At 43.6% G+C, this 70,575-nt stretch overlaps 3 protein-coding genes and 1 non-coding gene across 6 annotated transcripts; 3 read left to right on the top strand and 1 right to left on the bottom strand.

Moving 5' to 3' along the window:
- The first annotated feature begins 10,419 nt into the window (after nt 1-10,419).
- Nucleotides 10,420-16,052, top strand: ZNF713 (zinc finger protein 713). Its single transcript, XM_068969062.1, has 3 exons — nt 10,420-10,555; nt 11,158-11,250; nt 15,010-16,052. The coding sequence occupies exons 1-3, from the start codon at nt 10,420-10,422 to the stop codon at nt 16,050-16,052; spliced, it is 1,272 nt and encodes a 423-aa protein (XP_068825163.1).
- A 14,219-nt stretch (nt 16,053-30,271) lies between these two features.
- On the top strand, nt 30,272-34,408 carry MRPS17 (mitochondrial ribosomal protein S17). Of its 2 annotated transcripts, none has more exons than XM_068969200.1 (3): nt 30,272-30,301; nt 30,863-31,002; nt 34,021-34,408. In XM_068969200.1, exons 2-3 carry the CDS (start codon nt 30,880-30,882, stop codon nt 34,288-34,290), a joined length of 393 nt encoding a protein of 130 aa, XP_068825301.1. In that variant the 5' UTR covers nt 30,272-30,301; nt 30,863-30,879; the 3' UTR covers nt 34,291-34,408. The 2 variants fall into 2 exon arrangements, with proteins under 2 accessions (XP_068825301.1, XP_068825302.1); XM_068969201.1 differs by having other exon boundaries at nt 30,278-30,354.
- A 2,171-nt stretch (nt 34,409-36,579) lies between these two features.
- On the bottom strand, nt 36,580-36,652 carry TRNAA-AGC (transfer RNA alanine (anticodon AGC)). Its single transcript has one exon. It is a non-coding gene; the product is annotated as a tRNA-Ala (tRNA).
- Nucleotides 36,653-38,832: 2,180 nt separating this feature from the next.
- On the top strand, nt 38,833-65,940 carry NIPSNAP2 (nipsnap homolog 2). Of its 2 annotated transcripts, XM_068967316.1 has the most exons (10): nt 38,833-38,953; nt 48,267-48,406; nt 48,489-48,534; nt 51,392-51,486; nt 51,821-51,891; nt 52,689-52,829; nt 53,940-53,971; nt 59,551-59,645; nt 63,641-63,724; nt 64,866-65,938. In XM_068967316.1, exons 1-10 carry the CDS (start codon nt 38,862-38,864, stop codon nt 64,928-64,930), a joined length of 861 nt encoding a protein of 286 aa, XP_068823417.1. In that variant the 5' UTR covers nt 38,833-38,861; the 3' UTR covers nt 64,931-65,938. The 2 variants fall into 2 exon arrangements, with proteins under 2 accessions (XP_068823417.1, XP_068823418.1); XM_068967317.1 differs by lacking the exons at nt 48,489-48,534; nt 51,821-51,891 and having other exon boundaries at nt 64,866-65,940.
- The last annotated feature ends 4,635 nt before the right edge of the window (nt 65,941-70,575 follow it).

Here is a 70,575-nt window from a genome sequence, read left to right as displayed (position 1 = left end):
GGCAAGTTTATCAGTATTGGTGCTAACAAAGTGTTGAGGCAAATGCAGAGGGGCAGGGCCCCGGTTGTACCATTGAGGAAGTATTTTGAGTGGCGGTGTGACTACACTTAGTAAAATGTAAAGTGAGTTCACTCTGTGGCTCAGAAATTCTATTCTAAGATCTGTCCTGCTGAAATACTTGCACAGGTGCACAGGAATGTGTGTACAAAGATGTTCATTACAATATTGTTTGTAATTTGAGAAAGGGATACCACTTAAATGCTAACTATGAGTGTGGTTAAACATATTGTGGTAGATCTGTACAGTGTAATATTGTGCTGTTAAAAAAGTAGAATAAGGTAGTTTGTTATGAAGTTAGTAAAAGGAAAGATCTCTAAGATCAGCATTTCCAAAGGTGTGTTTTATGGAACCCTGTTCCCATCAGATGCCATAAAAAGTATTCTCAAACTAGCTGTATTTGTATACAGGGTATAATATACTTGAAATATTCCTCATTCCCTTGGGTTCACAGGAGGAGAAACCTGTCTTCCTAACATGGTTAATACAGTTTTTGTTGTTATGAATATATGGTTTTCAGGTGATTGGGTTTGAAACCCCAAGACATTCTTGTAAATTCAACCTGGTTCTTCAGACCATGGGACCTTCTTAGAGTTTTTGCTTGATAAAATAAGGACCTGATCCTTAAAGTGCTTTTAAGTTAGTCTTGAAAGATCTTCCTGTTAGTGAAAACTGGTTGTAAAATGTTAGATTCCTGGCATGTCTTGCCTTGAGTGGCTTCTTTCTCTAACAGGGCCATTCCATTGGAACCATAGTTTCCTTTCTTTCTTCCTATTATTTCTCAGAAATGGTTTTATTCTTTGTTTCTATCAGTAGTTTTTGAGAGGAGTTTTTCAGGTCAACTTTTGTGAACAGAGAACAAATATATTCTCATGATTATTAACAGATCAATACATTTCATTCTGTTATTGGTACTGGTGAAATGCCTGTTTTTTTCTTCTTTCTGAGGAGAAAGCCACTCTATTTGAAAGTCTTTCTGTGGGAAAGGACCACATGTTTTCTGTTCCAAGAGGAGAGTGGGAGAGGACTAAGGCTAAATTTGTTGTAGTTGCTGCTTCTGTATCTTTCTGCTCTTTGAGACATTCTAAAACTGCTTTTTTGATTGTTTTAATGAATTCCACCTCCTGCAGTACTCTGTCTTTATCAATGAACAGTGTGTATATCTCTTTTTAGACTCCATAGGTCTCTAGGAGACCAACACTGCTGCAGTTCTTCTGCTGACTCTGATGCATCTCATTACAGGTGCTCAGCCTGAAATTGTATCTCTCAAAATCTCTGCCTAGGGGCAGATTCGAATATCATAGTGACGTATGTACATATAGGATTGATGCCTTTAGTGAAAAAAACAACAAAAACAGTGTAATAGCCAACTTCAGGAACCTCCACATCTCAACTCTTCATGAACAAGGCAAGATCCTGAGAGTGGCTGCCCTGGGAAGCAGAAATCACTCTCATGGATATCCACTGGCTCCTGACCCTCTCATGAGATCAGGCACCTTTAATACCTGCGACTGGCTGTTGCCTTTAAGGCACTGGAAAATCAGCCTTCAGGGACTGACAGGGCTGCTGAAGCTATTACAACTGGTGTGTCTCCTGACTGTCGTGCCTGAAGAGAATAAGCCTTTGGTGACATTACAACTGAAGGACTGCAAAGAGGTGCAGTCATCCTCGTGGAGGACTGAATCCAGGTACTCAAAAAGGAAGGTGAACATTCTGAAAAATGGAAAGAGTGAAATCTCCTTTCTGTATTGGAAGTGTCATCTTTTTAATAATTTTCAATGTTTATTTATTTATTTATTTTTGGCTGTGCTGGGTCTTCTTTGCTGTGTGCAGGCTTTCTCTAGTTGCAGCGAGCAGGGGCTACTCTGTAGTTGCAGTGCGTGGGCTTCTCATTGCGGTGGCTTCTGTTGTTGTAGAGCAGAGGCTCTATAGTGCACAGGCCTCAGTAGTTGCGGCATGTGGGCTCAGTAGTTGCAGCTCATGGGCTCTAGAGCACAGGCTCAGTAATTGTGCTGCACGGGCTTAGCTGCCCCACAGCATGTGGGATCTTCCTGGATCGGGGATTGAACCTGTGTCTCTTGCATTAACAGGGGGGTTCTTTACCAATGAGCCAGCACAGAAGCCGTAGAAGGGTCATCTTTTTTTTATTTTTTTAATCTTTTTAAAAATTAATTGATATTTTAATTGAAGGATAATTGCTTTACAGAATTTTGTTGTTTCCTCTCAGACATCAACATGAATCAGCCATAGATGTACATATGTCCCTTCCCTCTTGGACCTCCCTCCCATCTCCCTCCCCATCCCACCCCTCTAGGTTGATACAGAGCCAATGTTTGAGTTCCCTGAGACTTACAGCAAATTCTCATTGCCTATCTATTTTACATATGGTAATATAAGTTCCATGGTACTCTCTCCATACGTCTCTCTCTCTCCTCCCCTCTCCCCATGTCCGTAAGTCTATTCTCTATGTCTGTTTCTCCATTGCTGCCTTGCAAACAAATTCATCGGTACCATCTTTCTAGATTCCATATATATGTGTTAGTATATGATATTTATCTTTCCGTTTCTGACTTACTTCACTCTGTATAATAGGCTCTAGGTTCATCCACCTCATTGGAACTGACTCAAATGCATTTCTTTTTATGACTGAGTAATATTCCATTTGTATATGCACCACATATACTTCTTTATCCATTCAACTGTCAGTGGACATCTAGGTTGCTTCCATGTTCTAGCTATTGTAAACAGTGCGGCAATGAACATTGGGGTACATGTTCATTGTACATGTACATGTCTTTTTCAGTATTTGTTTCCTCATGGTATATGCCTAGGAGTGGAATAGAAGGATCATCTTAAAGAGAGTAGAGGAGATGCCTGGACTTTGAGTTTAGGGATGAGTTTATGCCCTTAAAGAGTAAGAATAACTCCTGAACATAAGTTCTCTGGATCACATCCTCTCAGTGGTTCTCATCTGCCACTTGGAATCATTTGGAGACTTCAGAATTTAAAATGCTGTTGCCCAGGTTCACCTGAGATTGTTAAATCCAAATCTCAGGGAAGAGGGGCTTAGCACTGGCATCTTTTTAAAATCCCCCCCAAGTGAGTAGCTAGTGCTAAAAACCAGTGAGCACCCCTGAGCTTCCCATATGTCACAACAAGGGGAATTGAACCACAGAAGAGAAACAGCTATACTTTAAATTCCTCAGTGTAATAGAGGAACAGGAGTGTCAGAGTTATGTCACCCAGCCTTTAGGCTTATGTCTTACAGGGCTTCTCTCTAAACCATCTGCCATCCTGATATAAGACAAAGGGTGCAAGATTTAGGTGGAGCTTTAATATCATTCCTTGACAAGATTCTTCTCTTCTTTTCTCAGGAATGCCCTCTCAGGATGCCACACTTTCCCAAGAAGGAAACACAGAGAAGGAAATGACTGTTGGATCACAGACAGTCATGTCTCAGGTAAGTTCAGTTTTGTTTGTTTTTTTAATAACTTTATTTTGGGGGTTTTTGGTTTTTTTTTTTTTGGCTGTGTTAGGTCTTTGTTGCTGTGGGGGCTCTTCTCCAGCTGTGGCAAGTGGCAGCTACTCTAGTTGCGGTGTGCACGCTGCTCATTGCGATGGCTTCTCTTGTCGCAGAGCATGGGCTCTAGGGAACATGGGCTCCATAGTTGCAGCTCCCAGGCTCTAGAGCACAGGCTCAATAGTTGCGGTGCACAGACTTAGTTGCTCCGAGGCATGTGGGATCTTCCCAGATCAGGAATCAAAGCCATGTCTCCAGCATTGGCAGGCAGGTTCTTTACCACGGAGCCACCAGGGAAGCCCCAGGTAGGTTGTTGTCCTCTCCTCTGAAATGCCATGGTGGTTTGCAGAATGTAGGTACTTTTATTTTTCAATTCTCAGAACTAAGCTCCCCAAGTCCAGGGCCCTTGAGATTCTTGTGACAGAGGTGACATAACTGTATGTGGCATTTCCCACGCACCTTCCATACCTCTTTATAGCTCTTCTCTCCTTTAGCATTTTTATCAGCCTGTAGATTCACGTCTGTTCTGGATGTTGTAAAGGCAACACAAGAGGCCGTAGACTGTCTTTTAATAGTGCATGTGTGCGTGCTCAGTCGTGTCTGACTCTTTGTGACCCCATGGACTGTAGCCCACCAGGCTCCTCTGTCCATGGAATTTTCCAGGCAAGAATACTGGAGTGGGTTGCCATTTCCTACTCCAGGGGATCTTCCCAACCCAGAGAGCAAACCCACATTTCCTGCATTTTCTGTATTGGCAGGTGGATTCTTTAAATCACCCTTCCCTTAAACAGCTCACTAGCATTTAAACACTTGCCATTTAGTCTTCAAGCAATAAATGATGCCCATGTCACTGACCACTTGGAGGTAATGGAATTATTAATATTCCTGAGGACCTCTGCTGCCACAATTTAATGTGGCAAATTAATGCCACAAATTAAGCCTGCCTCAGCATCAGTCCTTCCAGTGAATGTTCAGGACTGATTTCTTTTAGGATTGACTGATTTGATCTCCTTGCTGTCCAAGGGACTCCAGGGAAAGTCTTCTCAAGCACCACAGTTAGAAGGCATCAATTCTTCAGCACTTAACATTCTTTATGGTCCAACTCTCACATCCGTACATGACTATTGGAAAAACCATAGCTTTAACTCTGTGGACCTTAGTCAGTGAAGTGATGTCTTTGCTTTTTAGTATGGTGTCTAGGTTTGTCATAGTTTTTCTTCCAAAGAACAAGCATTGTTTAATAGCATACTCTATAATTTACCCAGTCATCATCTTTATTGTCTACTTTCCCCTGCTGAAGTTCCATAAAGGAAGAGAATTTTAGTCTCTCTTGTTTCACTAGTATATCTCAAGCCCTATAGGTGACACATAGGAAGCACTGAATAACTATTTGTTGAACAAATAGGAATTTTGCATATGATAAAGGTCACATCTCAAACCAGTGGTGAAAAGATGGTTTATTTGATAATGATATTTCTGTGGAGCCATGTGGAAAAAGGTAAAGTTGAATCCATACCTCATACTTTACATCAGAACAGTCTTCAAATTGATCAAATATTTAAATACGAAAAACTAAGCCACAAAAGTTACACAAGAAAATAACTTGGGAATTCCTTTATAACCTTTATTCCTTTATTCCTCTATATTCCTTTGAGAATCTAGAAGCTGTAAAAGAAAAGATTGATGAGAAAGAGAGAGGGACAGGAGAGAGAGAGAGCCAGCTGAGCAAAGGGCAGAAGACAGAAAGGAAAAGATTATTTTTGGAATCATAAAGGGCCTCCAGGAGAGTTAGTGGGGCCCTAAAGAACCTTTCACAGGACTTAAAGGATAATAAGGAAAATCTTGTCATGAACCAAAGGGGACACTTGAAGAAGGAATTTTGGTCAACATTGTCACTTTCAGTAACAAGAAAAATAGGAACTATACTTAATGGACTCAATGATATATTTAAGGAGATTTTCAAGTAGAAGATTAAAAGTGCCAGCTGTCAGCTTCTGGCTGGTTAAAGTAAAATGTGAGAGGAAAAGATAAACTAGATAAAAAACCGTTACATATAAAGGAAACAGACATGAAAATATGCCCAACCTCGCTAATCATCAGGGAAATGCAAATCAAAACCACAGTGCGCTGTCTCCTCACACCTGTCAGAATGGCTGCCATCAAAAAGAACAGAAATAACAAATTTTGGCGAGGATGTAGAGGAAAGAGAATCCTCATACACTGTTGGTTGCAATGTAAATTGGTGCAGCCACTATGGTGAACAGTATGGAGGTTTCTCAAAAAACTAAGAATAGAACTATCACATGACCCAGCAGTTCTACTCCTGGGTATATACCCCCCCAAAAAACTAAAGCACAAATTCAGAAAGATACATGAACCCCAGTGTTCAAAGAGGCATTATTTACAATTGTCAAGACATGGAAGCAACGTCAGTGTCCATGAAGAGATGAATGGATAAGGATGTGGTGTATGTATACAATGAGATTATTCCTCAGTCATAAAAAAGAATGAAATTTTGCTATTTGCAGCAACACGGATGAACTTAGAGGGCATTATGCTAAGTGACATAAGTCAGAGAAAGACAAATACTGTATGATATCACTTTTATGTGAAATCTGAAAAATACGACAAACTAGTGAATAAAACAGGAAAGAAGCTGACTTGCAGATATAGAGAGCAAACTAGTGAGAACAGTGGGGAGAGAGAATAGAGGAGGGGCAATACAAGAAGTAGGGAATTAAGAGGTACAAACTATTATGTATAAAATAAGCTACAAGATTCTACAACACAGGGAATATAGCCAATATTTTATAATAACTATAAATGGAATATAACCTTTAAAATTTGTGAATCACTATATTGAACACCTGTAACTTAAATAATATTGTACATCAACAGTATTTCAATTTTTTAAAACATCAAAAAATATATATATAAAGGAGCCAGGAATTATTGAGTTTTAAAATAACTTTCTCATTCACACCTCTCAACATGTGCCCAGCTCAGCTACATTATAGAATTGCTGTGAATTGCTGTTTACTTAAATGGGAGTGTGTGTGGCAGTTATTTCTATGAGTTTCCCACAACTCTGAGTTTGTGAAGGATAAAGGGTGGGGCCAAATGCCTATTTCTTCAGCTCACAGAAAGAAAAACAGAAAGCTTTCAAGGAACTGCACCTGAGGAACTATGCTCCAGGAGCCTCATCTGCCTGTGGACCTGGTGTAGATGATAAGATCCCAGACTTCAAATTGATGCCATAATGGCATCAAACGTAGGGGTCTTGAGGAAGATGAGTGAAATTTACATGAGGAAGGGATGTGAATATTTACCTTCAGAGGGTAAACAGTAGCAGGTTGTATTTCCTGAAAATGGCACAATTTCTCCCATTCCATAGGCTCCTCTTATACTGATTTAACTACTCTATCAGGAGAGGTGCGATTGTGTTCCTTCCCCTTGGATTTGGCCTGTGACTGTGGTGGAACTGAAACCACGTGACTCTTGAGGCTGGATGAAGAAAGGTGGTTCTCTTGGGAATTTTGCGTTTGGCATCCAGCTACCATGCCATGAGGAAGCCCAGGCAGCCTGTGGACAGGCTTGTATGGAGAGGACCGAAGGCACCTGGCTGAGCTCCCAACTTTCAGCCAGCACCGACTTGCCAGCCACATGAATGAGCCTCTTAAAAAGTGAATCTTACAGCCCGAAGTTGAGCCTCCCAGCTGAAACAAAATGGAACAAAGATGAACTGCTCCTGCTGAATATTGCCCATGTTACAGATTCTGTGAATAAAATAAATGATTGTTATTGTTATGAGCCACTAAATTTGGAGGTGGTTTGTTATGCAGCAGTAGATAATGACACAATTGATACCACCCCTACTGAAGTCAGCTTGACAATATGTGTCAAAATTGCAGATTCATATACTCTTTTGCCAGACATCTCATGGGGAATGGATTCTAGAGACAGACTTACATACAATAGCAAAATAATATACTTTTAAGATATTTCATTGCAGCATGTAGAAAATATCTAAAATGTCTGTTAGTAAACTGGTTACATAAATTGTGGGACAGTCGCACAATACCACACAGCTATAAAAAAAAAAAAAAAAGGAGGAAGAAATCTATGAACTGATGTGGAGGGATTTCCAGTATAAAGTGTTCAGTGAAAAAAATCAGAAGCAAAAGATTACCATAATATGCTACTTTGTACAAGAAAGAAGGGGAAACAAAAATATATAAATGAATCCAATGTTTGTTTGAGGGAAGAGACATTGAAAGGATAAACTTGCATCTAATGAGATTGGTTACTTGTAAGACTTAGATGGAAAAGGGGTGAAAAAGAGGGAATGGAGGTGGGCAGTATGCAAGGAGGGCTTAAAATTGAAAATAAACAGAAATAAGTGAGCCCAACTGTATTTCAAATTACTGATATAACCACACTGAAAATGCATTAACTTTTGAAACTGAATCATTACTTGTACTCTATGTCCTCAGGCTAAAAGCAAAACAATTCTCAATACTGAACTCTCATTTGTAGGCTTGTTCTGTGCAGAGGCATGTTCCCTGGTAGCTCAGCTGGTGAAGAATCTGCCAGCAATGCAGGAGACGCCAGTTCAATTCTTGGGTCGGGAAGATCCCCCGGAGAAGGGATAGGCTACCACTCCAGTATTCTTGGGCTTCCCTGGTGGCTCAGACTGTGAAGAATCTGCCTGCAATGCTGGAGACCTGGGTTCAATCTCTGGGTTGGGAAGATCCCCTGGAGGAGGGCAAGGCAACCCACTCCAGTATTCTTGCCTGGAGAATCCCCATGAACAGAGCAGCCTGGTGGGCTACAGTCCTTGGAGTTGCAAAGAGTCAGACACGACTGAGCAACTAAGCACAGCACATGTGTTAGCAATACCAAAACCACTTTCTTTACAATCTAGGATTGAGCAAATAAATAAACACATTGTCCATAATTTTGTTGTTATTGTTTAGTCACTCAGTTCAGTTCAGTTGTATCTGACTCTTTGCGACCCCATGGACTGCAGCACGCCAGACTTCCCTGTCCATCACCAACTTCCAGAGCTTGCTCAAATTCATGTCCATCAAATTGGTGATGCCATCCAACCATCTCATCCTTTGTCATCCCCTTCTCCTCCTGCCTTCAGTCTTTCCCAGAATCAGGGTCTTTTCCAGTGAGTCAATTCTTCGCATCAGGTAGCCAAAGTATTGGAGTTTCAGCTTCAGCATCAGTCCTTCCAGTGAATATTCAGGACTGATTTCCTTTAGGATTGACTGGTTGGATCTCCTTGCAGTCCAAGGGACTCTCAAGAGTCTTCTCCAACACCATAGTTCAAAAGCATCAGTTCTTCAGTGCTCAGCTTTCTTTATGGTCCAGCTCTCACATCCATACATGACTACTGGAAAAACCATAGCTTTGATTAGATGGGGGCTTCCCTGATTGCTCAGTTGGTAAAGAATCTGCCTGCAGTGCAGGAAACCCCAGTTCAACTCCTGCATTGAGAATATCCGCTAAAGGGAATGGCCACTCACTCCAGTATTCTTGTCTGGAGAATTCCATGGACTGTATAGTTCATGGGATTGCAAAGAGTTGGACACGACTGAGTGACTTTCACTTTTCATTTTGACTAGATGGGCCTTTGTCAGCAAAGTAATGTGTCTTTTCATAGCTTTTCTTCCAAGGAGCAAGCATCTTTTAATTTCATGGCTGCAGTCACCATCTGCATTGATTTTGGAGCCCAAGAAAATAAAGTCTCTCACTGTCTCCATTATTTCCCCATCTATTTGCCATGAAGTGATGGAACTGGATGCCATGATCTTAGTTTATTAAATGTTAAGTTTTAAGCCAGCTTTTTCACTCTTCTCTTTCACTTTCATCAAGAGGCTCTGTAGTTCCCGTTCGCTTTCTGCCATTAGGGTGGTATCATCTGCATATCTGAGATTATTGATATTTTTCCCAGCAGTCTTGATTCCAGCTTGTGGTTCATCCAGCCTGGCATTTCATATGATCTGTTCTGCTCTGTTTATTTATAAGTTAAATAAACAGGGTGACCATATACACCCTTGACATACTCCTTTCCCAATTTGGAACCAGTTCATTGTTCCATGTCCAGTTCACACTGTTGCTTCTTGACCTGCATACAGATTTCTCAGGAGGCAAGTAAGGTGGTCTGGTATTCCCATCTCTTGAAGAATTTTCCAGTTTATTGTGATCCACAGAGTCAAAGGCTTTCGCATAGTCAATGAAGCAAAAGCAGATGTTTTTCTGGCATTCTCTTGAAGGGAATTATAAGATCAGAGAGATATGGGTCAGAGAAGGGAATTACAGATATGAGAAGAGAGGATAGAATGAACCCTGCTATGTTGGATTAGATTTAGAGATATCAGTATGGACCCCTGGTGTTTTGTTTTTTTTTTTTAACCAGTCACTCTCTTGACCTATGGGTTTTAATAAATATCAGTAAATATAGGGTTAGATATGGAGTTGTGTGTGTATACGTACATCACTGTATATATTCCCCTCTTTCCTAGATATGACCCCTGAGAGGGCATAGAAGAAATGATACTCCAGTATCACTGGATGCAGCTAGTGCCCAGATCTTGGGGTCTAAGTGCCATTTTTCATTAAAGGGAACCAAGCATAGCACTTAAGGATTTTACCAACAGAGCAGAACATGACAGACTGCCTCCCTATATCAGCTGGGGAAGCAGAGCAGCTCAGTATTTTACCACTAGAAGGAATAAGGGATCCTTTGTCTACTGCACCACCTTTGACTCTTCCCTTAAGGGCCCCTGTAAAGGAAAAACAAAAAGGTTTCTGGCTGAGCAGGGATATACTTGATGTTTCAGGAATCACTGACATTCCAGGACGTGGCTGTGGACTTCACCAGAGAAGAGTGGGACCAGCTGTACCCTGCTCAGAAGAACCTCTACCGAGATGTGATGCTGGAAAACTATAGGAATCTGGTTGCACTGGGTAAGGAGGGCATCTCTGTAAGTTGTGTCTGATTCTTTGGGACCCCATGGACTTTGGCACACCAGGCTCCTCTGTTCTTTACTATCTCCCAGAGTTTTCTCAAATTCATGTCTATTGAGTCATTGATGCTGTCTAACCATCTCATCCTCTGTTGCCCCCTTCTCCCTTTCTTTTCAGTCTTTCCCAACATCAGGGTCTTTTCCAGTGAATCAGCTCTTCTCATCAAGTGCTATAGTATTGGAGCTTCAGCTTCAGCAGTAGCAGTCCTTCCAGGGGATATTCTGGGTTGGTTTCCTTTAGGATTGACTGGTTTGATCTCCTTGCAGTCCAAGAGATTCTCAAGAGTCTTCTTCAGCACCACAGTTAGAAAGCATGAGGCCAGGATGGAAGAAAGCCAATCAGTTGGAGACAAGAGACCTCTGTTTCCTGCTTTTTCCTCTGGTGAAATGTGTTGACTTTGAGATGGGTAGCTTTATTTTGCTGCCTCAGAAGCCTCCCTTTTCCAAATCCAAAGACCCTAAAGATAAAAAAGTTTGGAAATGAGTTCTGAGATTTTTGTTCCCTGTGTAAAATTCTAAGATACACATTTTCCTCTTGAACAGGGCATCAACTGTATAAGCCAGAGGTGATCACTCAGTTGGAGCAGGAGGAACAGTGGATGATGGGAAGAGTCAGCCCACCAGACACTCATCCAGGTGAGAAGAGAACATTTGAGTATTTGTGACTCAGTGAAAGAAAATAGTCACTTTTGAAATACTTAATGGAGTGTGCTCTGAACATCTCCCTCTGGGATTTAAAGGATATCAAGGCATTTTTGATGGGTTTGGTCCTGGGTTGGGACGATCCCTTGGAGAAGGAAATGGAAACCCACTCCAGTATTCTTGCCTGGGAAATTTCATGGACTGGGGAGCCTGGTGGGCTACAGTCCATGGGGTCCAAAAGAGTTGGACATGACTTAGCAACTAAACAGCAGCTGCAGCAGAGGCCTTTTAAAAATTTCAGTTCATATTTGACATTTTTCCAAAGTAGAAATTACTATTTTTTTCTGATTAAACAGACAATATATATATATACTTACTATTTTAAAAATTTGCACAACACAAAAATTATTTTGAAAGTTTTAGTTTGTTCATAAATACCTTGATATTACAAATCTCCACAAAGCACTTTCTTACTATTTTTTTGTTTATAATCCTTTCAGGAGTCTTTAAATCTTTTTCTTTTCCTTACCAAAAACCCTCTACCATTTTAACCTATTTTTCATTATTTTTTTTCTTTTTATTATCAAACATGTTAAAGTTGTCTAAAATCCGTAGCCTTCGTTCTCAGTCTCTTGTTCACCTTTGTGATAGGATCCCTGTCATACCTATGTTAATAAAATTTTTTTCTTGGAGATTACCACTAACTTCCTTCCAGTCAAGTCCAGTGGCTAAAACAAACCACCATTATCATGTTGTATGATCATGTTGCATTTGACTGTGTTGACTTAACTCTTGAAAATTGTCTCGCACCTTGGCTTTCACACCATTCTTGCCTCTTGTAGCCTCTCTCTTGTCTCCCAGCCTGTTCTTTTTTAAAATTTATTTATTTTTAATAAATTAGCAAGGGTAAAGCAAGGGTAATTGCTTTAATAAAGCAAAGGTAATTTAATAAAGCAAGGGTAATTGCTTTACAACACTGTGTTTGTTTCTGCCATATATCACCATGAATCTGTCATAGCTATCCTACCTGCTCTTTTAAATACCTTCTCTCACTCTTTGTTCTTCTAAAGGCACATATTTCTTATGGACTTGGTGTTCATTCTTCAGTACTGTGCTTTTAAGTAGTTTCTCTATGTCTTTTAAGTAGCTTTTCCATTTCTACATTTCTAGCCTCAGTAGTTCATATACATTCTCTTCCCAGAGTTTAGATTGTATTTTTGTTTATGAATGTCATACTGTCATTTTAATCAAGTATTTCAAACCTTGGACCTATTGACTCTCTACTCCTTTAAAACATCCTGCTAAGTGAGACTTCTTGACCAAAAAAACACCCAAAACTCCTAAATCTTAGCTCCTTTTTGTGGGCATACTTCCTGGTTATATTAGGAAACAGTGGACTGATGGGTATGTGCCAGATACTGAGTCATTAAGCCAGGTTAATGTACCCCATCTTGATTCTTTGCTCAGACACCTTGTTTCATCATTTGGGCTTGGTTTTCTGCCATTCAAACTTGAGCTTTCTGAAGCTGACTCTGATTCGGTTGTCTTTCTTGCTTATAGTGCTCTCGGTTATCTTAGGTAGGAAAACTTATTCCTTTTTCAGCCTCATTGGACCTAAATTTTTAGCCTGACAGGTGCTGCACCCCAGTGCTCTAAACCCTGTTTAGAGGCTGATAATTAAAACAGTTTGTCAAGAACCCCTAAGCACCTTTCCTGACAATGATGAGTAACATTATTTTCACAAAGCTTCCTATCCTGGAACCTGGAAAATAGGAAACTAAAGAAGGAAAATGAAAAACTCCCTTTTCAGGCAAATTGCCAATGTAGGTGCCCACACAGAAACCTGAGCTGTTCTTTCCCACAGGTACATATGCTGCCATGTGAAGGAGCCATACTGTCTCCCATTATGTCCCTGCCCAGAGACTCCCAACTCGAGAAAATAATTACTACACTCAAGAAAATTTCCAGGTAATTCCCTGGCAGTTCAGTGGTTAGGACTTGGTGCTTTCACTGACAGGGCCCAGGTTCAGTCCCTGGTTTGGAATTTAAGATCCTGCAAGCTGTGCAACATGGCCAGAGAAGAAAAGAAATTTCTAGACTTCATTATCAGCTGTACCTGGGTGGTCAAGGCTTTTGGTCCTTGACCAAATGAGATTGTATAAGTGGTTTCTTTGTATCCTCCTTGTCAGGGCAGGCAGCCTAGCAGTGTCCTCCAAGGAGACTGCTTGCATTTTTGCATTTTCCCGTGAGACACAATCAATTGTTTCTCTTACAAGGATGTGGTAGAATGTTTCTGTTGATGGAGGAACTGAGATAGAATGATCTGGCTTGTGCCACCTCATTCTGATGTGCCCTCTGGGGTATTGCTTGTCTCATTGTCTTCGACATTAGCTGATGTCTATTTAATATCTAGAAATTCTCTTCCTAGCTAAGGTGAGACATGGAAAATGTCTGATGGATCTAGCAATGAAAAGGTTAGGAATGATATTAATGAGAGAAGTGACAGGGGAGTAATTAGCAAAACAATCAGTTTATACACTGCTGAGTAAACAGGAGGTTTAAAAAAAATAAAAAAAGTAGAGCTTGTAGTTGGACTTCCCTAACAGTCCAGTGGTTAAGATTCCACACTTCTAGTCCAAGGGGTGTGGGTTTGATCCCTGGTCAGGGAACTAAGGTCCCACATGCTGCTGGTACAGCCAAAAACTAAAAAACAGTATAGCTAGTACATATATGGTACTTCTTACAAGAAGCTCAAATGAGAAGGTGAAGCAAACAAAGAGGGTGACTGCTAGACTAGAAAGAAGTGAAAGTGGCTCAGTTGTATCCAACTCTTTGCGACCCCATGGACTATACAGTCCATGAAATTTGCCAAGCCTGAATACTGGAGTGGGTAGCCATTCTCTTCTCTAGGGGATCTTCCCAACCCAGGGATTGAACCCAGATCTCCCACATTGCAGGAAGATTATTTACCAGATGAACCAGGTGGCTAGACTAGAAGGTAGTGTCAAAACAGGATCGTTCTAAGAAGGAATGATTCCAGCTTGTTTAAAGTGCTGAATGGAAGGGATCAGGGAGAGTGTAAGTAGAAAATAGAAAAGATGGGGCAAGGTTCTAAAAAAATGGGAGTGGGATTAGAGACAAGGAAATTAGGGTAACCTCCACTTGCTACATGAGCTACAGTTCGTGGGGTTGAAAGGAGTTGGACACAACTCAGCAACTAATACAATACTTAGCACAGCTAGAAAAAGCCCACATGCAGCAATGAAGACCCAGCACAACTGAAAATTTAGTAATAGTTTTATCATTTTAAACAAAAGTTTAAAATAGGAAGAAATACTTTTGAAATAAGCAGATAGTGGGCACTACAATAGAATAATCCACAGGTGAGATTGAGAAGGTCCTGGACTTGGCCCTGTGTTCTCTAAGCACAGTCTTTTCTGTCTCTCACCTCTGAGCACAGACTTTCTTATGATATTTCTTATTCTCCTTTCCGTTTTCTCCCAATTATGTATATTCCTGATGGATCTCTTCTTTTTATGATTACCACTCATATTTTAAAATCTCTCCCTGCTCACTGCTTCTTGTCATCCTCTTATAGTCTTTCCCTTTGTTACATGGCTTTATTTCAAAACTTTCAATGCCACATTTTCATTGTCTGCACTGCAGTCAGTTTCATTTGGTTATATACTATGCCACAGTTTCTTTTTCATACAGAGAATACTGAAGTGTTTATATGTTCTGAATTTCTTTTAGATGGGGAGAATAGACCAGAAATTAAAAAATCGAACCATAATATTTCTGATGAAAATCAAACCCATAACATGATAATGGAGAGACTAACAGGAGACAGTTTCTGGTACTCCATCTTAGGTGGACTCTGGGATTTTGATTACCAGTTAGAATTCAACCAAGAAAACCAGCAGAGATACTTAGGACAAGTATCTTTTACCCACAAAAAGATCACACAGGAGAGAGGCCTTGAATGTGGTAGATTTGGGGAAAACTATAATCTAAACTCAAACCTTCTTATGCAACAGAGAATTCCTTCAACGAAAATACCCCTTAATTCTGACATACAAGGAAATAGCATCAAACATAATTCAGACCTGATTTACTATCAGGGAAACTACATAAGAGAAAATCCTTATGAATATAACGAGTGTGGAAAAATCTTCAATCAACATCTTCTTCTTACTGGTCATATTCATACTGAAGGGAAACACAGTGAATGCAGGAAGGCCTTCAGCCAGGACTCATCTCTTGCTCAACCTCAGATGGTCCTCACAGGAGAGAAACCCTATAAGTGTGATGAATGTGGGAAAAGATTCAGCCAGAGAATACACCTTATTCAACATCAGAGAATTCACACGGGAGAAAAACCTTTTATATGCAATGAATGTGGGAAAGCCTTCCGTCAACATTCATCCTTTACTCAGCATCTGAGAATTCATACTGGAGAGAAGCCCTATAAATGTAATCAGTGTGGTAAAGCCTTTAGCCGGATCACATCCCTTACTGAACATCATAGACTTCACACTGGAGAAAAACCTTATGAATGTAGTTTTTGTGGGAAAGCCTTCAGCCAGAGGACACATCTTAATCAGCATGAGAGAACTCACACAGGAGAGAAACCTTATAAATGTAATGAATGTGAAAAAGCCTTCAGCCAGAGTGCACACCTTAATCAACATAGGAAAATCCACACTCGGGAGAAATTGTGTGAATATAATAAATGTGAGAAAACCTTAAGCCACAGTCCTTCCCTTACTCCACAGCACATAACTCAGAATTTTTAGCTTTGTCCTGATGGGGGTGGTAGGGGTGGTAAGGGAATCATATGAATATATAAATATAGGAAAATTGGGGTTAGACCTTTTCATCCTGTTCAATATCAGATTATTCATAGTGGGAAGAAAGCTTATAAATAAACTTTTAATGCATAGAAGGCAAATAAATTTAGACCTTAAATTTAGCATATTATATTCCCAAGAGAAGTTATACATAATGAAAATATTTTATAAACAAGATTATATTAGGAGACATGTTCCAAACTTTTTTTAATGACCAGATATCCTGTAGGCAATGACCTATCACTATTCCCTGTGATTTTTATAGCATACAATTTTTAAATTATATAAACATTAATTGAGGCTATTGTGTAGTATAACCAGTCACATAAATTTGAGATAAATAGAAAAGAGCAATATTTCTCAAAGTCATTTGTGTGTATCCTTTACCAATTTTATCATACTTAATGTTTACTTAATATTTTTAATAGGACTCAGGGTTTTTAGCCTTGTCCTAGGAAATATTATTTATGGAGATTGTGAGTTTTATATGCTAAATTATATTCTAATTTCCATCAAAATAAATATATAATTTTGAAGTTGAAAATATTCATTGGTGTACCATCTAAGTCTTCTGTACCATCATTTGAGAAGCCATGTGGTAGGATATGGCAATAATAATATTGTTTTTTAGGAATCCTTCCATTATTTTCATCAAACAGGTCCTGGGATCTCTAAGATGAGTCTTAGAGGAGACTGAGGGTCATATTGGTGAACTTTGAAAAGTGATTCAGAGAAATCTACTTTTCTATCCTGTAGTTTTAAATTTCCCTATGGCAAATGTATATTTTTGAATCAAAATTATTTCTGTTACATTTGCAGGTTTTAGTAGAGAGGAGGTTTTATTTTATACTGACAGGGACTTTATAAGAATCCCTTCACCTGTCTGTATCACTGTGGAACTCAGAAGTAGGGGCTGGACCAGAGGGTAAGTGGTGGTGCCACGCTGAGGCAAAGAACCAGGAAAGAGCCTTATTGGTTTATATAAACAACTAAGGAACCATAGGGCCTTCCTGGTGGGCTCAGTGGAAAAGAATCCACGTGCCAATGCAGGAGCTGTGGGTTCGATCCCTGGGTTGGGAAGATCCCCTGGAGAAGGAAACCCACTCCAGTATTCTTGCCTGGAGAATTCTATGGAGAGAGGAGCCTGGTGGGCTACAGTTCATAGGGTTGCAAAGAGTCGGAGATGATTGAGCACACATGCAAGTAAGTGTTACTAGTTTGTTTAATAATTCACTTTATTTATTGAAGTATATTTATGTACCACCGTTTTCCAAAAGGAATTTAAGGTGGTTAAATTTTATGATCACTGCCTTGTTTGACAGAAATTGCAGTTTGATGTTACAAAGCATTGTAAATATAAACCGTCATAAACCATGAATAGCTACATCTAGGGAGCTGCTTGTTTCTGGGCTTTTTGTTTTTCTCTTGGTCTTCTCAATCTTGACTGAAGAAGCCATGAGACTAAGTTGGAATCCAGTCCCCTTGCTTTTTTTTTTTTTTTTCCTTCCCTAGTCCCCTTGCTTTCTCACCTTTCTTCTGACATATCTCCTAGCTAAAGACTTCCCCATTTCTTTATCCCTGTGAGAGACTAGATATCATAGGCCTTAAGTCAAAGCTGGAATGATGTAAATTTTTTTTTAAAAAAACACTAAAAACCAAGAAAATAAATCATTTCATTGTGGAAGTTAAACTTTTCAGGTACATTTTTGTCCCACACATCAGTGGATGAAATAGTTAATAAAACCCTGAGATACTGGAGTGAGGGAGGATTTCCAGTAATATCATGTTTAAATACCTGTGTAATGGAGATCAATTTTTAAGACAGATAAGTTCTGAAAGTGTCTCTTCACCAAAGGGACTAACATGTAAGATTTATTTGCCCTAAAGAGGCAGAATATAGAGCTCTCAGGTTTCGGGAAGAGACAGTGAGGCAAGATGAAGTCTCAGACAGCAGAGGTATAGGTTAAAAGAAGTAATGATTAATTACAGTTGGTGAAGCCTTTGATCAAAGTATGCAACCAAGAAAAAAAAACCTGAATAATCCACAAAGAGTGCTAAAGGCTTGAACAGAAGGCAGCGTATCTCACACAGGGAAAGGAGAGCAGTACAGGATTTTCAGAAGAAGATAAGCAGAATTTGGACAATTTCAGAAGTCTGAACTGAAGGAGACCAGTCGGCCATGGATTTTCACCAATTCTTCATAAAATTAGAATCTATTATCTATCCTTAGGGTCATAAATGATTATGCTTATGTTAACCGTACAGTAAACTATGTCATTCTGGTGTGAATTCATTCTCGTCCTTTGTTATCTTCAACATGTTCTAATTTAAGTGAATCCTAAATGTATTTATTACATCAAAATTCTAGGGAGTTATAGGAGTGGTTTACTCACTCAGAAACCTAACATTACGACTTATTTCTGTCTAGGAGGGCAAGATATTACCCTTTTACATATGTTAATTCATTTGGTTCCTCCAACCAGGTGATGTTGCCTTTCTTATATGAAAAGAGATACTGAAGCTTAGACATGATAATAAGTGATAATTTTTCAGTTTCTCAGACTGGAATGTCACTAGAACATGGATCGTCTTACTCCTAATCCAGTGGATAAAAACAGTGCCTGGAACAGTGTTTTATAGCACTCTGAAAACATTTGATAAATGTATTAAATTTAATAAAATGAATTGCTGCTCAATACCAAAATTTGTATGACTCTCTTTCTCAGAATCTCAGAGTAAAAAAGATTATTGTGTTGATAGATTCTCTTATGTCCAAAGGGCTTAAGGGCTGGGAGAAAAATACTCATTTGGATTTTGATTAATTTTCAATTTATTAATTTAAGAAACCAAACAACATTCCTTAAGTAGCCAACATTCCTCTAATTATTCATAGATGTGCAAATAATAAATACTTAAGAATTTCTAAAATGAGATATCCTTTCTCTTGTGAACAATGATCAGATTTAAATATATCTAAACATTTCATTAAAGTTGCAGACCTAAAATTTCAAATGTTATTAAGTGTCTTAAACACATTAAGAAACAGGTAAGAAGTACCAGAATATAAAAAATAATTATACCAAAACTGGTTATAAAAATGTCAGACTTCCTGACAGTTCAGTGGTTAAGACTCTGAGCTTCCAATGCAGGGGGCCCGGGTTCCATCCCTGGTCAGGGAACTAGATCCCATATGCCACAACTAAAGAGTTCACATGCCACAGCTAAGATCCAGCAATGAATGCTAAACAATATTTTTTTAAATCATAAAAAATTTTTAAAAGGGAAACAACCTTAGTAGTATCCGATGAATGGAAAAGTCATATATATATACACAAAACACTATGTATATTTTTTTTACATTATAGATGTATGTGTGTGTATATGTAAATACAAATTCCATCACTTTCTATATACAAAATGAGGCTTCCCTGGTGGTTCAGTGGTAAAGAATCTGCCTGCCAACACAGGAGACGCGGGTTTGATCCCTGATCTGGGAAGATCCCCTGGAGAAGGAAATGGCAAACCACTCCAGTATTCTTGCCTGGGAAATTCCACGGACAGTGGAGCCTGGTAGTCTACAGTCCATGGGGTCGCAAAGAGCTGGACACAACTTAGCAACTAAACAACATCAACAACATATACAAAATACCATAGACTGCTAAGTGTCCAACTCCTTGTGGCCCCATGGACTGTAGCCTACCAGGCTCCTCTGTCCATGGGATTCTTCAGGCAAGACTACTGGAGTGGGTTGCCGTGCCCTTCTCCAAGGGATCTTCCTGACCCAGGGATCAAACCGTGTCTCTTCGGTCACCTGCATTGGCAGGTGGGTTATCTACCACTGAGCGACTTCACTTTCACTTTTCACTTTCATGCATTGGAGAAGGAAATGGCAACCCACTCCAGTGTTCTTGCCTGGAGAATCCCAGGGACCGGGGAGCCTGCTGGGCTGCTGTCTGTGGGGTCGCACAGAGTCGGACATGACTGAAGCGACTTAGCAGCAGCAGCAGCAGTGCCACCTGGGACCATAGACTGAGTGATTTACAAAAGCAGAAATTAATTGCATACAGTTCTGGAGGCTGGGAAATCCAAGATCAAGGCGCCAAAAGATCTGTGTTAGTAGGAAGTTTTCTTGGAGTCCTTTTATAAAAGAGATTGAATCCCATTCATGAGGGCAAAACCTAATCACTTCCTCAAAGCCCCTCTCCTAATATCTTCACCATGGGGGTCAGGATCCAAAATAAGAATCCTGGAAGGATACAAACATAATAGTGACCATGAAGAGAAATAGATGAGAAAAATGGGTTGGGGGAGAGCAGAGGGAAGAGAGAGGAAGATTGAATATGAGAATGAATGCTGGGTTGGGGGCTGATGGCTGAGAAGTTTATCAAATATGGGTACCTTTTAGTCTTTTCGAAAAAGCATTTAATTTGTGTCTTACCCCATGAATGATTGCATGTTGTTTTTCAAGTGCCAACTTCTTTATAGGTTAATTTTCTGTTGGTGCAAGCAGCAGAATTGACTCTTCAGAACATCTCCACCAGGATCCATTATCCCCAGTCACCTCCCATTCTCCCATCAGAGCACTCAAGATTCATATTCCTGGAAGGTAATCTGATTGGTCCAGCTTGGGCCTTGTGCTAAATGAAGACGGAGCATATTGATTGGCAGATCCACTGAGGGTGCTGTAAGGCAAGCAGAGAAAAAGAGAGTGAGCCGGGCATTCAGGCAGAGAAAGACCTATTATAAGAAGAAAGAAAGAAAGTGACTAGCTTTAGAGAGAAACCAGTGCCCTCCCTTCACAGCCAACCCTTCTTATACCCTATTGATGGGAAATTGTGCCCCGCAGGGAGGGGGCTTCAGTTTATCTTTAGCCCACAGCTGGGGTCTTGTTGTCATGTAGTGAAGGGATCTCATGGTCGGTTGGATGGTCATGTAGTCGAAGGGGTCTCATGGTCAGGTGGTCACATAATCTTGAGAAACTGGTACCAGCAGGGAAAAACAGGGTATCACCTTAAGGGAAAAACAGGATGCCCACCAGGGCAATGTGGCCACTGTGACTTTATCCCTTGTTTGTCAGGTCACCACGATGGGCCATAATTTAACTATACACTATGAGCCCCTTGTGAACCCTAACATTCCAGCCTTTTTGATATAGGATATGGGCCAAAGTCCCTTCAAGAAAATTAGAGGTACCAAGGGAACATTTCATGCAAAGATGGGCTTGATAAAGGACAGAAATGGTATGGACCTAACAGAAGCAGAAGATATTAAGAAGAGGTGGCAAGAATACAGAGAAGAACTGTACAAAAAAGATCTTCACGACCCAGATAATAACGGTGTGATCACTCACCTAGAGCCAGACATCCTGGAATGTGAAGTCAAGTGGGCCTTAGAAAGCATCACCACGAACAAAGCTAGTGGAAGTGATGGAATTCCAGTTGAGCTATTTCAAATCCTGAAAGATGATGCTGTGAAAGTGCTGCATTCAATATGCCAGGAAATTTGGAAACTCAGCAGTGGCCACAGGACTGGAAAAGGTCAGTTTTCATTCCAATCCCAAAGAAAGGCAATGCCAAAGAATGCTCAAACTACCGAACAGTTGCACTCACCTCACACGCTAGTAAAGTAATGCTCAAAATTCTCCAAGCCAGGCCTTAGCAATACGTGAACCGTGAACTTCCAGATGTTCAAGCTGGATTTAAAAAATGCAGAGGAACCAGAGATCAAATTGCCAACATCTGCTGGATCATGGAAAAAGCAAGAGAGTTCCAGAAAACATCTATTTCTGCTTTATTGACTATGCCAAATCCTTTGACTGTGTGGATCACAATAAACTGTGGAACATTCTGAAAGAGATGGGAATACCAGACCACTTGACCTGCCTCTTGAGAAACCTATCTGCAGGTCAGGAAGCAACAGAACTGGACATGGAACAACAGACTGGTTCCAAATAGGAAAAGGAGTACGTCAAGGCTGTATTTTGTCACCCTGCTTATTTAACTTATATGCAGAGTACATCATGAGAAACGCTGGGCTGGAAGGAGCACAAGCTGGAATCAAGATTGTTGGGAGAAATATCAGTAACCTCAGATATGCAGATGACACCACCCTTATGGCAGAAAGTGAAGAGGAACTAAAAAGCCTTTTGATGAAAGTGAAAGTGGAGAGTGAAAAAGTTGGCTTAAAGCCCAACATTCAGAAAACGAAGATCATGGCATCTGGTCCCATCACTTCATGGCAAATAGATGGGGAAACAGTGGCAGACTTTAAATAGCAGGCTTTGTCTAGAAAAAACATAGGCCTCCTTTATCTGCTGTGAGAAGGTCTAACCCTCTTCTGTTTTGAAGGACCACAGCTGCCAGGGAATCTAGTTGGCCCTGGAGACTGATAAGGCCAGCGGCTACTTCTTTTAGGCTTTCAGTGAGATCCTTAGAGAGACTGATAGTAGTTTAAAGAGGTCATGAGCCCTGCAGTTCCTGTTCCAATCCCTGCTGCTATTCCTATGCTTATCAATAAGGGAGTGAATTGAATTGCTTCTTTGGGTCTGTTGTGGATTAGTGGGATAGGAGGGTTTGATTGTTAGGAGCAATAGAGATATACCAAGTAAGATCAGGGTTATTTAAAGGGGCTGAGGAGATATGGGAGAAGTGAGGTATCAAGTCTTCTAATGTCTCATTGCAAGTGTGAATTGGAGGCTCAGAAGAATTAGGGATGAGGGTGGCGGGGTTAACAGTAGGGCAGTGTTCAAAAGAGAACTCGGGAGATTCTAGGAGGGTGATATGAATTAGTTGGATACGAGAAGGTGATAGAAGAGCCATGGCCTTGTGTGAGAGTAAGTCCTTAAGGTCATGTGGTGAGCGAATGACCGTGGGTGTCCCAAAAGTAAGTTTTTTGCTTCTTGAGTGAGAAGTGTAGCTGCAGCCAGAACACGCAGGCAGGCTGGCCATCCCTGTATGGTGGTATCCAGTTGTTTGGACAGAGAAGCAATGGGGACAAAGGAAGGGCCCTGCATCTGTCCTAAGACTCCTAGGACAATTTTATGTCTCTCAGTGTGTAGAGTATAAAAGGGCGAGAAAGATCAGGCAGTGTTAAAGCTGGGGCCAAGAGAATAGCTTGTTTTAGAGCATTAAGGCCCGAACAGACATTTGACTTAAAAGTATTTGGCTCAAGAGGCTCCGAAAGATTGCGCCACCCCTCCCCACCCCCCACCCCCCACCCCCACTTTCCCCGGTAGCTGGGTATAGAGGTTGTTGTAGGAGGGCAAAATTGGGGATCCAGAGGCATAGATACCCAGCCAAGCCCAAAAAGGACAGAATTTTTGTTTTTGATGTAGGAAGTGGTAGGGCAGATATAAGGGACTTTCTATCAGTAGTTATGTCTGTTGATGTAAGGAGAACTCTAAGATAGGTGACCTCAGGAAGGGAAAGTTGAGCCTTAATAGGAGACACTCCTAGAGCCCCTAATCGGCTAGGAAGTTGAGGCGTTGTATTGTATGTCGTTGAGAGTGTATGAGTGAGGGGCTACAAAGGAGGAGATCATCTACGTATTGGAGGATAGGGCTTGGGGTCTGGGGCCCTGGGCACCTTCAGTCTTCAGTGGCGAGTCCGAGGAGTCTGGGCAGAGATGGCCGAGGGCTCCTGCTCAGGACTGCGAGGAAATGTCCAGATCCCTAGAGGGAGGTTAGGGCAGTCTACCTTCCAATGTCTCTTTATGCCACAATTACTCCATGGACCCGGAGGGGGCTTGGGCTTTAGGCATGAGCCAGCCCAGTGCCCTTCTTTACCGCACTTGTAAGAGGGCCTAGATGGTTTATTTTCTCTGTCAGAGGATTGAGGTTTGGAGCCGTGTAGGGCAGTGGCTAAGAAATGATATTTAGCCTGATCTCTCTGGGCCTTTTCTGGTTTTGCCTGTTCTTCCTGGTTATTGAAAATTTTTAAAGCCAAATTTAAAAGATCTTGTTGAGAGGTTTGAGGGCCTTCCTCTGCCTTTTTTAGCTTCTTTGGAATGTCTGAGGACTATTGGAAAATAAAATGGATATTAAGGACAATAGTACCTTCTATTGAAGTTGGATCTAATTTTGTATATTTTTGTAGGGCTTCGGTTAATCTAGCTAGAAATTGTGCTGGATTTTCATCTGGCCTTTGAGTTATTTCTCTGAGTTTATCAAAGTTAACAGCTTTATGTCCTGTTTCTTGGAGGCCTGCAATAAGGCAAGTCACCATGTGATTACAAGCTGTTCGCTCAGGACACCCTTCCTGGTAGTCACAGTTAGGGTCGTCCCTGGAATTGGCAGCTGAGCCTACAAGCTTAGTATCATCAGTTTGATGTATTTCATTGGCATGAGCCTCAGTGGCTTGACAGACTTGTTATTTTTCTTCTGGGAGGAGGGTTCAGTTCAGTTCAGTTGCTCAGTCGTGTCAGACTCTTTTCGACCCCATGAATTGCAGCACGCCAGGCCTCCCTGTCCATCACCAACTCCTGGAGTTCACTCAGACTCACGTCCATCGAGTCAGTGATGCCATCCAGCCATCTCATCCTCTGTCATCCCCTTATCCTCCTGCCCCCAATCCCTCCCAGCATCAGAGTCTTTTCCAATGAGTCAACTCTTTGCATCAGGTGGCCAAAGTATTGGAGTTTCAGCTTTAGCATCAGTCCTTCCAAAGAACACCCAGGACTGATCTCCTTTAGAATGGACTAGTTGGATCTCCTTGCAGTCCAAGGGAGGAGGGTAGAGGAGACTATAATGTAAATATCATGCCAGGTCAAGTCATAAGACTGGGTGAAGTAGATGGACATGAGTTTGGGTGAACTCCGGGATTTGGTGATGGAGAGGGAGGCCTGGCATGCTGCAATTCATGGGATCGAAAAGAGTCAGATACAACTGAGCGACTGAACTGAAATAAGTGTCAGGGTCAGAGGAAAAAGAGCCAAAACGTTTTTCGATTTGAGATAAATCAGAAAGGAAGAATGGGATGTGCACCCAAACAATGCCTTCTGTACCACCCAGCTCTCATAAGGGAAGGAAGGGAGCGGGAAGGGATTCAGGGTCCTGTCTCTTTAAGGCCGTTCACAGCTGGGTAAAAGGAGGGGATTTAGGGAGGTCGGGATAGGGACTAGAGACTCCGGTAGTAGGGGGTGGAGCCAAAGCCCGAAACAGGCCTTGAGGGAGGGTCGGAAGCAGCGGGGCCTGCGCCTGAGAGGAGAGAGGAGCCAGGGGGGATGTAAGGTGGAGGTTGTGGGACCAGGTCTGCTACGACAGGATTAGAGGCGACTGGAGGTGCACTGTGGTCAGAGCGGTCAAAAGAAGAGGAAAAATGCAAACAGGGATCAGGGGATATAGTACTGGGGGGATGTGGCCCAGAATGCGCTAAAAGTATTTGAGAAGTAGAAGAGGAGGTACAGAGAGAGGGCCAAGAGCGGAGAACAAAGAAAGCCTGAACAGAAGGGATCTCTGACCACTTGCCATTGCCGCCGCAGAAGTTATCGAGGTCCCTTAAAGCAGTGTAATCAAGAGTTCTGTTTTCTGGCCACTGGGCCCTACTATCCAGTCGCCATACAGTGTGACAGTAATAAGTGAGTCGCTTTGGCCCTCTTTCACCTTGAAAACCCTAAGTTTTTTAGGTTTTGGAGAAGGTAGGCTAATGGCTCAGAGGGTAAAGTGTCTGCCTGCAATGCAGGAGACCTGGGTTCGATCCCTGAGTCAGGAAGATCCTCTGGAGAAGGAAATGGCAACCCACTCCAGTACTCTTGCCTGGAAAATCCCATGGACAGAGAAGTCTGGTAGACTACAGTCCATGGGGTCATAACGAGTCAGACACGACTGAGTGACTTCACTTTCACTTTTTTGGGACTGAGAATTTCCCATTATAGTCGAATAGGGGAGGTAGGGCAAACAAGGGCGAGTGAAAAAAGGGAGGAGAAAGGTCCAAAAGAAAAGGTGTCCCCGTTCTCACGGCTTCTCAGTCAGCGACAGGGTCTCCCATGAAATGGGCGTCCCCTATTTCAAAGTGAGACCAGGGCCCAAGGGCCGTGGGATCCTCCGCCTAGCACTGCTGCTGCTAAGTCGCTTCAGTCGTGTCCGACTCTGTGTGACCCCATAGATGGCAGCCCACCAGGCTCCTCCATCCATGGGATTTTCCAGGCTAGAATACTGGAGTGGGTTGCCATTTCCTTCTCCAATGCATGAAAGTGAAAAGTGAATGTGAAGTCACTCAGTCGTGTCCGACGCTCAGCGAACCCATGGACTGCAGCCTACCAGGCTCCTCCGTCCATGGGGTTTTCCAGGCAAGAGTACTGGAGTGGGTTGCCATTGTCTTCTCTGCCGCCTAGCACTAGGGCTTCAAAAACCAGACAAGAGACAGAGGATCTGAGAGAGCAGGAATTCACTCACCCCTGCAGGCAATGAAATGAGAGCCGGTGTGTGGATGTCAGTCCAGCAAGGTAAGTGGAGAGTCCCATCTTGGGGACTCGTCCCAGTTTCTCTGGGAGGTCCAAGGGAGGGAACCACCGAAGGTGGGCTCAGGAGAGGAGTCAACCTAGCCGTGGTGGGTCTTCCCTCCCAGGTTTTGGCACCAGAAATGTAAGGTGAGCGTGGAGAAAAAGATAGCAAGCTGGGCATTCAGGCAGAGTAAGATTTATTATAGGAAGAAAGAGGCTGGCTTTAGAGAGAAACCAGTGCCCTCCCTTCACAGCCAACCCTTCTTATACCCTATTGATGGGAAATTGTGCCCCGCAGGGAGGGGGCCTCAGTTTATCTTTAGCCCACAGCTGGGATCTTGTGCTCACATAGTGAACGGGGTCTCATGGTTGGGTGGTTACATAGTCTTGAGAAACTGGCACCAGCAGGGAAAAACAGGGTATCGCCTTAAGGAAAAAACAGGATGCCCACCAGGACAATGTGGCCACTGTGACTTCATCTCTTGTTTGTCAGGTCACCACGATGGGCCATATTTTAGCTATACGCTATGAGCCCCTTGTGAATCCTAACAGGTGCAGATAAGGAATTCACAAAGTGCTCTCACCCCAGAAGACAGGACACTAAGGAGTAATGACACTGTACCAAATCCACCAAAATGGTGCAAAGATTCTCTTAAACTGAGGACACTGAAGATACAGCAGATGCAAGGAAATAAAAAACAAAAAACCTTTTCAGAGTGTTCCTTATCTGACTACAGGCAGAGCTTTCTAAGAGTGAAAGTGAAGTCGCTCAGTCCTGTCTGACTCTTTGGGACCCCATGGACTGTATAGTCCACCAGGCTCCTCTGTCCATGGGATTTTCCAGGCAAGAATACTGGAGTGGGTTGCCATTTCCTTCTCCAGGAGATCTTCCCAACGCAGGGATTGAACCCCGGTCTCCCGCATTGTAGGCAGACTCTTTACGGTCTGAGCCACCAGGGAAGATTTCAAGTTGTTGTTAATTCCCTCTCAGGGGAGATTCCAGCTAAGAAGGAGATCAACCAACCACTGACACCAGGATGAGAAATTGCATAAACAAACACTATCACAAAGTGTTGAACTTTCCATGGTTCTCATAAAAGCCCATTTGCCTTGTCTAAAAGTCCATTTGTTTTCCCAGAGGCCCTTTCTCCCTCCTTCCTTTCCCCTGTTAAGTTAGTATATGTTGTTCAGTGGCTAAGTCGTGTCCAACTCTTTGCGACCCCATGGACTGCAGCACGCCAAACTTTTTGTGTCTTTCACTGTCTCCCGGAGTTTGCTTGCTCAAAATCATGTCCATTGAGTTAGTGATGCCATCCATCCATCTCTTCCTCTGTCGCCCCCTTCTCCTCCTGATCTCAATCTCCCACTTCTAGTTTTGGTATATATCCCGTACATCTAGTTTTTCAAGAGTCTCTTCATCTGCTCTTGAGTGCATTTGTGAATAAACCTTGTCTTTTTGCCTGGTGAGCTATTATCAGTTCATTCACAGTCCCACCACCAACACAAACTTAAATTAGTAGAGGGAAAGTTTTCCTCCCAACGAGGGTTGGAAAAAAATCAACAGATGTTTATTCTACCGTTGATGGTGGGAAATGATTTGATTTGCATTAAAAAAAATCACTTTGGGTATGTTATTGGTGTCGTTAGCAAGAGAGGTTTTAAGCTTGCTTGTAAAAGAAAGGGATTTAAGTTCATAGCTAGAGGGAAATATATTATCTTGGGAAGGTTTTTGTTTATATGAAATAATGTACATAAAGTTATAGGGTTTCCCTGATGGTTCAGTGGGTAAAGAGTCCTCCTGCAACGCTGCATTTAAAATAATTACCACTTCTATAAAAAATCAGCTTCCATTTCTGAAATTTCAAACATCTTACACTATCCCCATCACCATCTCTCCTTTTAAATCTATGTGCTAAGTGTGCCCTTGCCCTTAATTCTTTATCTGAAAGCACACTTCAATCTAAGGATAAGATCGCTGTTGTTTTTACATCCATTCAGTTCAGTTCAGTCAGTCAGTCGTGTCCGACGCTTTGCGACCCCAAGAATCACAGCATGCCAGGCCTCCCTGTCCATCACCAACTCCCGGAGTTCACTCAGACTCGCGTCCATTGAGTCGGTGATGCCATCCAGCCATCTCATCCTCTGTCGTCCCCTTCTCCTCCTGCCTCCAATCCCTCCCACCATCAGAGTCTTTTCCAATGAGTCAATTCTTCGCATGAGGCAGCCAAAGTATTGGAGTTTCAGCTTCAGCATCATTTCCTCCAAAGAAATCCCAGGGCTGATCTTCAGAATGGACTGGTTGGATCTCCTTGCAGTCCAAGGGACTCTCAAGAGTCTTCTCCAACACCACAGTTCAAAAGCATCAGTTCTTTGGTGCTCAGCCTTCTTCACAGTCCAACTCTCACATCCATACATGACCACTGGAAAAACCATAGCCTTGACTAGACGGACCTTTGTTGGCAAAGTAATGTCTCTGCTTTTCAATATGCTATCTAGGTTGGTCATAACTTTTCTTCCAAGGAGTAAGCATCTTTTAATTTCATGGCTGCAATCACCATCTGCAGTGATTTTGGAGCCCAGAAAGATAAAGTCTGCCACTGTTTCCACTGTTTCCCCATCTATTTCCCATGAAGTGATGGGACAAGATGCCATGATCTTCGTTTTCTGAATGTTGAGCTTTAAACCAACTTTTTCACTCTCCTCTTTTATTTTCAAGAGGCTTTTTAGTTCCTCTTCACTTTCTGCTATAAGGGTGGTGTCATCTGCATATCTGAGGTTATTGATATTTCTCCTGGCAATCTTGATTCCAGCTTGTGCTTCTTCCAGTCCAGCGTTTCTCATGATGTACTCTGCATATAAGTTAAATAAACAGGGTGACAATATACAGCCTTGACATACTCCTTTTCCTATTTGGAACCAGTCTGTTGTTCCATGTCCAGTTCTAACTGTTGCTTCCTGACCTGCATATAGGTTTCTCAAGAGGCAGGTCAAGTGGTCTGGTATTCCCATCTCTTGAAGAATTTTCCACAGTTTTTTGTGATCCACACAGTCAAAGGCTTTGGCATAGTCAATAAAGCAGAAATGTTTTTCTGCAACTCTCTTGCTTTTTCCATGATCTAGCCATTAGGTCTCCTCTAATCTAGCAATTTCCTAACAAGAGCCTCGTATATTCCCAGACTTCCTTCTGTCTGAGAAGGCATCAGCAGCAGCCTGCTCATGGCCCATCTAAGATCTTCCTAACTGGCACATATATATATGTACCCAGACTTCTCTCCATCTCACAATATTGAGAATTAACACCTAAAGTCATACCAGACATAAAGATCTACAGAAGTTTATCTTAAATGCAACTGCTGGGGGGTGGAAATGCTTAAGCATTTCAGTCTCAGCGTTTGGCAGCCTCCAATGTTTCAGTGTTTGATGAATGAAGCTCCTTTTATTTGGAAGGCCTTGTCCAATGTCTGGGAGCTCAACAAAAGCAGAGAGAAACTAAGTGGAATAGGTAAAGGCCAACTTCCCGACGCATCGGACTAGGTACAGGTGCATAAACCAGAGATCAACGTCTTCAGCAGAGCCACAGCCCGCGGCTGCAATTAAGGGGGGGTGGGTGGAGCCCTGTCTTTAACCCCGCCCATGACTGAGAGGACTCGGAGCCAATGAGTGGGCGGCCTGGGGCGGAGCGACCTGCGTACGACGTGACGCCATCACGCTCCGGTCGGCCTTCTGCCGGGCGTACGCCGAAACTGTGGAGTTCTGAGGTGGGTTGTTTGCGAGTCCCGAAGCGCCGCAGCGTGGGAGCCCTCAAGGCGAGGCGAGTCGAGTTACATGACCTCGGGTTTCAGGGGCGAAGGGAGCAATCACCCCAAACCTTCTCCAGGCTGGGCGACATGAACTCAGTATTAATTGATCTCGAAAGGAATGCCAAGTCAAGGTCTCCGGCGTGGTGGACTCCCGGGCCACCTCGCCTCAGCCTCGCACGCCCCAAGTAGCCGGGCTCTGAGCCTTTAGGGAAAGGCAGCCCAGGAGGATGGAAAGAAATAGGGACGCAAGGGAAGGTCAGCGTTTATTCGCGCTGTTGAGCGCCTTACGGGTTAAGTCCTCGAAGCACTTCTGTGAGTAAGCCCAGTTGTTATTCCCATTTGGTAGAGGGGAAAACTGAGGCTTGAGGTTAAAATTACAATAGTGAAACGTGTAAGCACCTCTATAAAGTGGTGATTCCAGAAGGCCAACAAAGCTGTTTCTGCATTTGGGTGGTTCTAGTGACAAAATTCTTTTGGTGAGTCACAATCATCAGGCTAAACTTTGAAATTTATTTTCAGGTGACCAAAGCCACATCATGTCCGTGGTTCGTTCATCCGTCCATGCCAAATGGATCGTGGGTAAGGTAATTGGGACAGCAATGCAAAAAACTGCTAAAGTGAGAGTGACCAGACTTGTTCTGGATCCCTATTTATTAAAGGTAAGGAACATCGCTGTTTGTAGATGGCATTGATGAATCACTAACATGTTCAGGGTTCTGAGCAGAAACACACTGTCAGGGAAGATGGGCTGAGCCAGTGCTGCCCATCAGGCATTGGGCTGGTCGGTGGGTGTAACACAGTGCATGATTCCTGGTTCACCTCACATTTTAGAGACTGCGCAGAGTTCATTTCAATTCAATCTGATGACACTGCTATAGACATTCTATGTGTAGAGTACTGCAGAAGGTAAGACTCATTCTTCCTTCCCTGGTTGTTAAAGGAGAGCTTTTTTTTTTTTTCCAGGCCTTCCAGGCCACATGTGGGGTCTTCATTCCCCAACTAGGGACTGAACACATGCCCCCCTGCATTGGAAACACAAAGTCCTCACCACTAGACCACCAGGGAAGTCCCAAGAGCATTCTTGATTATATAAGATCAAGCTGAATCTCCAAAAGGACTTTATCCAGGAACTTCTTTGGAGGTCCAGGGTCAAGACTCCGCCTTCCAATAGGGGTTTGATCAGGAATTAAGACCCTACATGCCATGCAGTGCAGCCAAAAAAAGATTTTATCCAGAAGACCAGGTTGGGGGCAGGAGTGAGGGAAGTCATTCCAGCCATGGTGAATAGTTTGTGAAGGTTCTTTAACCATGCGTTCACCTAAAACAAATACACTGCCAGTTATTTATACAGCAAAAACAGGTTTACTTGGGATCGCAGATTGGGGTCTGCAACCATGATGAGCCACGTGCTGGTCTCCCACAAAAGCGGAGGTGACCAGAGAGGAGCGTGCTTTTACAGAGGGAACAGAAAGTTGGGAGGGGATGGTAAACAAAGAGTCTGTGGCATTTTGTTGGCTGAATTGTTGCTGGGAAAGAAGAGAAGGAGATCTTTCTTCCTGTTGAGCTCTGCTGTCATGACAGGGTGTGAGAGCTTCCCCTTCTGGTCTCCCAATTCTGAGTTTTTTGTTTTTGTGTTTTAGTAACTTATTTATTTTTGACCATGCTGGGTCTTCATTGCTGTCCGTGGGCTCGTTAGTTGTGATGCACCGGCTTAGTTGCCCTGAGGCATGTGAAATCTTAGTTCCCCAACCAGGGATCGAGCCCATCTCCCCTGCCCTGGCAGGTGGATTCTTAACTTCAAGATCACTGGGGAAGTCCCTTAACTCTGTGTAACTGAAGTTTCTGTTTATTAATTTCTTACACATGAAAAGGCATGACACTGTACTGGAGCAATGAGTGCTTTGGCGAGGTTGAGCTCAGAGCTTGGCACTAAGTAGGGCTTGTCTTTGAATGAACGCGAGAATGATTGGAATCGGAGTGGGAAGAGTCTCCTGTGTCGTAGTTTTGATTTCAGCCTATGAGAAAAGGAGATGGGAGGTAAGGAAATAGGTGAGGAGGCTATTGCAAATGTGTAGGATGGAAATGGTAAAGAGACCGAACAGTCCTTGGAGCAGAGGATGGAGTGGAAAAGGTAGCTTTCGGGCAGGAAGGTACAGAGTCCTTAATTACATAGATGTGTTGGGAGGGAGGGGCAAGTGCCGGGGATGTTTCTGCATGCAAGATTAGGCACCCTGGTAGGCACAAGTGCTGTTTGTTATCTAGGATCGAAAATACAGGGGCCCTTTCAGGGTCTTGTGAAGCTGGATAGATCCCAGCCAGGAGAAGAACAGCCAATCTCATCATCCTCCCAGCCCTTTGACTGCTTTGAAGCTGCTTCATAAAATGGCTTGATCCACAAAAATAAAACCACAGAAGCAAGCTGAAGAGTGACAGCATGGTCATTGGTCTTAGAAGACCTTAGTTTGTGTACTGGCTGTTTTTTGTTATTTTTAATGTCTATTTATTTATTTTTGGCTACCTCGAGTCTTACTAATAGTTGCATTATGTGGGCTTCTCTCTAGTTGCAGCACTTGGGCTTCCGACCAGGTCGGCTCTGGAGCTGAGCATGCGAGCTTAGTTGCCCCGTGGAATATGGGATCTTAGTTTCCCCAACCAGGAATCAAACCCTTGCCCTCTGCGTTGGAAGGCGTATTCTTAACCACCAGACCACCAGGGAAGTCCCCTGGCTATTGTTTGCTAGCTGTGCACCTTACTTAACTTCCCTGAGCTTGTTTTTCTTATCGGTTAAATGGAACGACCTGCTGTGGCGGGGTTGTCTAGAGGAAGAGATGGTTCTGGTTCTCATCTGTGGCTTGTTTGCAATACTTTGAGCGAGGCATGGAGCTAAGTGCTTTACATACATTATAATATTTTGTTCTCTTGATAACTTTGGGTGTTTTTTGGCTGGAGAGAAGACTCTACCTGGAAGGGTTTGTTTATTTATTTTTATTTTGGGTCTTTGTTGAGGCTCTCCAGCCTCTCGTTTGCAGCACTGGAACTCAGTAGTTGTGGTGCTCAGGCATATTGCCCTGAGGCAACTATGTGGAATCCTAGTTCCCTGACCAGGGAATGAACCCCCATCCCCTCCATTGGAAGGTGGATTCTTAATCACTGATTACCAGGGAAGTCCCAGGAAGTTTAAATAGTGTAGAAAAGGATGATAATTTAGAGCAAGGATACTGCAGGCAGTGGACTGGAGAACTCTGGGACAAGATCAGCTCTGGAAAAGTCATTGTTGTTTGCCAGAAACTAAGCAGCCAATTTTTGCTTTGGAAGCCTCCATAAATATGTTGTTGCTCATTCGCTAAGTCATGTCCGACTCTTTGTGATCCCATGGACTGCAGCCCACCAGTCTTCCCTGTCCTCCACTATCTCTTGGAATGTGCTCAAATTCATGTCCATTGAGTTGGTGATGCCGTTTCAGTCTAACCATCTCTTCATCTGCCACCCTCTTCTCCTTTTGCCTTCAGTCTTTCCCAGCATCAGGGTGGATTTGGAAGGTGGATTCCATAAGTATATTACCTGTTTCTTTCCCCCAAGTCCCAGCTTGTTTTCTGGACATTGCTTTTTCAGACTGTCTACTACCTTGCCAGCTCATGAGTGGGAACTACTGATGTGTTTCCTGCTTCTCTCAACAGTATTTCAATAAGCGAAAAACCTACTTTGCCCACGATGCTCTCCAGCAGTGCACCATTGGGGATATTGTGCTTCTCAAAGCGCTCCCTGTCCCAAGAACAAAGCATGTGAAGCACGAACTGGCTGAGATTGTTTTCAAAGTTGGACAGGTCGTAGATCCAGTGACCGGAAAGCGCTGTGCAGGAACCGCCTACCTGGAGAGCCCAGTTGATCTGGAGACCACCCCACTAGCCAAAAACCTGGAAGAACTCAGTCTCTCCATAACACAGTGAAGGAGGATTGGAAAACAGAGCCAAAAGGGAATTTCTGAGTTTACTCTATGGAAAAATTTTTCTCAGTTTCCTCACAAACCGTCCAGTTTCTCGTCTGGTATTTATGAAATCACTAAAAGTAAATGAAGTAAAGTCTTTGTTACAATTTTTCATAAAAGTTTATGGTCATGTTTCAGGTTTCCTTCTTGGTGGGACGTACTTTTCTGCTACACAGAGTATGCCTAGCAATCCACTACATTGTTCTGTAAGCTCACTGTTTTAGAAGGTATATATTTTTTTCTCATTCAATCTTGAATTTAACTTAAAACTTTTATTTTGGGAGGAAAAAACCTTTTGAGATCATAAACACATAAGACCACATTAAGTGAATATTTCAGCTCAGTTGCTCAGTCGTTTCCTACTCTTTGCAACCCCATGAACTGCAGCACGCCAGGCTTCCCTGTCCATCACCAACTCCCAAAGCCTACTCAACTCATGTCCATAGTCAGTGATGCCATCCAGCCATCTCATCCTCTGTCATCCCCTTCTCCTCCCACCTTCAATCTTTCCCAGCATCAGGGTCTTTTCCAGTGAGTCAGTTCTTTGCATCAGGTGGCCAAAGTATTGGAGTTTCAGCTTCAGCATCAGTCCTTCCAATGAACATTCAGGACTGATTTCCTGAATATTTAGTTTTGATCATATATATTCAAAATTCAAGTTTTTCTCTGATTTAACCACAGACCGAAAAATTAATATGCCAATTAGAATGTTGGCACGTAGAAAGTAAAACTAAAATTCTGTCATTTTTCTTTTATCCTGTATCCTAGGCTGGATTAAATAGGACTGAGTTCTTAAGATCCAATACATTGATGAAGTAGTGGAATTTCTCATCCGTGCATCTTTTTTTTTCCCCTCAGCTGCATCTTTCAGCACTGGGATCTTATTTCCCCGACCAGTGATTGAACTCCTGCCTACTGCACTGGGAGCTCAGAGTCTGTTTTTTTAAAACCTCTCCTTGTGTATTGGTGTATACAGCTATATAAAGTAACAATTAACAATGTTGTGACAGTTTCAGGTGAACAGCGAAAAGACTCAGCCATACATATACACGTATCCATTCTTCCCCCTAATTCCTGAGAGCCTGGAGTCTTTTTTTTTTTAATTTTCCTTTTGTATTGATGTATAGCTGATTAACCATGTTGTGACAGTTTCAGGTGAACAGTGAAGGAACTCAGCCATACATATGCACATATCCATTCTCCCCCAAATTCCCGGGAGCATGGAGTCTTAACCACTGGACTTCCAGGGAAGTCCTTCACACATGCATTGAAGTTGGAGAGTTTCAGAGTTTTACTGCTGTTCATTGATAAACCATGATAACTTAGATTTTGACCTGATGAAACACTGAGCTACACATTTCAGTATTCTAGGTCCCAGAAGCGACTTGGAGCATATTTCAACCTCAGCTAATAAGTGTATTGTGCAAGCACTGGCTTCCAGTAATAACTGCAGGCCCCGCCCTCCCCCACCCTGGCCCAGGCTTATAATCTCCGGACAGGTATCCACAGGTGCTTTCATGGCAAACACAGAAGCACATGAATGTGGGAGAAGTTAGGTGACTTTCCAGAAAAAGTGAGAGAATGCTAGAATTGAGTCTTAAAGGAAGAGTCTCCAGGTTAGTGTGTGAGGCACGCGGAAAGAACATTCCAGGCAGAGGGAAGGGAGTATAAAGTCCTCAGAGGATAAGAGACGAGTGTAACTATGGGGTTCTGGAAGTAGTGAGCACTTCAGGTAGAGAAGTAGGCAGGAATTAGACGTGGCTCAGACAGTAAAGAAACCGCGGAATACAGGCTACCCGAGTTCAATCCCTAAGTTGGGAAGATCCCCTGAAGAAGGGAATAGCAACCCACTCTTTTTGCCTGAAGAAATCCATGGACAGAGGCGCCTGTTGGACTTAAGTCCATGGGGTCACGAAGAGTCAGACATGACTGAGCACCTCATATTTTCACTTTCATACTATGAGTGGTAGTGGGTTATTCAGCATTTGGGGGGGGAGGTGCATACTGCACAGCATGCAGGCATGTGGGGTCTTGGTTCGTTGACCAGGAATCAAACCCACACCCCCTGAATGGAAGTGGAAAGTCAACTACTGGACTCCCAGGGAAGTCTGGGTTATGTAACTTTAAAAAAATATTTATTTGACTGTGCCAGGTCTTAATTGCAGCTTTCAGGATCTTTCACCTTCATTGTAGCATGAGGGATCCTTATTTGGATCTTGTGAACTCTTAGTTGGGGGATGTGGGAATCTAGTTCCCTGACCAGGGATCAAACCCGGGCCCCCTGCATTGCTAGTGCAGAGTCCTAGCTACTGGACCACCAGGGAAGTCCCATGAAACATTTTTAAAGAGTAAGAGTCAGTAAGAATAACAGCATCAGTGTCAGGAACGAGAAAGATGAGAGGGAGGCAGTGACCTGGTCCTAAGACCTGAACTAAGTTGGGCAGGGAAGTGAATAGAGATTGGGTAGATGATGTGCCAGGCTCCCAGGACTTGGCACCAGGGAGGGTGAGCCGAAGGGAAGCACCTCAATGTTTTATCTAAGTGGGGCTCTGTGGTACCAGTTACCGTGGAGGGAACCAGACACCTGTTCAAGTTATCTCGAAAAGCTCAAATACTTTAAATGTTTACATGTACACACATATGTCATTTTTATCTTAACATAGATATTTTTCCTGACAATCGCATAAAATTCTGCTCCAGGAACATGCCCTCTGTTGATCCCATGATATTTTAACCTAAGCCACACACCTGTGAAATAAGAGTACCTCCCTCCCCTCAGGAGAAAGCATCGGGTTAATGCAACTTCAGAGCAAAATGATGGTGGGAAAAAAAGTGCAGAACGAGGGACCTAACACTAAACACAAAAGCCAGGTCAGTAAAGACATGCCTACCAAGTTTACATGTCAGGAAAATAGATCTGAAAGATGTTGTCTCCAGAAATAGCACTGAGAAATCAGGGGAAGGTGTGAGAAAGTCACATGGACACCACTGGCTTGAAGAGGCCCTGCCTCCCACAGTGCTGATGGGACGTGTCCTTTCTGCCCTGGGGAGAGCTCACCCCAGCCTCCCTGTTGGGTCTCTGCATCCTCTACAGTCTCATGAAGTGTCAGCCAAATGAGGAACTCAGCCTCCAGCCTCCTGTCCCTGAGTACCTGGGCCTCCTTCCCACCTTTGCCTTTCCCTGGTGTGGTCACTTCTCTGTCCACAGGACCCATTTCTGTCCCTGGTGGCTCCTTGCCTTAACATAGTAGAACATTGCCCCAGTCAGAGCCTCTTCCTCCTGCCTTCACCTCCCAACCCCAGTCCCACAAGCCCAGTTATTGACCCCATCACTGCTATGCAGAGACCAGAAGGTAGCAGAGACCTCCCAGCCCCACCCAATCCTGAGGGCACTTGCCTCTTTCGGGACTCCAGCTGGCCTCCAAATGCTCCCCTTGGCAGCTGGGGAGCTCCTCCCTGTTTCTCCCCCTTTCTAACTGTCTGGCTCCCCTCCTTTACATATTTACATATTTATTTGGCTTCATGCATCTTCAGTGCTGCAGGTGGGAATCTAGTCCCCTGACCAGGGATGGAACCTGGGCCCCCTACATTGGGAGTCTTAGCCACTGGACCACCAGGGAAGAGCCATCTAGCTCGCTCTCTGCCCACATTGTCTTGGCTGCAGTTTCATGAGTATACCTGTGGCTCTTATCTTTCCGGAGGATCCGTTTTCCTCATAGAGTGCCATCCTGGCCCATGCCTTTAAGTTGTGTCCTTGGCCAGGCGGAGTTGTCCTACATGCTTGCACAGGTCACCTCCTTCCCTTGGGACTGAGCTATCCTGCCAGCACACCAGGGTCTATGTTCCCCTTCCCAGGCACCAGAGCTGGTTACATGCTTTCCCGTCCCAGTTCCCCCCTCTCCATCTCACACTCACACCCTGCCTCACTCGACTGGGACTGCTTGCGGGCGAGGACGGGGCCACCGGTGCTACCGGTGCTGAGATCAACAGGAACATCGGAGTTCTGAGACCGCAGGAGAACCTCATTATGCTTCCAACCAGGATGCTTCTACTAAAGCGTAATTTATTTTCGAAAGTCAATATATTTACATGGTGCGAAGTCCAAAACAAGGTATTTGGGGAGAAGCCCGCCTCCCAGCTTCGCACCCCAGGCCCTGGATTCCTCTAGAATCGTGTAACTCTCTCCTTGTGGATCACTCCACGTACGTACAAGCCTGGCCCTTGTTCCTTTGGCGCACCCTGTGCTGCGCACCGAACTCCTATCGCTGGCGCTTAAAGTCTCAAAATCGGTTCCTCCCCGGTTTCCCGCTCCTTTCTCGCAGTCGCGGGACCTCGGCGCTGTGACCCACTGCGGCCGCACAGCGCCCCCTGGCGGCCGCGCCCCGGCACGGCAGCGGTCGCGCGCCCCGCCCCGCCCCGCCCCCGCCTCGGCGGGCCCTGCCGGGGGAGGGGTCGCGGCGGCCGTGGCGGTGGCGGCGGCGGCGGCGGCGTCAGCGGCGGCCCGGGCGGTGGGAGCCGAGGCGCCGGAGCAAGATGGCGGCGCGAGTGCTGCGCGCTGGCGGAGCGGCCTTAGCCAGCGGCTTTCTGCGGCGGGCCAGCCCCGGCAGCCTCCTGCCCGGGCTCCGGTGAGCAGCGCCGCCCATTCCGGGAGCGGCCGGGGAGGGGCCGCTGCAGGGCGGAGGGCGCGGGGTCCCCGGCGCGGGTGCCCGCCCTGACCGCGTTTCCCACGGGGCCGGGCCGCCCGGGTTGCGGGGCGGCGGGACTGGAGCCGCGGTCGGCGCGGCGGGGCGAGCTGGAGCCTCGGCGGGTCCGAGCGCCTGTCCGGTCGGCCGGGCTCAAGGTCATGGCGAGAACGACGCTCGGCGCCGAAGCCACGTCCGCGCGCCGAGCCGGCCCGGCCTGCGGGACCTTGACCCGCCGCGACCCGGAGCGGTGGCCGAGCGGCGGGCGCGTGGCTGAGGCCGCAGGCCTTGAACTTGGCCCGCGAGGCTGCGGCCGGACCGGCCGAGAACGCTGCTCGCCCGCGCGAAGCCTCAGCGTCAGCATCCGCACATGGCAGTAGAGACACCCTCAGGTCCTGGGTTGTTGGGAGGAAGAAAATAAAATAACGCATCGTCCCGGGTGAGCCCTCCGTGGAGGTCAGGGGAGTGGTAGTGAAGAGGTGTATTTAAAAGTAGGTAGCTGAGCAAAAAGTATGGACAGTGATCAGCACTGAGTCCGCATAGAGTTCATGTAAACTTTTTTTTTTCTAACCTTATTGGATTAAATGTTCCGTTTTCTGAATCCATCCCTGACATTGCCATTCCCCTTTTTCCCAAATCGAAAAAGCAAAGCCCACACTAAGTTGCGCGTCAGTTTGCTGAATCGGTGTCTGTTAGGTACTTTGAACGTTTATGTTTTTGTTTGTTAATTAAACAATGAGCCCGGAGAAAATACAATTGACACTTAAAAATGAAGGAGGGAAGGAACTACCTGTTAAATGTTAATGCGGGCCAGCTTGATTCTGATATGGTTTATTTAAGGTAATCCTGTAACAATCTTAAGAAGTAATAGGATCTGCATTTTAGAGAGAAGGCACCTCGGAGAACTTGAGACACATTGCTGGAAAAGGCATTTGAACCCAAGTTGGGCAGGCTTCAGGCCTAGTACCCTTCCTGGGACTCATGCTCAAGTCATGTTTCACAATTTGATATTGTTTCCAAGTTGATCACCAAGTCAGCCTCCTTTTATCTTGATTTTGTTATTTAGTATCTCCTGTTGCTTTTTTTCACACAAGTGATAAAAGCCCATGAAATTGATATTTTATTCTTGACAAAAAAAGACAGCTGACATGACAGTGTTCACCTAAAGTGCCCAAGATCACTTGAAGCTTGTAAACGAGAACTGCACTTGGTGTGCCTGGTACCCCCACTTCCTGGTGGGACCAGTGCTCTTGACACTGGAGTCTTTCTTTATCCAGGGTCCCCAGTACCTTCTGACTCTTTCCTGGGCTCTAGTCTGCCTTAACTGTAGGTGTTCTTTAGGACTCAGTCTTGTTCAGTTCCATCCAGCTCTTTGCAACGCCGTGGACTGTAGCACACCATGCACCCCTCCTTCAGTGTCTCCTGGGGTTTGCTCAGATTCATGTCCATTGAGTTGGTGATGCTGTATAACCATCTCATCCTTTGCTGCCCTTTCTCTTTTTGCCTTTAGTCTTTCCCAGCATCAGGACTTTTTCTTTCATTGGAAAGGACTCAGCCTAGACCCAGTGAACTCAATGATTCTCTGAAATACTGAATGGATACAATGTCACTGAGGCTCTGTTGACTTGAGCATAATAGCGCAGGTCGCTTTCCCCAGGAAGCCATAGTGAAAACCCTCGTAGACTTAGAGAATGAGGTAGGTGCCATGGGGGAAACTTAGGGAACCTCCCACCCAAGGTCATGGAAGGCCTGTTTGAGAAGGTGACATTAGGCTGAGACCTGAAGGATCACGGGCCATGAAGGTCCCAAGTGGAAATAGTCAGGTATGCTGGGAAACCCCAGAAAAATCTAGAAACAGAAGTGAAGACAGAGAACAGGTGGCCAGGAGCAGTGTTGAATAATTCCAGGTCTTACAAGCCATTTTGAAAGCTTGGATTTTATCCTGAAAGCCATGGAAAACACTTAAAGGTGTACACTCGAGTGTGACTTCATCTGATCTATGTTTTTAGAAGATCAGTCTGACTTTGAAAAGGGGACCACATCAGGATGGTCAACTGGGCAGATCTTGGTGCCATTCACCGAGAGTCAGCTGTTCCAAAGGTGAGCGTGCCCACTGCATGCCAGAGAGACATCAGTGAATAAGGCACACAGGTACTTGCCATCTGGGAGACTGCTGGTCATTCAGAGAAGGAGGAACAGGTACAGGGAGGGGAGGGGGTGGATCCAGGGCAGTTCTGAACCTGGTGAAGCTAGAGATGGCTGTGAGCTATTCAGACAGAAAGGCCCAGTAGGCAATTGGCCTTCTGGAGCTGTATGACTCCTCCACGAGATGTCTGAACCGCATTTGAGAGTTGTGAGCGTGTAGGAATCCAAAACGTTAATAGATCCATGGGTTTCAGTGTACTCTATTTGATTGACATTTTTCATAATAAAGTGCTTTTTTAAACTATGGGAATGGGTGCGATTGCTTGAGGAGTGTGGATAGAAAAGAGCTGAGAAACAGACCCTGGGACATCTGGCCATTTACAGGCCGGACACAGGAAGGAGAGGCAGTGAGGGAGCCAGAAGGGGCAGCTGTGAGGTCATTGTTATGGGTCAGTGCCCGGGCAGGAGGTATTTCAAAGAGAGAGTGGGTCAGCTGTGCCAGATGCTGGTAAAAGGTTAAGATGACAGAAGAAAACCACTTACCAGCAGGGGTGTTGTGGTTGACCTTGCAAGAGTGGTTGCAGGGGAAGGCAGAAGTGTTCCTGGGAGGCCTATTTGCCGCGCACATCTTAGCTCTGCCCAGTGCCAGGCACCCCCCTCAGCTGCTTACTGAACTTTCCCCCAGGCCCTAGAAATGACCATGTACGGAAGCTTAACTCATCTTCCTCCTGCTAAGCCTGCCTGCTCCTCCTGGGCTTGCTCTCCCTACTAAGGGAACATCTTCCACTGAGTGCCCCAGGCTAGGAACCAGAAGACCTTCCCCAGGCCCTTCCCCCCTGCTCCTGCCCATCTGGTCAGGTGCTAGACCTGTTCATTCAGCCTCCAGCGTGTCTTGACTCTGCCTGTGCAGGAACACCCCCCTAGCTCAGCTCTGGGCAGCTCTTGGCTAGGTTCCTGTGAAGAGTGTGGACTTGAAGCCATTGGTGAGGGGGCAACTGGAGAACTCTGAGCAGGACCGTCTCTTGCTAGAAAGGTCTCTATGGCGTGAAGCTTGACCAGGTCTTCATCCCTCTTCCCTTCCACCCCACCTCCACCAAGAAAAGCTGTAGACATTTTAGGAACCATTGGGGATATTTTAATATGAAGTAGGTATTAGATGTTATAGGATTACTGTTTTCCTTAAATGTAATATTATTAGAGATTCAGTTTGTCCTTGATCTCAGGAGCTGTGTGCCTAAGTATTGAAGGATGGAGTAGCATAATGTCTTCAGTCTGGTTTCGTATGGTTTGGTAAAAATAAACAAAACAAAATACATATAAAGACTCAGGATAAAATAGTCATCATTTTTCCATCTAGATGCAGAGCATAGAGGTCTTTTTTGTACTGTTCTTTCATTTCTGTGTTTGAAGTTTTTCAAAATGAAATGTTGGGGACAGCTCTCTCTAGCAGCCATGGTGAAAACAGATTCACTGGGATTCCGGGAGTGTTGGGTGGTGGGCAGGGGAGTCCGACAGCTCCTGCTTTAAGGCAGGACTCTTCTCTGGATCCAGTCCTTCGGCCTCCCCTCTGCCCCTCACCCCTGCCATAGTCACACACTCCTGGCTTTGCGGGCAGGTAGAGTTCTGCTTCTGAGAATGTCCTTCCTCCCACCAGCAGCAACCTGACAGACTGCCCCCCCCATCTTTCAAGTCCGAAGCTCAACAAGTGTCTCCCCGGAGAGTTGGCCCATGTCTCCGTGAGGCCGGCCTCCGTGTCCTCTGCCCCACCCCCGCCACACCCACCACCTCCATGTCCAGTAGGGGCTCCTTCCTACTGCTTTGCGCTGTGAGTACTTCTGCCCGCGTGCTTCCACGGCACAGCGAGCTCTGTGAAGTCAGGGCCGGGTTTATTCCCCAGTCTGGCACGTGCAGTGCACGGTCAGTAGATATATCTGGTGATGAGGCGACCAAAGCCCTTTGCACTACTACTGTCTCATCCCAGGGTCTCCACGTTAAATATATTTCCCTTCTGTAATTTGCTCCAACTGAACCCCAAACCATCTTCCATACCTAATCAGGACCCGAGTCTCCTCTTCACTTCAGGAGTTTTTCCTTTTGTTTGGTTGGGTTTTTAAAAAAAAATTTTGCCATGCCATGCAGCTTGTGGGATCTTAGTTCCTGAAAAGGGATTGAACCCAGGCCCTTAGCAGTGAACAGAATCCAAACCACCGGCCCGCCAGGGAATTCCTAGGAGTATCTTTTGAATATTCTTTCCCCTTCATCCCTCCTGTCATCGTCTGAACCCAGGATCATCCCTTGGTCTGTCCAGCGAGTATCGAATGCCTTGGCTGTGCCTGGTACTGCGGGGCTGCGTACCCAGCCAGGAGCCATGCCCCGTGCCTTTCTTACTACTGTCCACCTGGCTCACCACTGCCAGGCTGCTTTTTACACCTAGATCTTTTCTGAAACTTGCTGGCATTGCCCCACGTATAGGATAGAGTGCAGCCCTCTCCACCCCCTACTTTGCCCTCCGATTGTCCCCCCCGTGTCCTCCCACGCCGTGTTCTCTTGCTTTCCTGAACACTTTGCTGTTCCAGAAATAAGCCACGTAGCTTCACGACTCCATACCCCTGGACACGTTGTTCCTGTGACTGGAATTATCGCTGGCTTCGTGCACCTGTCTTGCCTGTCCTCCAAGACGGAGCAGGAGTCTCTGCCCTGAAGTTCCTCCGGCTCCTTGCCGGCCAAGGCCAAGACAGTTCACTCCCTCGAGTTCCCACAGTGCCTGCGAGTCCACAGTGTCCATGACCGCTCTGGCTGTTCACTGATAGGTTTTTCCCCTGAGACTGGGCAGACTCAGCATCTGGTCATCTTTGTATCCACTGAACCAGGCACTCAATGCTTGTTCTGTTTAAAATCTAGTGTTTGGGGGAATTTCCTGGCAATCCAGTGGCTAGGACTCTGATCTCGCACTGCCAAGGGCCCAGGTTCCAATCTCTGGTCCGGGGTCAAAAAAATCCCACAAGTCCTGTGACTTAGCCAAAAGAAGTAATAATGGTGAATTAATAAAAGAAGCGTGTTTTGTTGAATATGCTGCCCCGTAGGTGGCACCCCGTGAGGTACCACCTGACGTGCATATGATGATGTAAAAACAGCCGATCCCTGTGTTTGTTGCTCTCAGTAAAGACCCAGCCCAACCCAGGCCTTAGAATCCTGGTGGCTGCTGGCATGGCTACTTCAGCCCACTGCCATGGTTCAGTGAGGTGGACTGGGTACACGGGGCAGCTTCAGTCACCTGCCACTCGAAAGATTTCAGAGGTCAAGAGTCACTTGGCGCTGATGCTGAGTCACACTGCCTTTCATTCGTCAAGACAATTGCTACCCAACTTTGACAAGTAAACAGCACGTGGGTTCTTATGTGTGTCCCGTGATGTTGACTGTTTCTTACGTTAATCTTAGTTTACAAAGTGTTGTCATAACCCTTACTTCATCTTACCCATCCTAAAGTAAACCCCTTTGGTGTTAAAAATCTGGAACAAATGCTTACTTGGGGAGATCCGTGTGGGTGAGGTGTCCCTTATCAGTGAAAATAGTTTGAACTTTATAGTTAGATCTGGGTTCATATTTTTTATCTTGCCGCTTCTTAGCTCAGGTTGGCCTTCTGGGGTCCAGTCCTTAAAATGCAATAGTAACCTACCTTGCTAGATTGTTCTGGGAATTAAATGAGAAGACATAGACAAATTGTCCAGAGCTTGACAGGAAGTATGTGGTTATTAACTTGTAATCCCCTTAAATTCTAAAGAGGAAGGGAAGAATTACTTCAGAATTTTTTTCCCTCCAGATTTAGCCTGTCAATAATTCTTTGTTATGCTCTTATTTCATAAAGCATTAAATACACTAAGAGTTAAATAGCTATATGTTTGCGCATGTCATATGCTTGTCTATGTACTTCTGGAAGGATTCATTAAGAACTGTGCGTAGTGCTTACCTTGGTGAGTTACTTCTTAATGAAGTTCCTTAGTACTGATATTTTTAGAAACTTCCATTGTATCTCTTTCCTAGTTGTTCATAATTGTTATTCCTAAAGTCTTAAAATTCATTTAACCAAAACATGTTTTGAAACACAATTTCTGTTAAGTAAATTTGAAATCTAAAAACTCTAGGAACTATACAAAGTCCTGCTCACAAATCTTAAAACTTTCTGCTTTGCATATCACTAATTTTATATGCTTGCCATTTTGCCTCATGATATTATTTAACCCAGTATCCGAAAATGTGATGTGTTTAAAATACTTTAAACACGGGACTTCTCTGGTAGAATAGTGGTTAGGACTTGGCGCTATCACTGCAGAGGACCTGGCCTCAGTCCCTGGTTGGGGAACTAAGATCCCACAAGCCATGGGATGGGACCAAAAAAAAGGAAAATACTTGAAACAAATTGACAAAATGTTTTTATTTTTATTGAAATGAATTTTACCATGATTCATTTGGAGAACTGCCATCTTCAGAATTATATAATTAAAGAGTGAATTGAAAGCAGAGATAAATACTGTATGATTTTGATTTTTGCTGAAGGGCTAATACTTAAGGGCTTCCCTGATAGCTCAGTTGGTTGAGAATCCGAAGTGCTGGAGACCCGGGTTCAATTCCTAGGTCGGGAAGATCTGCTGGAGAAGGGATAGGCTACCCACTCCAGTATTCTTGGGCTTCCGTTGTGGGTCAGCTGGTAAAGAATCCACCCGCAATGTGGGAGACCTCAGTTCGATCCCTGGGTTGGAAAGATCCTCTGGAGAAGGGAAGGGCTACCCACTGCACTGTTCTGGCCTGGAGAATTCCACGGGCTGGAGCCCATGGGGTTGCAAGGAGTCACACGACTGAGCGACTTTCAAAGATCTAATAGTTTTTATATATAACTTTTTTTTTTAGTTTTTTAAAGTCGTTTTAAAAATAATTTTTAAATCTCTCACCATTAATCAGGTGCTGTCCTACATGTTTTAAGTGTGTTTACTCGGGGTTAAACGTGTACTTAAAAATAAACGAGAGAGCTACTTCCCTGGCTCAGTGGTTGAGACTTCCCCTCCCAGCGCAGGGGGCGCGTGTTCAATTCCTGGTGAGGGAACTAAGATCCTACATGCATTATTTTACTTAAAATACTTGCCCTTTTAACTCCAGTGTTCTTGCCTGGAGAATCCGAGGGACAGGGGATCCTGATGGGCTGCCGTCTATGGGGTCGCACAGAGTTGGACACAACTGAAGTGACTTAGCAGCAGCAGCAGCCCTTTTAACTTAAAAATTGTTACTGAAGTATAGCATACATTTTAGAAAGTACACAAATTCTAGATTTATAGCTTGATGAATTTTTCCAATATAAATACAACCGTGTAAGCAGCACCCACATCAAGATACAGGACATTACAAGCCCTCAAAGCCGTTCTTGTGTCCCTTTCAGTGAGCTCCATCAAGGGTAACACTGCCCTGACTTCTAACACCTTAGGTTAATTTTGTCTGGTTTTGAACTTATGTGTCTGGCTCTTCCACTCAATGTTTGTGAGAATCATCTATGTGGTGTGTGAATTGTAATTCATTCATTCATTTTTTTTTTTTTTTGTCATGCCATGCAACATGTGGGGTCTTAGTTCCCTGACCAGGGATTGAACCTGCAGCCCCTGCATTTGAGGTACAACAGAGTCTTAACCACTGGACCACAAGGGAAGTCCCTACCAGGCTTTAATTTTTAAAATCTTTTCTCAGGTTATATATAGCTATCTAGCTTACCCATAAAGGAGTTTTTAAACATGCACTTTTAGGTATTTTAGCTAATGTTAAGTATAAAAATAATATATGTATATGGAAAATTCACAGAGTGCAGAAGGTTATACAGTGAAAAGGAAAACTCACTCCTCACACCCCAAGCCCAGTCACATAGCCCGGATGTCCTCACTGTTAGCATTTCACTTTGTGCGTGTATTTATGGCACTGTTCTGGGCCTGCTTTCTCCATGGAACTCATCTCAGATATCAACATGTCAGTGCGTGTAGGTCTACTCCCTCTTTTTAATGACTGCATTCTGTCCTGATTTTGGATCTGCCTTGTTTTATCTGCCCAGTCCCTGTTAATGGAGTCCAGATTGCCGTTACCAGGAACAAACTGGAAGGCAGTAAGGAATGCTCTCCTGCATTCAACTGTGTGCGCTTGTCTAAATATAGCTGCCCTTCGGACATAACTACAAGTGCAGCCCTTAGGTCAAAAGGCCTACGCAGTTTGCATTTTGCTGTGGATAAATGCCACACTGCCCTCTAGGGAAGTCACACAAATTTGTGATCCCACTAGCAAGCATATGGGAGTTAAACACTCAGCTAAAATTGCACTGGTCAAGTGTTGCTTGTTAGTTCAGTCAGATTTATCATCGCTCTGACAGTGTGTACAGTAGAAGTTGAGTTATAAGATGAGAATTAGCAGGTCATTTATATGTTAATGAGGTTTATATTCTTAGGTTTTTGTGAGTTAAAAATCTTGACTCTAGGGATAAAATAATTTTTTAAGGAAGGAATTCACATCACTTTCTCCGTATATTCCTTTTTACATTTTTTATTGTGGTAAAGTGCATAAAACATTTGCCATTTTTAAGAGTACAGTTCAGGGGCATGAAGTATATTCACATTGTTGTATAATCATCCCCACTGTGTACCTGCAGAACCTTGTCATCTTCCTCAGCCATCAATAATATCTCCCCATTCTCTTCTCTGCTCCTGGAACGTGCTGGTGTACTTTCTTTATCTGTGAATTTGACTCTTCTCGGTTTCCGTGTATGTTTCTCCTGTGGTGAAATTTTTCCTCGGAGAAGGGAAGAACGCAGCAGGACTCACGGAGATGCACGTGAGGACTCTCTGAAGGTTGCCGAAGCTCCTTCTCTCACACTTCGCTCCTGCGTTCAGAGTGCACACTGTTGGCTTGGAAAGTGGACACATGACATCTCAAGTTCTAGAACAGTGCTTCGAATGTGTGCCCAAGGAATGTTTGCTGAACGGATTGATGAGTTTATGAAAAAAGTGGGCCACGCGCTACCACCCAGAGACCCTGACATCTTTGTACCTCTGATTAAACTCAAATTTTTGCGTTTGTGATCCCATAGGAAATTGACATCTTCCGATAACAGACCTCGAGAGGACAGCTGGTTAAAATCCTTGTTTGTCCGGAAAGTTGACCCAAGGAAAGATGCTCACTCTAACCTCCTAGCCAAAAAGGAAACCAGCAGTCTGTACAAATTACAGTGTGAGTCCTAGGTTTGCTATCTTCATAGTTAACGTTTTTCCCTTGGTTCATAAGTTTATCGTTGAATTTTCTTTTGTTTCAGTTCACAATGTTAAACCGGAATGCCTAGAAGCATACAACAAAATTTGGTGTGTATACCAAACTATCCTTTACTTGGGGAAAAGTAATGATTTTAATATTTGTTGGTTGCGCTAACCCTTGATAGCAGAACGAGATCTTTCATGCCTCTTCTTAAAGCCGAACATTGAGAGGCTCTTAAGTTGAGCTCTGTGTGGGGTTACCAGGGGCATTCTGATTTTAAGCACTTATTCACCGAAGTCTGCGTAGACTGTCAGACTTTGGAATGTTACCAGCCTTTCAGGTTGGAAGGAGCCTTGCCAGTCTGTCCAGTCCAGCTACTCATCCAGTGCTTGAGTCCTTTCTGGAGCCCTTCCTGACGCTGTTCTTAAATACATTCATATGCTCCATCTCTGGACAGCTCTGAACATTAAGAGTTAGATTGCACGTCCCTGGGACTGCCCCTATTTCCAGTATTACGCCTAAGTACCCCTGCAATGTAAGAGCCCTGTATGATTTCAATAGAGCTGCCGTTTCTTTTGAAGTCTTCCATCTGCCTGGGTTCAAATCCATTCAGCAGATTCTTAGAGTGATGTGAAATCCATATACTCTTACAGAATTTGTAAACTTTAAGACCAAAGAGAATTAAGTGCACCAGTTCTTAAGTTAATAGAAATAGCAGTTCAATGATCAGTTGTCCGCAAACATGATTTAAAAGCACTTTTTAAAAACCGTGCATATCTACTGCTTTCGTGAGAAAGCAAATGATTTTGTTACCAGAATCAGCCTAACTTTCAGAAGCAAAAAAAACTTTTGTTGTTTTATTTTTGGAGGTGGGTCGCAAAAGGTAACATTAGCGTAGTTTCTTGCTCACCTCGGCACTGTTCTCTTTATTAAAAAATGACCTAAAACAAACCAGGTAGTTTTTTCTCTAAACCTCTCTTCATAAGATGAAAATTTTCTTTATGCTTCTATTTCCCTGGATTATCTTCCCTGTCCTATTTTTTTATCAGTTCATCTCCTGTCTGTCTCAGATTCCTGGCCATCTACTCATGTTTCTATTTGAAAGTCTTGTTCTCACTTCAAACTCAAAATGTAGAATCGCTCTGCTCCTCCCGCTTCCTCATGTGTGACACTTGCCGTGGTTTTATTTGACTCTTGCCTTAGCTTTCTGTGGCCAGTCCGTCACTAAGGGCTGGGCATCTTCATTTGACGTGCATTTTGCTTCTCTTTGCTTGTTTCCCTCTCCAGGCCGGTTGAGGCCCATTTCCAAGTAGCCCTTCTGACTGCCTTCCTGGGCTTGAAGCTGCACCAGTACCTCAAACCCCACCCCCACCCCCAACCCACTGCAATCCATTACCCAAAAGTTTGTCAAGTTGGTCTGCTTGAGTTCTATTTTCTCCTTCATCCTGTTTGTTTTCCTTTTCTCTGGAACTTTCAGCAGCAACCTATTTCCAGTACATAAAGACTTAACACCTGCCTGGTTTTTAGGGGCTGCAGTAATGAGGTTCTGCCCAACCCGTCCAGTTCTGGGTACTAGGGTGACTGACCTACCTAATAGCCCCGATTCACCTCGGTCATCTGTGCAGGCTTCCATCAGCCACACTTGCTCCAGCACTGGGTTCTTTACTTTCTGCTCATGTCATGTGGCAAAAAGAAAACCCACTTCCATTTCCCTAACACAATCCATCTTTCCCAATTTCCGTCAACCCCATGTTACTTCTGAACATTCATGTGTCATACATCAAATAGATTTAATGTCTGATCTTAATTTTAAAAGTAAATGCTACCCTTCAAAAAATAATACGTGGTTTGCTCACTGTACTTGGTCAGAAAGACATTTGAGTTTTCAGTTAGACAGACATAAGACCATTCAGAGCTTTTCTCCATTAACTAGTCATATCCACCCTGTCTTAGGGCCCCAACATTGGGTGATGATCACTAGCTTAATATCACCTGATGTCAGCAAGTAATCTGAACAGGTTCCATTTCTGACCCTTGATATCTTTTTGCACCCGTTGTTGGATCTGTATTGTACTTTTTCGTCATAATTTTTCTACTCAAGAAAGCGTGCAGGTTTTAGCTTTCCTCTTGGTGTGATTCAGTTATGCCTTTTCCCTTTGTCTTTCCCTGTCCATTAGAATCTGTACTGTGGGAGGGTTTCTGTGGAACGAGGCCCTGCCTTGACCACGTGTGATGGACAGCAACAACCCGGGCGCTGTGTCCAGTGTGGGATTCTGCGATACCTTTCACATCCCCTTAGCTGGTTGAATTGGGCAGAAACCAATTTATACTTCGTGTTGTGTCTTTCATTTGGATTCTCCTGCACCATGGATGCCCTTTGGGATCAGTGGGGTGGAGGTTGCTTCCAGACTTTGTTGTGTTTCAACTTCGTCTTCTTCCTTAAAGGCCACCCTCTCTGACCCTGCTTCCTCTGCCTCTCGGGCCGCTTCTATCATCTCCCCCATCCTCAACGTTCCTTTCTTCTCTTTCTCTCTTCTCACACATTCTTTTCCCATTACTCTCATCCGTCCTATCTTTGGAACCACCAGAACTTAGCTTTTATACATATCACCATTCCTAAGTGCTTTTTTCCCCCTGAAATGGTGAATAATAAAATCATAGTTGTGGAATTTGGGGACCTTTGACTCTTCTTTATCATTTTTATCAATATACTTGAGTTACTTAACCACTGTTCTAGATAGCTGGGTTATCAGTCACCTAAGCATTTGATAACTGGGCCATTAGAGTTTTAAAACAGAATTCAGCTAAAAGGCTAATTCTGTAGTTTGTTTCATCATAAACGTATTCTGAGGTCAGTTGTCAGAAGACAAGAGTAGGTGACCTTTTCCTATTATTGATCATGTGTTATCACCTGATGTAATTTTGTTGCTTGTTTAATTAGTGTTGCTCTTTCTTCTCTTTAAGTCAAGAGGTGTTGCCAAGGATTCATGAAGATAAACATTACCCTTGTACTTTGGTGGGGACTTGGAACACGTGGTATGGCGAACAGGATCAAGCTGGTAGGAAGCAGAAGTCTTTGGAATAAACACTTGTTCCTTAAGCCTTTACTGTCATCACTTAAATGATTTTCAACTTAGTGCTTGTTTTTATAATCAAAGCTTTCCGAATCTTGATCTAGTGTTAGGGTTGAAGTAGGTTCTCAGTAAATCACTGCAAAAACTCCTTTTTGACCATTTTTCACATTTGAATCTGTTATTGAAACTTTACGGTATAACTCAGGCCAACACACATTACAGTTTTATCTTGTGTTAACACTAAGCATATCTGGAATATTTTCAAGGTCAGAGTATCATAAAGGTCTAAATGTATGTTATCTTTTAAAATATGTTTCAGTTCACCTATGGAGGTATGAAGGAGGCTATCCAGCCCTCACAGAAGTGATGAATAAACTCAGAGAAAATCAGGTAATGATTTTGACAAATGTTTGCTTATTCGAACTATTGATATAGTAGATGTTAGTACAGAATTAAATGACTTTTCTAATATCAGTTTTTGTAAGCAAACTATTAGTTTTCAGTAGTAAAGATTTAATTATTTGGTTTCTTGAGGTTGTATTTGAACAGTCATCAGTAATACTATTAAAATAACAATTCTTATTGGAAAAGTCACTTGTACTTTGAGACTGATAAGCTGGTACTTTGCAGCCAGTAAGTCAGCCTAGTCACCACAGTCAGCCTGAGTTACCTAACACATACCTGCTTTAGGAACTGCCAACCACACACTCTTCACCTTGGGCTGACTGCTGTCCTCCCCTCCCTTCACTAACAGAAAAGTGTTCCTGGAAAAATTCTACCAGCTTAACATTATTAGAGAAGAAAATGTTTTGTGTAGCTTCCCTGTCCCTGTATAAATGGCTTTTGGATTATCTGATATTTTGAGGTGTCCATGTCATCTGTCTTACAGTACCGTCAAACACTGTCAGGAGGACCTAAAAGCATAGGAAATTAAATTCGTTTCCATTGTCATTTAAATAATCAAGATGACAGTGAAGTTTATTATCTAAACCTGGACACTTTTGAAAGCGAAAGAGAATGCTAACAGCCATTATGCGGACTCAACAAGATGTGAGCTGGGACTGTCTCAGGCCAAGGGACCCTGTTTATATAGTATTCTACTAGAGGGGGAATGTACATGTTACTCAAGTGGGTTTATATTGTTTGTAAATATTAGCAAGTCTCATGAGCACCTTTTTCACTCAAAGGAATTTTCGGAATTCCGTAAGGCAAGAAGCAACATGCTTCTCTCGAGAAAGAATCAGCTGCTGTTGGAGTTCAGTTTCTGGAACGAACCCATCCCACGGTCAGGACCGAACATATATGAACTCAGATCCTACCAGCTCCGAGTAAGTCCTGGAATAGGAGTTCACCACGTCCCCTCGTTCTTCTGTGCAGCAGGACGCACACCCCTGGTGTCGAGAGCAGTCGCTGGGCATATGTTCTGTGATGTGTGCTTGGCTCATTTTCTCCCCGTCCAGTTCTTCTCCTCATTTCCTTTTTTTGGTTTGTTTTTGTCTTTTTTTTTTTTTTTTGCTGTGCAGCATGTGGGATCTTAGTTCCCTGACCAGGGATCGAACCCCTGCCCCTCTTCATTGGAAGCAGGTTCCACTGGACCACCAGGGAAGTCCCTTGTTAATCTTCTTTCTTTCTCATTCTTTCTCTTCTTTTAAGGATATTTGTGTTTTATAGCCTTAGACATAAGAGAAAAGACCTAAAATGCAGGCCCAGGTACATTATATACATCTGTTGTCATTGAACTAGAGCAACTAAGAAGCATGTGATTACTGAATACATTATACAGCACTGTAAGAGAAAAGGGGAATAATATTTCTACGACTTTCTAGATGTTTCCTTGCTAGGACACGACTGGAAAAAAAAGCCCAGATAACAGCATAGTTAAAGTGAAACATATCAGTAGATCTCAGTGGTCTAACATTCAGTATTATACTGGGGGGAGAAGAATCAAGGAATGTCTTTGTCAGGTTTACTTAAACTGAATTATTTTAAAATTTCACAGTAGGGACTTCCCTGGTTAGGACTCTGTGTTTCCACTACACAAGGCATGGGTTCAGTGCCTGGTGGGGGAAGCAAGATCCCACATGCTGCACAGCAAAAAAATTAATAAATAAAAAACTGAAGTTTCTCAATAAAGCCTGAGTAGGTACCAACAATTTAATCACGAATGGCCTAACTGTGATTTTCATAGCTATAACTGGATGACTTTAACTCTTAACCTTGTGTATATGTTGTCTCCTTAGATGAAGCCGTAGAATTATTTCTCCCACCATAGGATAGGTATGAACAGAGTGCATAATGTTGTTTTGTTGCATTTTTTTACTTGTTAGATCTCCCATTATTAAAAGTTAATTTCTTAGTTAGTCTTGTCATTTGGGATTTTTCATGCTGCTATTTCCGTATTTCTTCACAGGACTAACAAAATCCAAATCTCTTTTCAGCCAGGAACTATGATTGAATGGGGCAATTACTGGTGAGTCTATTACCAAATGATGAGTTTGTAAGTCTTAGAGTCTTTTACACCATAGTGTTAATTCTAGAAATAAAATCTGGGATTCATATCACAATTTGATATTAGACTGTTGTTTTGTTTGACATATTTATATTATGAGATTTTTCAAACAAGTACAAAACTAGAGAGAATAATACCACCAGTCCCCCCTTTCCTTCCCCCCATTGCTTAGCTTCAGTAATTATCAACACATGACTAGTCTTGCTGAAGTCTAAATGCCCCTACCCTGAGTATCTGAAAGTAAATCCCAAACAACATAACACTGCATCTCTGGGTATTTGAGTGAGCATATATCTCCCAAGAGATAAGGACTTTTTATAAAAACAAAACCCCAGTGGTACATGAGGTTATTTCCTATTCTTCTTGGATATTATCTTTTCTGAAATGTTGCTTTTGTCACATAAACAGAACACCACAATGATATAACTGCTTCCATTTCTTCTTCTTCATTTAATTAGCGAAATACCAGTTTTTCTAGCCTGTAGATCTGCAGGTTCAACAGAATCCCAGTCAAAATCTCAGCAGACTCTAAAAGTGCAGAGGACCCCAAACTAGCTAAAACAGTCTTGAAAAAGAGGAACAAAGCTGGGGGACTCACTGCTCAACTTCAAAACTGACTACAAAGCTAGAGTAATCAAGACAGTATGGTACTGACATACAGACAGGCATTTAGATCAGTGGAATAGAACTGAAGGACAAGAAACAAATTTTCACGTATGTGAACAATTAGTTTTTGACAAATATACAAAGGCAATTCAATGGGGACAGATAGACTTTTCATCAAAGGGTTCTGAGACGTTGGATATCCTTGCAAAAAGATGAATTTAGATCCCTGTCTCATATTATATATAAAAATTAACTGAAAATGAATTGTAGACCTAGATGTAAGAGCTAAAATATAACATTTTCAGAAGGAAACATAAGGGAAAATCTTTGTAACACTTGTGTGTAATTCAAAGGATACAGTTTTAAAAATTAAAAGAGAGGTCACAGACTGAGAGAAAATTCTGCAAATCACATATCTGATAAAAGACTTATATCCCAAATATATAAGGAAATCATACAACTCAATAATGAGAAGATGACCCAATTAAAAAATGGGGAATAGACTTGTAAAAACAGTTCTCCCAAGATAGACAAATAGCCAAAAAGGAGATGAAAAGATGGTCAGCATCACTGATCATAAGAGAAACTCAATTCAAAACCACAAATATATGCCAACCATCTCATACCCTTTAGAAGGGCCATTATCAAAATAACAGAAAATATCAAGTGTTAGCAAAGATACAGAGAGGTTGGGACCCTTGCATAATGTAGATAGGAATATAAAATGGGGCATCCACTATGGAAAGTTTTTTCATACAGTGCTTCTTAAAAACATTAAAAATAGCATTATATCTGATGTAACAATGCTACTTCAAAAGAATTCAAAACAGCATCTCAGAGAGATATTTGCACAGCGCTGTTCATCACAGCATTCACAGAGGTAAGAGGTGGAAGGAAGGTAAATTTCCATCAACAGATGAATGGATACATATGTGGCATGTGCATATAGTGGAATTTTATACAGCCTTTAAAAAGAAGGAAATCTTGCCACATGCACGGTTAACCTTGAGAACATTGTGTTAAGCAAAGTAAGCCCATTATAAAATGACAAGTACTAATACAAAGTTTCTAAAGTGGTCAACACCAAAGAAACAGAAAACAGAATGGTGGCTGCCAGGGCCTGGGTGGGCGGAGGGGAGCTGGTGCTTAGTGGGTAGTTTCAGTTTTGCAAGATGAAAAGTTGGAGAGATGTGTTGCACAACAATGTGTGAATAGACTTGGCCCCACTGGCCTGTACAGTAGGAAACGGTTGAGGTCAATTTAATGTCAGGTGCTTTCTACCACAATAAAAAATAAAACTGGAAAATAAATTTGAAAAAAAAGTTAATAGGCAAAGCATTTAAATAGACATTTCCTCAAAGGAGCTCTATGAATGCCTGATAAACATGTGAAAAGCTGCTCAATGTCCTTAGTCATTGTGGAAATGCAAAGTAAACCACATTGAGATAGCGGTTCATACTTCCTAGGATGGCTGTAATTAAAAAAGGATAACAAGTTGTAAAATGGCACAGCCGCTTTGGAACAGGAGAGCTGTGACTTTTTATTTTCAGTTTATATATGTTCTCTTTACTTCAGTTTTGAAATTTTTTGCTTTGGGCTTAATAATTTCTGAGATCTTTTTACCTCCAAAAACAGTTCTGGGGCCTTTCTTTCTAATGAGTTTTTTCTTCTTAGATCATCAAGGCTAACTAATACAAGAGAGAATTCCCTTTCATTTGAAAACTAAGAAAAACATATTTGATTGTATGTGATTGTTGGGGGAGTGTGTAATTTCCTTGGTTTTGTCTTGCTGCAGCAGAGATTTGAAATGGTGGACCAGTGTTACAGCTTGGTTACAACTCAGTTTTATTTGGCAAGCAAAGGATAGTATACCCTCAAGGTGTGAGGGCGGGCCAAACCCAAAGGAGAGGCCTTCCTCGTTTGGCTTTCTCTTGGCTTCCTCCTCTTATCTGTTTTGTCTCCTCCCCGCTGAGCCTGTCCTTATGCAAACTGGGCTAGCCAAGAAGGGGGCGTGTTTGTTTCACCTGACGTTCTCATTCCCAGCTGTAGGTTTTCTTTTTGTGAGCTTTTCCTTTCTTTGTCTTTTAGCCACTGCTATTTTGGACTCCTTTTTCCTATTCCAGCTGCCTAACATTCCCCCCTCCAGAGATGGGAGACCCAATTCTTTGGGAATAGGGGTGTTGAGGTTTCTCTGGCTACTTCCTGCTGAGCTGGGATGGTGAGGGGCATTGGGTCTCCCCCTCTTGGTAATCTAAGCCTCAGAGTCCTTATAGCGGCATCCATCTAAGAGTGAGTGATATTTTCCATGGTCAGGTGTAGTTTTATATAAAACTAAAAAGACTATAAAGTCTTTGTTGAACTGACACTGCATGTTGTAGCTTGTTGACCTGGGCAGAGAGAAAACAGGTTAGACAGTTGATAATCCATGGAGAAATCATGTGCAGCATCAAGATGGTGATAACAGGGATTAATAGGGGCTTTAGCCAACCAAATCCCCCCTGGCCAGGAGAAGGCTCCCCCAAAGAGAGATTGTAGCCACCCTGAGAACTCTCCAGCTCGTTCTTTGAGATCCTGTAGGATATGAATATTTTTCTTGAGGACTGTGAAACTTTCTTCAGCTTAGCTGGAGGTATTTCCCAGAAAAAACACGCCTCATTCATGATGGCTCAAGTCCCTCCTTGTTCAGGGATCAGGCGATCTGTCTCCTGTCTATTTGGAGTACAATTCCTGACAAGCTGTGAAGGAGTCTTTTGGGACAGATTGGCCAGACCCCATAATTGAAAGGCAAGCAGAGGCTCCTATTGAGAGTTCGGGTCGTCACCCGGAGTCGCAATAGGAGTTATGAGAAGAAAGCTCTGTGTCGATGTGGAGCGTCCCCCACCGTCGCCTACAGAGTGGCCCTGGGCCGGGGGTCCCTGGGACCCGGAGAGGACTGAGCTCTAGGGCGCCTCCAGAACACCGTCCGGATTTTACCTTAATCTAGGGGCCGGCTTGAGTGGAGTGTTGCACGTAGAGCAGTCGAATGGCAAGAGTTCCCTCTTCCGGAGGTCATCAGAGAGAGGGAAAGGGGGTAGAGTCAAGGCCTGGGGGTACACAAAGCATCAATAAAGCCTTAGCCCAAGGCTTGTACCGCTCACGAAGGCACTGGGCGCCCCTGAGCTCGGAGGATGTTCATGCTCCCAGACTCTGGGAAAAGGGAAAACAATGAGAAGAAGGGAGAGTGAGAGAGAGTGAAATGAGTGCCTCGCCCCTTCCCGGCATCATAAGGTATAGTTTGGGCCAAGGCAAGAGAGAGGAAAGACAACCTTAACAGAAGTAGTTACCTTTATTCGGGCAAGGCGGGGTGACAGTCGGCCTAACGACCAGGCTGAGCGTGGAGAGGGATCAGGGAGGCTCCATATTTATAGGGAGGTTTGTGGAAGTGATAAGGGAAATGTTAATCAGGTGGGATGTTTTGGGTATTCTTTAGTTGAGATGGCATTTGTAGTTGGGCAGGGGGTGATAAGTCTTCTGTGCAGGTGTAGGGGGTGGAAGGTTTCTGGACAGGGGGTGATAAGTCCAAGATAGATGCAACCGGCCTGGAGCATCAGGGTGGGACCTAAAGTTCTGTTTTGTTTTCTCCGAAGTTAGATGATTCAGCAAGGGCCTTTGAAACTGTTGGTTTTTTTCCTAGGCCCAAAAGACTCCTTCAAGCTGTGTTGGCTCTTCAGAGCTATCCTGAGAAATCTTATCCCCAGAAACTTAATTTGGGGGGTGTTCATTAGAATGGCACTCATTTGTAGTCCTGAACAGGTATCTGCCCACCCCAAAGGAGAGGTCCCAGTCTGTCGTGGCTTCCTCCTTTTATACGTTTTGTCTCTTTCCCCCTGAGCCTGCCCTATGCAAATTGGGCTAGAGAGGAGGGCTGTGTGTTTGACCTGACATTCTCACTCCAGTCTTCGGATTTCCTTTTGTTTCATTTGCATGGGCTTTTCCTTTCTTTGTCCTTCAACCACCATCATTTTGGATTCCTTTTTCCTGTTCTAACTACCTAACACTTTGATTATAGACATCATTTTATTAAGGAATTGGTGAGTGATCCCCCAAAGTGTAGTAATTCAGTTGCCCACAGGATAGAATCACTCATTTCTATTTTTCCATGTTAGTAATTGAGACGTATCCAATGTGGAATCCACAGAGAAGTACTGAGTTTATTCTTCAGCTATTTTAAAAAGATTATTTACAAAGCCCAGTTCAGCATGCAATTTATATTTTGGCACATAGGTAACTATTTAAGATGGTGATCTCCTCTTCAGTACATGCTTCTGATTATTTCCAGGCCAAGGCAAGTATGTTTTCTTTGCCTACCGAGAAAATGGATGAGAAAAATTCCGAATGAAGTGAACAATCCTAAACATTTATCACTATTGATGAATATGGAGGGTTTTCCCCTCTTTGGGTTAAAATGCACACTATAGTGATTTGCCTAATTTTAATAATTTACTAATCAGGTTTGTAATTTTGGGTGATGATTATGATTATATAACCCTAAATGTAAGGTTAAAGAAGTTAGCATCAGGGACTTCCTGGTCGTCCATGATTAAAAGACTCTGAGCTTCCAAGGCACAGGGTACAGGTTCGATCCCTGGTCGGGGAACTAAGAGCCAACATGCCACACAAAATAAAGATATCTCCATTTTTAAAAAAACAGTCAGGACTGCAACCACATATCACATGCTGTTTTTATTTTAATAGGAATTACTCTACACATTTTACAAAAATGACTAATATTGCTACAGAAAGGTAGATTGACATCTGTGTACATTAAAATAGCTTTCGAATGCATTCAATAATTTTAAAAGTATTCTTTGTTCTGAACAACTTGCGCTGAGAATGGAAGAGACACTTTTTTAACACGCCTGATGCGGTGTCTGAACGTTGTTTTTTTCTCATAGGGCTCGTGCCATTCGCTTCAGACAGGACGGTAATGAAGCAGTTGGAGGGTTCTTCTCCCAGATTGGGCAGCTCTATATGGTGCACCATCTTTGGGGTATGTTTTTTTCCTTTCATTTTTACGTTCCTGGGATTTCAGAATTCATTTCTAAATAAGTTGTCCTAGCCTGTAAATCATACCTCAAGTCAGGAACCTGGAACACTGCAGCTGACCAGATGCCCCAGATGGAAGGTGGGTGTTAGGCCCCCAGCACAAGAGGTCCACAGTGAAGAGTCCCCAGAAGTGCAGCTCATCGTGAGCTGGTGAGAGTGAGAGCTGGGCTGAGAGAGGTGCTGCGGCCTTTCACAAGGTGGTCCCAGCCTCCCTCTCTGAACATCCCCCAGCTCCCTTGGGGACAGTGCCACACTCTACGCAGAGAGGTGTCCTCAAAGAGGGCCCGCTGCCTCCCTCGGGTCTGGATCCGTTGTCCCCTGAGGCATCGTCTCTTGCCTTTGCCGTCCCCACCCACTTTGGTTTGATGCCTCCTTTGGTGCCTTTCTGGGCCTGACTCGGATGTTCCTCCTCATCCCCCAGGGATTGTCACTGTCCCTGAGCCCCCAGAGCCTGGTGCCACACGTGTGTTCATGGTTGTGGCTGTGTGTGTCCGTCTCCCTGGCTGAGCAGGAAGCAGGTCGCAGTGGCAGCTTGGCTTATTCTGGGCACATTTGTAAATAGTTGTGTGTCACTCAGTCATGTGTGACCCTGTGGACCCCGTGGACTGTAGCCCACCATGGAATTCTCTGGGCAAGAGATACTGGAGTGGGTAGCCGTTCCCTTCTCCAGGGGACCTTCCCGACCCAGGGATCCAACCCAGGTCTCCGGCATTGGAGGCGGATCCTTTACCATCTGAGCTACCAGGGAACACTTGTAAATGGTTATTAACGTTGAAAAGATGAGAAGCCTGACATTTCCAAACTCTAAACCGTATTAATTCACTGAGGTGTGGGTTTGCCCTTGCTGGTCCCGCCGAGTGCTGCAGGGGCGTGCGCCTGCTGGGGCAGCTGGAGGCTCAGGGACAGGGTGGTGTCTGGCAAGCAGACCTATTAAGTATAACTTAAGTAACCTTTACAGGCTCGAGGTAGGGATGAGGTCATTTTTATTGTGGTTTTTTAGTGTGTAATCTGTCCAGAGGATTTGAACTGAAAAGACAGACCCCCCCCTTCCTCAGCCTGGAGGGTCCTCTGAGAGCAGCCTCTGTGGTGAGTGAGCATGGGGACCGGAGGGTCCAGACCCCGTACTCTGGCACAGGCCAAGGTCAGACACGTGTCTACTCTCAGGCAGTGCCCATCTCCACCTTCCTTTGTGTCTCCAGCCAGTGTCCCAAATGTCCACTGCCCACTTCCTACCTCATAGGGAAAAGGTACTGAGATGTGCAGAGATGCATTCTCAGTTGGCTACAACTTACCCTCGCTTATCCATCTTTTTTAGAGAAAGAACCAACACTTACCAAGCACCTCCGTGTGTTGGTTATTTATGCACCATTCCCCTTGACCCTGATAGCCACACACCATAAATGAGATACCGTGACTCACATGTGGTAAAGAAGTCACCCCAGGCACAGCTGAGCAGGAGCTGGGCCAGCCTCGGACGTCAGCCTGTCTGGCTTCAAAGCAGGTCTTCCCGCAGCAGAGCCCCCCCTTCCTGTTACCCTCGCACATGATGCTGTCCTTCCGCCCCCTCCACCAGCAGCCCTCCTCCCGCGAGGCCTTGCTGCGGCCGCAGCTGCTCCACCACCCCACCTGTGGGCTCCTTCTCTCGGTATGTGACCAGTCTCAGCGCCTCCCATCTTTAAAAGCCTCCCCAAACCCAGAAGTCCATTAACAGATAAACAAAATGTGGTTTGTGCAAATTCACAGAAACTGAACGTAGAATGGAGGGTACCAGGGGTTGAGGGGAGAGGGGAAATGGGAAGAGATGGTTTATAATGGATAAAGTTTTAACTGGGGCTGATAAAAAAGTTTTGGAGCTGGATGATAATGGTAGTGGCACAATGTAATGAACTTATTGCCTCTGAATTATATGTTTAAAAACAGTTACAGTAGGGACTTCCCTGGTGGCCTAGTGGTTAAGACTCTGCACTTCCACTGCAGAGGGAACGGGTTTGACCCCTGGTCAGGGAACTAATATCCTACATGCCACATGGTGTGGCCAAAATTTTAGAAAAAGAAAATAGTAAATTTTGTTATGTATATTTTACCCCAAAAAATTGGTTTTAATTAAGAAAATTTTTTTAAAGAACACAGGCCTCTCCCACCTGTGTTCCCTGCAATGGGGGGGGGGGGGGGTCCCCTCCTGACCCCGGGAAGAAGACTGCTGCTTGTCCCAGGGATGTCAGCCATTTTCACCCAGGTCGTGAGAGGTAGAGGACTTCCTTTTCCTTCTATTCTTCAGTATCTTCAAAATTTTATGTAATCAGTTTACACTCCCTTACTAGTGGGGAACTCTTGGTCAAATTACTCAGCCTGCATGGTTAGGTCTTCTCACAGGGAGAAGGAAGCCCTAAACAGAGACTAGAACTGAGTGGGGAGCCCTCCCGGGTCAGTGGTTAGAAGGATCTTGCCGGGCTGGGAAGCAGAAACCAGAGCACTCAGTGAGGTATCTGAATTGCAACCCCAGGACCCTGACCCTTGGCCCATGCCCTTCCCTCCGCTGGAGGGCTTTTCTCTCTGGTGTGTGTCCTGCGTGTGGACAATGAAATGTCGGTTTCAACCTTGAAACCCCACTTGGTCACATTGTACCTTCCAGGGAGCTTTCCCTGGTCAGCTGTGTTCTCCCTGTGGAGTGTCCTTGTTCTCCACTGTCATGAACACAGTCTCTCACCCAGGTCATTGCAGGGCCTTACAAATACTGAGTAAAATTGAATCTCCTATTGCTTGTCTGTGGCCTGACAGTTTCTGGTTATGGATTTAACACATTGATGAGGAAGTTCACTTGGTTGGTAAAGGCGCATCTTGAATCCACTAGACTGTAAACCTTGAGAGCAGGTTGTTTTGCCTCTCCCACAGGGCCTGACAGTTCTACTCAGAATAACCCGCTCGCAGTTAGCCCAGCTGAGTACTAAGTTCATGGAATGCAGATGGGCCCTGACTTACGATGGTTCAGCTTAGAATTGTTCAACTTTACAACAGTGCCAAAGTGATCCATGTTCAGGAGAAACTTTGAAGTGTGAACTGTGCTCTTCTCCCAGGCTTTTGGTACGGTCTCTCGTGATGCTGGGCGGTGGCAGCGGTCAGCTGCACAGTCACAAGGGTGAACTGCCAGTACACTTAGAACTATTGTGGTTTTCACTTTCTGTGCAGTATTCCGTTACATGAGACACTAAACACTCGATATGAAATAGGCTTGGCATCAGATGATTTTGCCCAGCTGTAAGGTAACGAGTGTTCTGAGCACGTTAAAGGTAGGGAAGGACTTCCCTGTAGCTCAAACGGTAAAGAATCTGCCCGCAATGCAAGAGACCGGGGTTTGATCCCTGCGTTGGGAACATCCTCTGGTAAGGGGAATGGCAGCCACTCCAGTATTCTTGCCTGGAGAATCCCACGGACAGAGGAGCCTGGCGGGCTACAGTCTACGGGGTCACAAAGAGTCGGACGTGACTGAACGACTAACACACGCCACACACACAAGGGAAGGAAGACCCAGCTGGGATGTTCTAGTGGATTAGATGTGTTGAATGCATTTTCGATTTACAATATCTTCAGCTTATGATGGGTTTATTGGGACGTAACCCCATCATAAGTCGAGGAAGATATGTAGGCTGTTTGAGAAAACAAGATAAGCAGCTGAATCAACACTTACTGGACATCCAGTTGACCCTTGAACAGCACAGGTTTGAACTGCATGGATCTTTTTCAGTTGATACACACAGTACTGTGCAACCCACAGCTGGCTGAATCCGAGGGTGCAGAACCCTGGATACATAGGGCCAGCGGTGGGACTTGAGCACCTGCCGGTTTTGGTGTTGGTGGCAGGTCCTGGAGTCATTCCCCCCCTGTACTAGTGGAATGTAGGGCATTATGTCTGGTTAATTCTTCTGTGTGGCTATTTTTAAGCTTACAAGGATCTTCAGACCAGGGAAGATATACGGAATGCAGCATGGCATAAACATGGCTGGGAAGAACTAGTATATTATACAGGTAATATCTTGATAGGCATAAAGCCTTTCATTCTTCTCATTTCATTGTTTTAATGTTCTTTCACCCTGAAGCTCATGGTGTATTTGAAAAAAAAATGATAATGTGTTGCTGTCAGATGGTGAATTGTAAGGTTGAGGGAATAGAGAAATAGTCATATTTTTCTTTGATAGTTACATGACTTTTTCAATAGAGAATATTCATTCTTTCAAGTATGCATGTTGTCTAGTACAGTTTTCAGATCTTTGTGTGTTGTAAATTTTATATCATTACATTTTTTTGTACATTTCTGTATTCTCTGAAAATTTATCATACAAATTTTTTCCTAAGCTTTCTCATCAGAATTGTTTATTCCCTAAAGCATTACAATTTAATACAGCAATTAAAATAATTTTGGAAACTACTTTGATATTTAAACTTTCCATATGTACGTGTGTATGCCTGTGTACATACATGTAAGCCTATACATCTGTGTATACTCATATGTGTATATATAATACATACACTATGAAATCCTAGTTGCTTGATTTTTAGAACAGCCAGAGTGAATACCACCCAGTGACACCAGTGCAGGTAATAAGTACCACCCATGTTGCACGTCAGGCACTTAAGCCTGTATCCTGCCAGGAAGACTGAAGAGTAACTTGTTTTTGAAAATAACTGTTATCTTGTCTGTTAGTTCATATGTCATAAATCCTGTAACTGTATGTGGCTTTTCTGCTTATTCTTACACTTTCATCAGGTCCCAAAGACACGTTTCCTCAGCACTGACAGTGTTACAGGTACAGTGTATTGTTGCTGTATATAGGATACAGTCAGATTATTTGGTTCTACATACGTTTTAATTCAGTTCAAAGGACCTTTTAAGAAAGCACCATTTTTCTCACAATATAGACTTTCCTGATTTCCAACACATGAAATACATCTCGTGACAGAATGTTTTAATGACACGTTATCGGCTGTCAGCTGATCTGTCATTAGCTTATATATTTCTGCCCGAGACCAGTCCTGATTATTCCAGTACTCTGATTTCAGGCAGCATGTCTTCTGAATGAATATTCTCAGCAGCCTACTTGTTAGCATGTATTTGTTGCCATCTGTTTAGAAAACAGTGAGCCCCAGTGATTACGGCCCTTGTTTTCAGTCCCACTTATTCAGGAAATGGAATCCAGAATCATGATCCCACAGAAGACCTCGCCCCTCCAGTGAAGCGACGGAATGGAGACGTGCCTACAGAAGTTTATGTGACAAGTGCTTGTCATCAATCAACTTGAACTGTGTTACAAGTGAGAGAGAAACACTGAAGTGTAAACTGCTGTACATAGCTTGTAAGAGACCTCTTTTCTTTAAAATTTACATAATCACAAGACAGGAAACTATTACAGTTTGGCTGATTGTAACAGTGCGCTGTAGTCCTCTGAAACATCCCTATGTTTGTTGAATGTACCGTATAATATTAACACCAAGCCACCTCTCCCTACCCCCCAGGAAAAGAGCCCAGTTGAAAATTGGAGTCATCTCCGAGTAAGAATTTAACCATGGGAAAAAAAAAAAAGTTAGCCATTTCTTTATAAAGAGCAAATCTGTTTTATAATTACAGATTTTTTAGACAAATTTCTTGTATCAGGAAGAAATAAATTTCATCATGTTTCTGTAGCATTTTTTTCTGAGTTTCAGACTAGGAACAAATTATAAGTATACTCAATACCTGGAAATGTTTTACTTCACTCTCATTTTTAATGTCAGCATAGTAAACTGTGTCGTTACTGAGGGGGAAGTGGTTGATCAGTAATTCAGTCTCCACTTGGTGTATTGTGATGTCTTTATACGTGAGGAAAAGATGGCTTGAACCTGTGTATCATATGTGACTTTGAAATGAACACCTTGAATAGCACTAATTTTTATTTGTAATATTTTTCTACAACAAAACGAGTAGCACTAGGAAAAGAGGTTTTATTTTGTAAACAGTCATCTGTGACCTGCATTTTAGTAAGCTCACAGCAGATTCTTCCAAAATCATGAATGGGGGGAGGGGGGTGTGCATGTTGAGATTTAAATTGACATAAAACTGCATACTTTGTCTAGCTCTGATTTCATTTTTTAATAGTGCCAATTTTATGACTGTAATCATGTGAAAGTCCTGTTGAAATGAAAAATTATGTCTGACCCCCAGATCAAAGAATTTATGTTAAAGTGTGAATAAATCTCATATCAAATGTCAAGCTTTTACATGTGAATGGTTTTCTCCAAGAACATATCAAAGTTAATAAAAATCCTCTTAATTTTCACATATTACATGTATGCAGTCTTTTTTAATGAACTGATGCTGAGAGTGAGCCCATCACTCTTGAAAGATGGCTTGTCCCAGTTCAGTGGGCATGTGTGAGTCTACAGGGTAAAATAAGCTCATCAGCTGCTTCTTATGGCCACATGGTAGATATTACGGGGAGTGGGTGTCTGTATACCAGTGCATAATGGTCTGGTGTTAGGGAGTTGGGGCTCTGACGGAAGAACAGGCTCTGCTCCTTGATGGGGTACTTGCCCTCTTTGTTTGGGTCCTTAGCCTATGAAATCTGGAGGTGGAATTCAGTAGCATCTAAGGTCCCTTCGGCTCTGAATTTCTGTAACTGGCTCTTCTTGCTGCGCAGGAAGCAGTGGGGGAGAGTGGGTGTAGTGAACTCTGCCATAGCAAACCTGAAGTTCAGCAGCTACCCTACTGATTAGATGCTCAGAGCATGTTTGCAGGATGTGAATGAAAGAATCATTGATATGGAACTGCTTTCTAAACTACTTAATGAAAACTGGTAGAATGACTATTACTAGTAAAGGTAATGTAGCTATTCAGAACTGAAAGAAATGCTCTGGACAGAGGGGATTTTCACTTACAAAATTATGTGGACTTGTAAATGAAGCAAACCCTGTAGAAGTTAAGAATCTGCTGTCATTCACTGGTGTATTAGAGTTCTCCAGAGAAACAGCCAATAGGCTATCTAGATATATATGTATTTGGGGGAGAGAAGGATGGGGAGTTTGGGATTAGTACGGGCAAACTATTATGTATAGGATGGACAAAGATCAAGGTCCTACTGTATAGCACAGGGAACTATATTCAGTGTCCTGTGACAAACCATAATGGAAAAGAATATGAAAAAGAATGTGTGTGTGTGCATAACTGAGACACTTTGCTGTACAGCAGAAATTAACATTATAAATCAACTGTGCGTCAATAAAAATTTTTTGAAAGATTTAAAAGGAGACTTATTATAGGAATTGCCTTGTGCCATTATGGAAATCAAGAAGTTCCATAGTTTGCTGTGTGCCAGCTGGCAAACCAAGAGTCCCAGTGGTAGGATTCTGTCCAAGTCCAAAGGCCTGAGAATCAAGGGGAGCAGATGATGTAAGTCCCAGTCCGAGGTCAAAGGCCCAAGAACCAGAAGCTGTAGTATCAGAGCAGAAGGTGGGCATCCAGCTCACAAAGAGAGTGAATTAGCCCTCCTTTCACCTTTTTGTTCCATTGGGCCCCCAATGGATGGGGTGATATCCACCCACACTGGGAGGGCAGTGCACTTTACCGTCTATGGGATCTCCTGCTAATCCTTTCCAAGAAAACCCTGACAGACACACCTAGAAAGAAAGTTTTACCACTTGTCTGGACATCCCTTAGGCCAGACAAGTTGATACATAAAACTAACTGGACTTGAGAACCTCCCTAAACTGCCTCATCCATGAGCTGACTGCTCGTCCACGGGCCATTTGGAGTGAGAACCTGGATGTCTAGGTGCTGAATATCAATAGCCTATGAAAAAATGATCTTTTAGAAATAGTTTGCTACTCTCTTTTTGTCTTGCTTTCTTAATCTTTCTGTTCAAAAAAGCACAGAGCAATAAGCCAAGTCTAAAATGAAATTCTGTCAGAATATTCTCCTCTAGAGTCTAGAGCAATTTCTGTTCTAATTAAGTCATTAGGTTTCACAACTTGAAGCAGTACAAACTGGGTTTTGGCCTTCATTCGATTCAACATTGAGTTTCTGTTATGTGCCCAACACCAGGCGCTTGGAATAACATAAACAAAACATGATCCCTGTCCTTGTGAAGCTTGCAGTCCAGTGAAAGTTGAATTCAGTTCAGTCGCTCAGTCGTGTCCAACCCTTCGAGACCCCATGAATCATAGCACACCCGGCCTCCCTGTTCATCACCAACTTACTCAAACTGATGTCCATTGAGTCAGTGATGCCATCCAGCCATCTCATCCTCTGTCATCCCCTTCTCCTCCTGCCCCCAAATCTCTCCCAGCATCAGCGTCTTTTCCAATGAGTCAACTCTTTTCATGAGGTGGCCAAAGTATTGGAGTTTCAGCTTTAGCATCAGTCCTTCCAATGAACACCCAGGACTAATCTTTAGAATGGACTGGTTGGATCTCCTTCCAGTCCAAGGGACTCTCAAGAGTCTTCTCCAACACCACAGTTCAAAAGCATCAATTCTTCGGCACTCAACTTTCTTCACAGTCCGACTGTCATCCATACATGACTATTGGAAAAACCATAGCCTTGACTAGATGGACCTTTGTTGGCAAAGTAATGTCTCTGCTTTCGAATATGCTATCTAGGTTGGTCATAACTTTCCTTCCAAGGAGTAAGCGTCTTTTAATTTCATGGCTGCAATCACCATCTGCAGTGATTTTGGAGCCCCAAAAAATAAAGTCTGACACTGTTTCCACCGTTTCCCCATCTATTTGCCATGAAGTGATGGGACCAGATGCCATAATCTTAGTTTTCTGAATGTTGAGCTTTAAACCAACTTTTTTACTCTCCTCTTTCACTTTCATCAAGAAGCTTTTTAGTTCCTCTTCACTTTCTGCCATAAGGGTGGTGTCATCTGCATATCTGAGGTTATTGATATTTCTCCTAGCAATCTTGATTCCAGCTTGTGCTTCTTCCAGCCCAGTGTTTCTCATGATGTACTCTGCATAAAAGTTAAATAAGCAGGGTGACAAAATACAGCCTTGACGTACTCCTTTTCCTATTTGGAACCAGTCTGTTGTTCCATATCCAGTTCTAACTGTTGCTTCCTGTCCTGCATATAGGTTTCTCAAGAGCCAGTGAAAGGAGACTAGCAATTAAATACAAAACTTCGTAAGCTTTGTGGTATGGCAGAAGTTGATGAATGCCATAGCGGAAGAAGGTAGAATGGGAATGGGGATCGCGAATCTGGGGGTGGGCTGGGAGGGGCAGTACATAATATTAAAAATGTTTGGTCGGAGTTGGCCTCACTGAAAAGCTGAGATTTAAGCTTAAACGTGAAGGAGGTAAGTTAGCCAGTGTTTGGGGAGAAATCCCTTCATGCTGAGGGGATGGCTACAGCGTAGGCCCTAAGGCAGGCTCCTGCCTGGTGTGCAGTGGAGACCACTGTGGCTGGTGGAAGAAGAGATCACGAAGCTGGATCCATAGAGGGTTGGAGGCCATTGGAAGGACTTTTACTCTGAGGCAGGATCCACTGGAAGGTTTTGAGCAGAGGAAGGGCATGGTCTGACTTACACTGTAAGTGGTGGCCCAGACTAGGAGTAGCAGTGGAAGTAGGGAGAATGGCCAGATTCTAAATATACTCTGACAGCACAGCCAAGATGATTTGGTGAACAACTGATTTTGGAATGTGGATGAGAGGGAAGAAAATTTTTAATGACTTAATTTGGCCTTGGCAACTGAAAGGATGGGAAAGGCTGAAGGTGGAAAAGACCTGAGGTGTGACGATCAGGAATGTTGCTTCCTTTGAGTCTGACATGTCTATGCAGATTCCCCGGGTGGAGGTGTCAGCTGGGCAGTTGGGTATGTGAGTCTCAAATGTGGAGCACGTCTGACCTGGAGTTAGAACTGTCAGCTTTTAGAACTGAAAGTCAGTGGATGGGGCTTCCCTGGTGGTCCAGTTGTTGAGAATCAGCCTGCCAAGGCAGGGGACATGGGTTCAGGTCCTGGTCAGGGAAGCTTCCACATGCTGTGGAGCAACTAAGTCCGTGCAATACAATCAATGAAGCCTGTGTGCCTAGAGCCTGTGTTCCACAGTAAGAGAAGCCACTGCAATGAGGACCCTGAGTTCTGCAACTGGAGAGTGGCCCCTGCCCACAACTAAAGAAAGCCTGCGTGTGTAGCAATAAAGACCCCGTGCAGCCAAAAATGATTTTTTTTTTAAATCAATGAGGAGTGAGTACAGATAGAGAAGAGGACCAAGGTGAAGACAAACAAGGAAGGGAGTGAGAAACCACCAAGGAAACAGGAAGAAACTCAAAGGGGGATTTCATGAAACACAAGTGAAGAAGGTCCATCACGGATGAGATTATCTGTGTCAAACACTAGTGCAAGGTTGCGTCGGATGAAGGCTGAAAACAGATCATTAATTTAGTAACATGGGGGTCACTTGGTGACCTTTGACAGGAGTGGTCTATAAGTAAGCTAATTTATCAAATTAATACTTTATTTTAGCAATTCCTATCCAATTTGTAAAATTCTTTTATTAAACTCCTGGAGTAGAACAAATCTTATTAATTTGTCCAACTAGTAATTTTCCCTGGCAATATTTAAAACTTCCAAACCCATTTTCCACTCACTGGGTATAAGCCTGGTGATTATTATTTATACAAGCCAACTCATTTTTAATTATAGTTCATGTGACATCATCCCTACTATTTCTTACAAGCCCTTTTGGAGCCTCACTTTGCTCTCCTCCCAACTCGGACTTGATAGAACCTACCTCTTTTCCCTTCTCCTCACAGCTGCCTGTGAAAGATCCTTTTTCTTCAATTCTACATTAAACTTGCACCTTTATTATTAAATGGATAATTTCAGTTTCTGCCTGAGACATAGT

This window comes from Capricornis sumatraensis, chromosome 3, assembly GCF_032405125.1.
Source record: "Capricornis sumatraensis isolate serow.1 chromosome 3, serow.2, whole genome shotgun sequence".
Lineage (NCBI taxonomy): Eukaryota > Metazoa > Chordata > Mammalia > Artiodactyla > Bovidae > Capricornis > Capricornis sumatraensis.
This window is presented reverse-complemented; position numbering and strand designations above follow the sequence as displayed.

Excerpts from the sequence above, each read along its gene's own strand:
- ZNF713 (XM_068969062.1), top strand. The coding sequence starts at position 10,420 with ATGTTTCAGGAATCACTGACATTCCAGGACGTGGCTGTGGACTTCACC. Across the intron at positions 10,556-11,157 it reads TAGGAATCTGGTTGCACTGG|GGCATCAACTGTATAAGCCA; the intron begins GTAAGGAGGGCA and ends CCTCTTGAACAG. Across the intron at positions 11,251-15,009 it reads CCCACCAGACACTCATCCAG|ATGGGGAGAATAGACCAGAA; the intron begins GTGAGAAGAGAA and ends AATTTCTTTTAG.
- MRPS17 (XM_068969200.1), top strand. The coding sequence starts at position 30,880 with ATGTCCGTGGTTCGTTCATCCGTCCATGCCAAATGGATCGTGGGTAAG. Across the intron at positions 31,003-34,020 it reads TGGATCCCTATTTATTAAAG|TATTTCAATAAGCGAAAAAC; the intron begins GTAAGGAACATC and ends TTCTCTCAACAG.
- NIPSNAP2 (XM_068967316.1), top strand. The coding sequence starts at position 38,862 with ATGGCGGCGCGAGTGCTGCGCGCTGGCGGAGCGGCCTTAGCCAGCGGC. Across the intron at positions 48,407-48,488 it reads CAGTCTGTACAAATTACAGT|TTCACAATGTTAAACCGGAA; the intron begins GTGAGTCCTAGG and ends CTTTTGTTTCAG. Across the intron at positions 51,487-51,820 it reads TGGCGAACAGGATCAAGCTG|TTCACCTATGGAGGTATGAA; the intron begins GTAGGAAGCAGA and ends AATATGTTTCAG.